Below are 69,578 nucleotides of genomic sequence, written 5' to 3' on the forward strand. Positions count from 1 at the left end.
TCTTAGGGGTGGGTGCTGAGGGTCCTGATGGGGGCTGGGTGGAGGAGCTCCTGAAAGCCCCACTGAAATGGCTTTAAGGGATGGAGGCAGTGGCTTACACCTGTAATCCCAGCACTTTGGGAGGCTGAGGTGGGTGGATCACCTGAGGTTGGGAGTTCAAGACCAGCCTGACCAACATGGAGAAACCCTGTCTCTACTAAAAATACAAAATTAGCTGAGTGTGGTGGCACATGCCTGTAATCTCAGCTACTCAGGAGGCTAAGGCAGGAGAATCTCTTGAACCCGGGAGGTGGAGGTTGAGTGAGCCAAGATTGTGCCATTGCACTCCAGCCTGGGTGACAAGAGCGAAACTCCATCTCATTAAAAAAGAAAAAAAGAAATGGCTTTGTGTGGTCAGAGGTGAATCAGACCCAAAGTCTCCAAGGGTAGGAAACAATCCACTCCATGATGAGGCGGTGACCAGCTGGGGTTGCAATCATAATCCAACCCTCTCCACTCCACCCCCAGCCCTGGGACGCCAAGGGCTCTCTGCAAACACATTATTTCCTGGGTAGGAAAGTGGGTTAGAAAGGGAAGAGGAGAAGCTGAAAGGAAGCTGCAGCCACCTTTACCATTTTATCCAACAATTTATTACAGGCTTCCCACACCCACCCTCACCCAGAAGGCTGCAGGCTGCTGACCACAGAGGGCAGCTCTGTTCACTGGCCAAACAGTCACCCCTTGGCAGGCCCGCCTCAGCATGAGGTCATATAATTAGGAGTATTCAAAAGGCTCTAGTTTGAAAACAATTGTGGTGCCTCTCAGATCTTCACCCAATCACAACATAATTGGCAACCGAAATCCTTAGCTGAGAGCAGCCCCTGGGCCTGGACACCCCCAGGCCAATCCGCGACCCATACACTGCTGTGTCCCGCTTTGGTCCCCATTTTTGTGTGTGTGGCGAAACACACGTAAAATTTACCATCTTAACCATTTTTCAGTGTACAGTTTAGTGGTATTAATTTCATTCACATTGCTTTTTGGTCTTGCTCTGTCACCCAGGCTGGGGTACAGTGGCATAATCATGGCTCACTGCAGCCTCCACCACCAGGGCTCAAGTGGTCCTCCCGCCTCAGCCCCCCAAGTAGCTGAGACCACAGGTGCACACCACCACATCTGGCTGTTTTTTTTTTCTTTTTGTATTTTCTGTAGAGACAGAGTCTTGCCATATTGCTCGGGCTGGTCTCAAACTCCTGAGCTCAAGCGATTTACCCACTTCAGCCTCCCAAAGTGCTGGTATTATAGGCGCGAGCCACCATATCCAGCCTTGCTCTATCTTCCTGAAGGCAGGTTGTCTACATACATCATTTGGAATCCTGCATGAGAGATTCGATACTCACTTTTTTAGACTTACCTTCGCTTGGCTTATAATGTGCAATACAGTAACATTTGGTAGGAACCATCTGCTCTTCCCACTAGTGCTGAAAGCAAGCTGCACGTGGTTTGCAGGAATGAGGCACATGGCACATTCCGCCGGCTCGCTGCTGCGGCACCCGTCACCAAAGCACCTGCCTGCCTGGCCAGCTTCCTTCCAGGACTGCGAGTGCCTGGAAAGTGGAGACCTCACTCGATTCATCTGCAGAGTCACAGGGCTTGTGGCAGGGCCTGGTGTGTGACAGCTTCTCAGGATGGCATTCATCACATCGACGGCAAACCCATCTAGCTCACCTTGCTAGCAGTTAAGTAACGCGAGTTGCACTTTTGCTAAGGCAGACCAGAACTCTCTCTGCCATTCTGCCACCCCCGGCAAGGCTCCCTTGCATTCTTTTTTTTTTTTTTTTGAGACGGAGTTTCGCTCTTTCCCCCAGGCTGGAGTGCAGTGGCATGAACTCGGCTCACTGCAACCTCTGCCTCCTGGGTTCAAGTGATTCTCCTGCCTCCACCTCCCGAGTAGCTGGGATTACAGGCATGCACCACCACACCTGGCTAATTTTTTGTATTTTTAATAGAGATGGGGTTTTGCCCTGTTGGCCATGCTGGTCTTGAACTCCTGACTTTAGGTGATCCATCTGCCTTGGCCTCCCAAAGTGCTGGGATGACAGGCGTGAGCCACCACACCCGGCCTCCCTTGCGTTCTTTCTGGAACTGTAGTCCTAGCGTCAGTCCTGTTGAACCCTCCTCAAGGCCCCTTGCCTTCTCTTTTTCTAAAGCTCTGAGCAATATTTGACTAACCAGAGGCAGCTGTACCTGCCAAGGGATATGCGCCACTCATGAGGATGTGGCTTTTCATGGGAAACAGGGGGCCCAGAATGAAAAAAAGTCATTCCTACTCCATGTCCAAAGAAAGCAAAATAAGAGAGTGGAAAAAAGAACAGGAACTAGCTGAACGTGGTGGCTCACGTCTGTAATCCCAGCATTTTGGGAGGCTGATGTGGGTGGATTGCAAGGTCGGGAGTTCAAGACCAGCCTGGCCAATATGGTGAAACCCAGTCTCTACTAAAAAATACAAAACATAAAAAAATTAGCTGGGCATGGTGGCACGCACCTGTAGCCCCAGCTACTCAGGAGGCTGAGGCACGAGAATCACTTGAGCCTGGGAGGCAGAGGTTGCAGTGAGCCGAGATTAAGATCATGCCAGTGCACTCCAGCCTGGGTAACAAACAGAGCGAGACTCCGTCTCAAAAAAAAAAAAAAAAAAAAAAAAAAGAGTAGGAGCCCTATCTGAGTGCATTTCTGGGGTCAGCTGGAAAAGGAGATTTTGGAAAGGTGGAAACTAACTTTTTTTGAGACAGAGTCTCACTCTGTCCCCCAGGATGGAGTACAGTGGTGCAACGTCAGCTCCCTGCAACTTCCGCCTCCTGGGTTCAAGCGATTCTCATGCCTCAGCCTCCCACATAGCTGGGACTACAAGTGTCCACCACCATGCTCGGCTAACTTTTGTATTTTTAGTAAAGATGAGGTTTCACCATGTTGGCAGACTGGTCTAGAACTCCTGGCCACAAGTGATCTGCCTGCCTTGGCCTCCCAAAGTGCTGGGATTACAGGCTTGAGCCATCACACCTGGCCCCCCTTTTTTTCTTTAATATTTTATTTATTTATGTTTTTAGACAGAGTCTCACTCTGTCCCTCAGGCTGGAGTGCAGTGGTGCAATCATGGCAGCCACGACCTCTTAGCCTCAAGCGATCCTCCCGCCTCAGCCTCCCAAGTAGCCAGGACCACAGGTGCATGCCACCACATTCGGCTAAATTTTGTATCTTTAGTAGAGACGGGGTTTCACCATGTTGGCCAGGCTGGTCTCGAACTCCTGGGCTCAAGTGATCCTCCTTCCTTGGCCCCACAAAATGCTGGGATTACAGGCGTGAGCCACCGCGCCTGGCCAGAAACGCTTTTAAGGCATTTTGGGAAGACCCCACATCCTTGTAAGCCCTGGGTAGCTGGCACGGTCTGCTTCTCTGACAAGGCGCTTCTCCTCTGCCTGAAGTGCTCCCACTGCACAGCACAGCTGCTGGAATGGTGGAGATGGGAAGGCTGGAGAGGGGTGGGGCAGCTGCCAGGAATCACAGGGAGGTGGAATCACATTGCTCTCCTCCCACTCCGGCTGAGACCCGGGAGACTGCAGTCAGGGTGTGGGGCTCTGGGTCACCACAAGGCATCCGGTGATTGAGGGAGTCCTGGAAAAGGCTGTGCCAGGCTGTCAACCACAAGCTTCAAAAATTGCTCCCTGGTCGGCTCTTCTTTCCCTCCTCCACAGGAGGAGGAACCTCTCCCTTGAGAGCCAGGCCAAGGCTAAGACCTTTTGCCCAGTCGGTGTGCTCTGCAGCCCTGGTTCTACCTGTGAGGCATCCCCTCCTTGCTTCCCCTACACCAGCTCTCTGGTTTCCCTCCTGCTTCTTTCAATATATATAGAAGAAGGCAGAAATATACATATATATATATTTGAAACAGTGTCTCACTCTGTCACCCAGGTTGGAGTGCAGTGGTGTGATCTTGGCTCACTGCAACCTCAGTCTTCCAGGTTCAGGTGATTCTCGTGCCTCAGCCTCCCAAGTGACTGGAACTACAGGCATGCACCACCATTCCTGGCTAATTTTTTTTTTTTTTTAAGTAGAGGCAGGGTTTCACCCTGTTGGCTTGGTTAATCTCAGATTCCTGACCTCAGGTGATCCACCCACCTCAGCCTCCCAAAGTGCTGGGATTATAGGTTCAGCCACTATGCCTGGCCGGCTTCTCAAATTCTGGGGTCCCATATTGGACTCTGCCCCTCTTTCCGGGCTCCTCCACCTCTCTCCCTGGCATTAGTGACTGCACCTATGTGTTGTCTCCCAGATCCAGGCCTCATCAGTCCAGTGTAGGACAGGGTGGTGGGAAAAATTGTAAAATGGATGCAAACCTTCTTGGAAGGCCGGAGGGTCTTGCAAAAGCCTCGGAATAGGATTTGCGTGAAGGCAGCCAGATTCTCTTATCCAGTGCCTGAAAGCCCAAGTTAGATAAGTAGGGGATGTAAAGAAACTGATCTAGGTAAGTTAGTTTACTTAGGCCTCAGAACCTGCCCTTTAATCATCTGTAGGACTGCTCTCTTCGGGGAGGGCAACCATGTTAATTATCCACAAGTGTGTTGACTCAAAGCCTCTGTCATTAAATCTATACTGAATAAATGCCTGCAGCACCAGCCTGTGAGAGCTGCAGCCGCTGACTCTTTACAGCACCCTCCTCGGTGTCTGTGAGTGGCCCGGACCCCTAGCCCACTCTTTCACTGGGTATCTGTGTCTGAGTGCATTTGTTCATCCATCGCTGGGTCAGGCTCTGTGGCTCAGACCCGACAGTCCAGACTGTGAGTTGCCTGCCTGACGCTGCCCTCAGATGTTGCAAAAACCCTCTCAAACCTATCAGCAAGGAGGTCCTCTTCTCCCCATGAGCTTCCCCCCAGTGTTTGATGGGTTACTAGCACCGCTGTTTGTCTACCTGATCACCTAGGACTTAACGAACGGCTCAGTGAGTTCCTGTGAAACAGAGTGACAGACTTGTGCACAGCTACCATGACTGTGGACACTGACTTTTGTTCACCTGTTCAAAGACAAATATGAGAGCTGCTTTGTGCGCGTAAGCCTCAGGAAAGCGTTTGAGTAGTGCTTGCAGGAAGGCACCCATCAAATGGACAAATCGTTGGTAGGCGGGAAGAGCAGTTTTTTTTTTTTGAGATGGAGTCTTGCTCTGTCGCCCATGTTGGAGTGCAGTGGGGCGATCTCAGCTCATTGCAACCTCTACCTCCTGAGTCCAAGTGATTCTCCTGCCTCAGCCTCCTGAGTAGCTGGGATTATAGGCACCTGCCACCACGCCCAGCTAATTTTTATACTTTTAGTAGAGATGGGGTTTCACCATGTTGGCCAGGCTGGTCTCAAACCCTTGATCTCAAGTAATCCGCCGACCTTAGCCTTCCAAAGTGCTGGGATTACAGGTGTGAGCCACCGAGCCCGGTCAGAGTGTTTTTTCTCAATGGGATTCTGATGCTGACATAGTCTCCGCTCTTCTCTATACCCCTCCACGGGTGCTGGAAACTGGAACACTTTTTTTTGTTGTTCTGTCAGACCAGCTGCTTTTGGGTGAGGGGTATGTGGGGAAGGCATTGGCTTCAGGGGCATGGGCCCATTGCTTTACTGCTTTCATTATTTATTTATTTATTTATTTTAGAGATAGGGTTTCACCATGTTGGCCAGGCTGATCTCGAACTCCCAACCTCAGGTGATCCACTCGCCTTGGCCTCCCAAAGTGCTGGGATTACAGGCATGAGCCACTGCGCCCGGCCCTCATTTTTATTTTTGGAGACATGGCCCTTGCTCTGTCACCAAGGCCGGAGTGCAGCGGCACGATCACAGCTCACTGTAGACCTCCCAGGGCTCAGGAGATCCTCTCATCCCAGCCTCCAGAGTAGGTGGGACCACAGGTGCATGCCACTACGCCTGGCTAATTTTTGTATTTTTTTGTAGAGACGGGGTCTCACATGTTGGCAGGCTGGTCCTGGCCTCCCAAAGTGCTGGGTTTATAGACAAGAGCCACTGTACCTGGCCCAAAAGTGGAGTGAATTTGTAAAGAATGACGAGAAGATGTCCAAGATAAAGCATTAGGTAGAAAAAGCGATTGCAGAACAATGTGTATAGTGTGACTACATTCCTACACACACATTATCCAAAACCTGGAGAATGTGAACCAACGGGTCCTGGTGTTTTGCTCTGGGTTGATGGATTATGGGGGATTTTCACTTTCTCACACATTTTTGTAAAGTTTGAAATGTTTGCACCACACACATTCTTTTGTAATCAGAAAAACGATGACGGGCCAGGTGTGGTGGCTCATGCCTGTAATCCGAGCACTTTGGGAGGCTGAGGCAGACAGATTGCTTGAGTCCAGGAATTCAAGACCGGCCTGGGCAATAAGGTGAAATCTCATCTTTATTAAAAATACAAAAATTAGCCAGGTGTAGTGGCGTATGCCTGTAATCCCAGCTACTTGGGAAGCTGAGGCAGGAGAATTGCTTGAACCCGGGAGGCAGAGCTTGCAGTGAGCTGAGACCACACCACTACACTCCAGCTTGGGTGACAAAGCAAGACTTTGTCTCAGAAACAAAACAAAACAAAAACAAAAACAAAATGAGTTGCAAATGTCTGATTTTTTAAAAAACTATTTAAAAACATAAAAACTATTTTATACCCACAAGCCTTCCACGGCGGCTGGCCAGGCTGGGATCACTAGCTCCTGTGTTAAGTTTATTGACTCCTGTGTTAAGCAATCAATCCATTATGTATGTATGTATGTATGTATGTATGTATGTATGTATTTATTTTTGAGACAGGGTCTATCTGTCACCCAGACTGGAGTATGGTGGTGTCATCTCAGCTCGCCACAACCTCCTCCTCCCAGGCTCAAGCGATTCTCCTGCCTCAGCCTCCCAAGCAGCTGAGATTACAGGCTCCCGCCACCACACCAAGCTAAGTTTTGTATTTTTAGTAGAGATGGGGGTTTCACCCACGTTGACCAGGCTGGTCTCAACCTCCTGACCTCCACCCATCTCAGCCTCCCACCTAAAATGTTGGGATTACAGGCACGAGCCACTGCATCAGCCGTATTTACTTTAAAAGATGGGGTTATGTTGCCCTGGCTGGTCTTGTACTCCTGAGTTCAGGAGATCTTCCTGCCTTTGACCCCCACCTTGGACCCACAAAGTGCTGAGATTACAGGCACAAGCCAGCACTCCTGGTGACAATCCATTTTTAAATCAATGAAAGGGGGAAGAAAGGAAAGGAAATTTTCCATATGGGTATATCTGTCAACGACACAGCAGGCTTCTTGAGTGGTCTGCAATGTGGGGAGTTAAGAGACTGTGGTAACACCCCTGCTGCTCCTAAATTTAAGACTGTACAGCTTTGGAGGAGGGAGAAAGCTCGTTGGAGATGAATTAGCTTTGGAGAAGAAACCGCTCTGTTGGCCGTTCCCTGTGGGTAAGTGGTGGGCTCCAAATGACAGCCTGGGACACTCGCCTGTTCCTGGCAAAAGCTCTGCCCGCAGAGGGGCCTGGTGGAGTTTGCTGCTCTCTCTCTCTCCGGGAGCAGGTCAAGCCCCAGTCCCTCTTCCTACAGCTGGCTGTTCTGAGTCTGCAGTCAGGCTGCTGTTCAGAGGATGTTTGTGATGGTAAAGGTGGGCCCACCTGCAGGCTGGCAGGGAAAACAGAAGTCCAGGACCCACCCCACTCCTTTCCCTTGGTGGAGAGACTAATGCAGCTGATGGGAAAGGGAGGTGACACGTGTAGCGGTGATCAGACCACACCCGGGCTTGCAGGCTCCCAAGGCTTTCTTCCTAGTTCACGCAGGGCCAGCCTGAACTCAGCTCCTGCTCCAGCTGCAAGACAATGGAATCCCCCAAAGCCAATCTCATTTGGGTATTGAGATGCAGTTACCAGCTGGGCAAGGTGGTTCATACTTATAATCCCAGCACCTTGGGAAGTGGTGGCAGGCGGATCACCTGAGGTTGAGTTCAAGACCAGCCTGGCCAACATGGTGAAACCCCATCTTGTACTAAAAACACAACACTTAGCTGGGCGTGGTGGTGGGTACCTGCAATCCCAGCTCCTTGGGAGGCCAAGGCAGGAGAATCGCTTGAACCCCGAAGGTGGAGGTTGTAGTGAGCTGAGATCGTGCCCTTGCGCTACAGCCTGGGTGAGAGTGAGACACTCTTTCTAAAAAAAAAAAAAAAAAAAAGGCAGTGACCTTTAGGGGGAGTTCTGGAGAAAGAGCAGAGCAGAAGCCAGTCCTGTCCCTGTCCTATAAGAGCAGCTAGAGGCCATGCGAAAGCCCCGTGACATTCATTCAAGCCCCTCTTTCAATCCTGGCACGGAAATCGTGACTGGAATCTGCTTCTAAGCCTCCCACCACATGACCTGCCGGAGGGGCCGCTCCATCTTTCAACACCCTCGTTCTTCCCTGCAGCTGAGGAGTCAGAGACGGAGTGCACATTTTAGTACATGTGGTTTATTTCTCTTCCAGGTGAGGCCGCAGGTATACAAGCAAAGGTTTGCCCACCTGGTTCCCTCAGGAACTCCCCGAGGAATCTGTTTAGTTTCCATGCATTAAAAACAACCCTCTAGTTGCCAATAAACTTTAAGAAGCAACACTTTGACATCACAGAGTTCCTCTCTGCGTGTGACGCGGACATACCAGGGTGAGTCTATGGTACATAGTGCGCATGGGTTAATGCAGGTGAGACAGGGAGTCCCGGCTGCCCTGTGGCCTCATTCTGTCGAGGAGGCTTCGCTGGGAGCTGAGGACCACACTGCTGTCCATGTTTCAACAACAGGAGGTTCTTCCAAAACAGAAACAGAACCTTGTCCCAAGCCAAGTCACGCCACGCCCCTGCTTCAGTGTGCGAGGCTGGGGCGCTGCTGTTGTGCACTCCAGGTTGGCAGGAGGTTGGAAGCACCGAAGACCCCAACTTTGGCCTCCCAACAGGGAGGATTGGGGGACATTATTCCCTCCTGGCCAACAAGCTCCTGTGGCTGAGCAGGCCAGGGCCCAGGACACCGGGAGGGGCAGGTGCTGGGGGAGACAGGGCAGAGGCCTATCCTCCTGTGAAGACACAGTGGTACCACTTTGCTAAAACCTTTTCTGGCAAACTTGCTTGGAGACAACAGGAAGGGACTGCTGATGTGGTCATTCGGCTAGTCCGCTAGAGCAGGGAACTCCGGCTCTCCCTCTTGGCTTTTCTCTCCTCTTAAAGATCCTCCCTCCATGGGGGAGATGAACCCAGATCCCTATCAAACGGCAGCCTGGGACAGGATGTCTCACTGATCCTTATTTTATTTAAGAATCGGCTCCTTTCCCTCTCCTCCAGATCTGGAGAACTGGCCGGTGCTAGCAAAATCTGCAAAATTAGTGACCTAAAAACCACGGTGAGGAATGAACTGCAAATCTGTTGTAAAAACTGGAGGTGCTAAGAGTTTCAATTCTTTGGATAATCAACATGTTTAAAACACTGGAGAAAAGAAAGAATTAAAGTCGTTTCAAAGTGTCTGTTCATACCTGAGACTGAGGCTATCTGCAGCTAACACGTCTGCAGCACTGATTCCGGAATAGAGACGAGGTGATGGAGGGTTAGGGGGACAGGCGGAATGCAGCAGGCTCTCACCTCTGTTCCCGCCAGGGTCCACCAGGCTGTGACCCCCCAGCCCCGGAGCCACCGTCCCCCACTGCAGACCTCTCCTGACACCTCCCCTCTATGGCCCAGGAGGAGCCTGTCTGGTCCTAGGAACTCTGATTTGGGCTGTTCTGATCTCATCAGGGGTGCATCTTTCTTAAAGAGCATCTCCTGATCAGTCCTTCTCAGTGTTACCTGCAGGGAACAGAGGACTTAGGTGACTCTGAGTGGGGTCGTCTGGGCCCTCGGCCGTGCTGACAAGAGGCAGAGTCATGGTTGTGGGACAGGAGAGAACATACAGCTCTCCGATGGTGGCGTCTGACCTGGCCCACTCCTCACAGCCACTCCCCTCCTGGCGAGGGTGAGACGGAGGGGTGAGCAGGGCCAGGCAGCCAACTCAGGGATGGCGTCTCTGAGGCGGCCAAGCACCTGGGGGCATTTCTGGTGTGGAGAGCAGGGCAGAAGAGAGAGGCTGGCCTGCGTGGCGGGTCTTTTGCCCCCACGAGGCTTTGGTCGGGAAGCCCAGCTGCTCCTCTGCCACAGCAGGAGGCCTCTTGGGCTCCAGATGTCTTTGGTTTCTATGAAAGAAACGCAGCTTGTGTTTGTATTAATTAAAAACCAAAACGGAAAAAGGAGGCAGGAACCCCTGAAAGTTTGTTAGGCTGGAAACTGATTCCCGTAGTGCCTCAGGTGCTCATCCGCCACAGACAGGTAGGTGGCCCTCATGCTGGGAGAGTACTGCCAGGAGAGAAGAGAGGGGAGGTCAGAGCCGGGTCCACCAGGCATCGCACCAGCAAAGGTTCCGGGGACTTCTCAGAGTGGACCTGGGCTGGGTGTCTTAGGGAATGGGGGAAACCTGGCCATGCCCCCACCCCGTATCCATCAGGACATCTGACTCCAGACCAGCTGTCCGATGTCCACGCCGCCCCAGCATACACCCCCAACACCCAGCCTGTCCCCTCACACTGGGGGCAGCGTCAGGGTGCGGCAGTGCGTGGAGAAGCAGTCAGCAGCCAGCAGGCTGGGGGTAGAGGCCCAGAAACTCAGAGACACAGGTTCAAATCCCAGCTGCGCATCTTACCCTGTGACCTTGGCGTAGGTTCTCCAACCTTTCCTAGCCTGTTTCCCTACCTGCAGTGTGGACCTAAGTGCACTCGGCTCTTACACTGAAAGGGTGAAATGATATGGAGCAGGCAGGAGCCCTAACACAGCCGCCCTCAAACTGGGCTGTGCATCAGAAACACCTGGGGGGCTTAAAAACATCCTGAGGCCCAGGCCACACCCACCAGTATATAAACATGTATATTTTAATTGATACAAAATGCTCATAACGGTGGTGACACATACCTGTAATCCCAGCACTTTAGGAGACAGAGGTAGGAGGATCCCTTGAGCCCAGGAGTTTGAGACCAGCCTGGGCAACATGGCAAAACTCTGTCTCTATCAAAAATACAAAAAATTAGCTGGGCGTGGTGGCATGCACCTGTAGTCCCAGCCTCTCGGGAGGCTGAGGTGGGAGGAGGAGGTACTTGAGCCCAGGAGGTGGAGGTTACAGCAAGCTAAGGTCACACCGCTGCACTCCAGCCTGGCCAACACAGTGAGACCTGTCTCCAAAAAAAAAAAAAAAAAAAAAGACAATGGACATAACATAAAACTAGGCATTTAAAAGAGCCAGCAGTGTTTTTTTTAGCGCTCTTTAGGCAATTCCAGTGTGCATTCAAGCTGGAGAGGCGGTGACCCCGTACAGAGAAGGTGCTCGATTGACCTTAGTCACTCATCCTTGGCAGTGGAGAGGGCCTCTCACTATTTTTTTTTTTTTTTGAGACAGAGCCTCGCTCTGTCGCCAGGCTGGAGCTCAGTGGCATAATCTCAGCTCACTAAAACCTCCGTCTCCTGGGTTCAAGCGATGCTCCTGTCTCAGTCTTCCGAGTAGCTGGTACAGGTGTGTGCCACCACGTCCGGCTAATATTTTTGTAATTTTAGTAGAGACAGGGTGTCACCATGCTGGGCAGGATGGTCTCGGTCTCCTGACCTCGTGATCTGCCTGTCTCGGCCTCCCAAAGCGCTGGGATTGCAGGCGTGAGACACCGCCCCCGGCCAGCCTCTCACTTCATACCCTGCACACAGGCCACCTGGGGATCATGTCCACAGGACCTGAGATTCTACACTTCTAACAAACTTCCAGAACCTGCCACTCTCCTGAACCAGGGAAGTTTCAGGGGTCCAGGCCATTCACATTAGGGGGAACTGAATGCTTCCACCTGGGGTGGGGTGGGGGAGGAGGGAGCATGAGGCTCTCTGACCTAGTGGGTCTCAAGCAGGGGTGTTTTTGCCTCCCAGGAGCATTAGGCACTGTCTGGAGACATTCTGGTTGTCACAGCTGGGGGCTGGGGTGTTACTGGCATGTACTGAGTAGAGGCCGGGTGCTGCTGGACATGCTGCAATGCACAGGAATCCCCCCACCGAGAATGATGCTGCCTGTCAATAGCACTGAGACTGAAGGTGCTGGCCTCGGAGCAGTGGTTCTCCAAGCATGGTCTCCAGAGCAGCAGCAGCAGCAGCTTTACCTAGGAATGTTAGACACAAATCTCTGGCCAGGCGTGGGGGCTCACGCCTGTAATCCCAGTACTCTGGGAGGCCGAGGAAGGTGGATCACCTGAGGTCAGGAGTTTGAGACCAGCCTGGCCGACACGGTGAAACCCCATTTCTATTAAAAATACAAAAAATTAGTCAGGCATGGTGGTGGGTACCTGTAATCCCAGCTACTCAGGAGGCTGATGCAGGAGAATCGCTTGAACCTGGGAGGTGGAGGTTGCAGTGAGCCGAGATGGTGCTACTGCACTCCTGCATGGGCAATGAGAGCGAAACTGTGTCTTGAAGCAAAAAAAAAAAAAAAGCACATCTCCAGGCTCCAACACAGATTTTCTGAATCAGAAACGGGGTGGGTCCCTCAGGCAATTCTGATGCATACGCAAATATAAGACTCTCCTTTTTTATTTTTTTGAGACAGAGTCTCACTCTGTCACCCAGGCTGGAGTGCAGTGGTGCCATCTCGGCTCACTGCAACCTCTGCCTCCTGGGTCCAAGTGATTCTCCTGCCTCAGCCTCCCGAGTAGCTGGGATTACAGGCACCTGCCACCACGCCTGGCTAAATTTTGTATTTAGTAAAGATGGGGTTTTACCATGTTGGCCAGCCTGGTCTCAAGCTCCTGGCCTCAAGTGATCCGCCTGCCACGACTTCCCAAAGTGTAGGGATTACAGGCGTGGGCTACTGCACTGGCCAAGACCCTCCTTCTCAAAGTGGTTTTCCGGAACTTGAATGATAATAAGTTTGTTAAACTTAGAATCCCCCAGGCTCCTTTCCCGAAGGATTCTGTTTCTGTAAGTCTGAAGAGAAGTCCCAACATCAGTATTTTTAACCATTGCCCTCGGTCATTTTTGTTGCTCAAGTCCAGGAAACAATGCCCAGAAGGATAGAAGAGATGATTCCTTGAAGGCGGAGCTGGGGAAGACACACTTCCAGCAAGGGACAGGCAGCATATCCGGATCACCAGGTGTGACGTCACCCACCCAGTGAGATCCCCTGACTGTCCCAGAGAGGGCGCTTGGCAGAGGGAGGAATTTATCCACCTCTCGAACTCACTGGGTGCTAAGGAGGATTTACAGCAGGCACCCTGGGAAGGGTGGGGCGCAGCCAGCTGTGCTGTCTTTACTGGGGCAGACACCCACACTGTGGGGTTCCTTGGTCAGCAGCATCATTAGATACCTCTCTAGGTCCCTTGCTGGAGGTGGAAGGGTCTCCCTGGGGCAGGCTGAGCTGGGCAGGACTGGGCTAGGTCAACTTGGCCAAAGCACTAAGCATTTCTGGGCAGGTCTTAAATCTAGGGAGGAAGGTTTTTTCTGTCCTTGAGCCTTGCAAATAAGGTCAGTTCTTGATTATCTCTGCTAATGGCAGGACGAGTGGCCTGGATCTTTCAAACAGAAGGTAATCCGAAAATCATTTTTATTTGGCATCACAATGCATAGAGTAATGCTTTTTTCACAGCAGATTTCCCCTAATTATGTTGCGCTTAGATTAATATTAAGGTCATTCTGCATTCCTGGGGCCACAGCAGCTGGTGGTTGGAAAAAGGAACCCAGGAGGCTTCTGATTAGTGAGAGAAACTAGGCTGGGATTTCAAAGGTGCTGACTTTTAGGCCGGGCACAGTGGCTCATGCCTGTAACTCAGCACTTTGGGGGGCCGAGGCAGGCAGATCACTTGAGGCTAGGAGTTCAAGACCAGCCTGGCCTGCATTGTGAAACCCCATCTCTACTAAAAATACAAAAATTAGCAGGGTGTGGTGGCACATGCCTGTAATCCCAGCTACTCGGGAGGCTGAGGCAGGAGAACTGCTTTGACCCAGGAGGTGGAGGATGCAGTGAGCTGAGATTGCGCCACCGTACCCTAGCCTGGGCGACAGAGCGAGACTCTGTCTCAAAAAAAAAAAAAAAAAAATGGTGCTGACTTTGAATACGGGTTCAACCAGCTCACTCCCGAGGACCCCAGGAAGAAGGAACAAAATGAGGCTGGGGCTTGTGTTTGTAAAGCTGTGGGAAGGGACAGCAGGCGGTGCTCCGCGCAAAGGCACCAAGGCGGTGGCACAGGAGTGAATGACGGGCCATTGGTTCCAGCAGGCTTTGCAGAAGGCAGAGGCCAGGGATGCTGCTAAACATCCCACATGCAGAGGCCAGGCCCCATAACCTGTGGACATTCGGGGTGCACCACGCTTTGTGGTGGGAGCTCCACCCCAAGGCCGATAGCATCCAGCCCCCATCCCCAGCCCCCAAGTGAGGTGAGGAAAATGTCTCCAGACGTTGCCAAATGTCCCCTGGGGGGAAAATTGCTCCTGAGTGATCCCCTGCTCTACACTGTGGCTCAAATGCCGCCTATTATATAGAACTTTCTGGAATCCCCTAGAGCAGCAGCAAGGACTTCTTTCTGAACCCAAAGTACCTTGTGGCGCTTTCTACGGGCAGCCCTCTCCAGTGCCCCTTCTACAGACTGGAACTTCCTGAAGACAGGGACTGGGTTCCACTTGCTCTTTTCCTGTGTCTGACACTATGATTTTCACCAAGCGCCATGACCGGGAAGCCGACTCCCTGGGTGCCTATGCGTGCAGCTCCTGGGTCCTCAGGGCCCAGGCGTATCATGCTGGTCCCAGGTACTCGGGCTCCAGTGCTTCTGTTGTCCTGTTGGACGTACCCTTTCAAACTACCTGGAGAGGGGCAGTGAAATGCCTTGCCTGGCCCGATGAAGGCAGACGCCTGGCTCCAGAACCCTTCTGTCCACCCCGTGGCAGACTTCTGCCCTGTCTTTGATTTCCCTTGTCCTTTCTTATAAATGCCACAGCTCTGGTGGGGTGTAGTGGCTCACACCTGTAATCTAGCACTTTGAGAGGCCAAGGCGGGTGGATCGCCTGAGGTCAGGAGTTCGAGATCAGCCTGATGAAGCCCTGTTTCTACTAAAAATACAAAAATTAGCCAGGCATGGTGGCGCATACCTGTAATCCCAGATAGTCAGGAGGCTGAGGCAAGAGAATCGCTTAAACCCGGAGGTGGAGGTTGTAGTGAGCCGAGATTGCGCCACTGCACTCCAGCCTGGGCAAAAGAGCAAGACCCTGTCTCAAAAAAAAAAAAAATTAATACATGCCACAGCTCTGTAGAGAAGGTGGGGTGGAAAAAAAATAGCAACAGCTCACTGTCCTGTGGCACTTACTGTGTGGTTCACATGTGCGCTTTGATAACAATGAATCCGTCCCATGAAGTATGTGCTAGTATTCTCATATCCATTCTATAGCTGGGGAAACTGAGGCAGAGAGAGGCAGAGCGCTTGTCCAAAGCCACAGAGACCATAAGCGATTAGCTGGGATTTGAACCCAGGCATTTGGCATGGGAGTCTGTGTCCCTGACCCTTGACGGTCCATTCACCGTCTGCAGCTCTGTCTCAGTCGGTATTTCCGTGTCCTTTGGATACTTCTCTGTGATGAGACAGCAGGGTCTTTTCTTCTTAACCTGCCCACCCCTCGTACCCTGAGCTCCTCCCTTGAGGCTGCATCTCAGGTACCCAGGCTGGAGGTGGTGGGTGGACAAGAGGCACAGACCCCACTTGGGCACAGTCCTAGGGACATGGGGAACTGAGATGGACTGAGGAAGGCTGTGTCCGGGTTCAGCCCTCCCAGACCCGCCACCCCAGCTGACCCACCCTCCAGCCCAGGGGAGACTAAGGGTTAAGGTAAACAGACATCTCTGATGCAAAAAGGAAAAGAGACCCCCTCTCTTCTTGGAATATTTCCTTTAGAAAACTTATCATTGTAAATAATTTCTGTCTTTTGAGATGTATGCAAACCCTCTTAAAGGCCGACTATGGTCCTTGCCAGTGTTACAATCCAGGGATGGTTCTTAGGTCTGGGAGCCATCTCTTGGAAGTAGAACATCAGGAGGACAGCACTCATCTCCTCCTCAGGGACAGTTCACTTGTGGGCCTGGCTCCAAGCTGTAGCTATCTGATTATCATGGAAATAGGAGTTTTATTTTTCCTCTGGATAAAGGCAATTAGCTGGCCAGGTGCGGTGGCTCAAGCCTGAAATTCCAGCTCTTTGGGAGGCTGAGGTAGGCGGATCACTTGAGGTCAGGAGTTCAAGAGCAGCCTGGCCAACATGGTGAAATCCCGTCTCTACTAAAAATACAAAAATTAGCTGGGCATGGTGGTGCACACCTGTAATCCCACCTACTTGGGAGGCTGAGGCAGGAGAATTGCTTGAAACTCGGGTTGCAGTAAGCCGATATTGCACCACTGCACTCCAGCATGGGCAACAGAGTGAGATTCCATCTCAAAAAAAATAAATAAATAAAGGCAATTACCTGGCCAGAATGGCCACCCCAATTAGTGGGTTTTGCTGTACTACTGTGACAAACAGTGCCATCAACTCCTCTTGCTGGATGACAGGTATGCAGTGGGCTGTGTTTTGTTCCCGCCCAGCCAGGGGAAGGAGGGAGATTTCTTGTGTCTTTGCAATCTCCTTAGCGGACTGCCTGGGATACCCATGATAGTCTGGTTTAGTGCTTATTCAAGAACAGAACTGTTTCATTCTTTTCTGCCTTTGTGGAGAGGATTCACTGGGTTGGCAAGAGGTTTTCTCTTTACGTGTTACCCCGACAAGGAAGGGCCAGAGCCCTAATTACCGTAGGCGGAGGGGAGGCTCTCCCGATGAGCGGCACATTCTCGTAGCGTGGGTTCCTACCAAAGAGCATGGCTTGGTTCCTGCAGGGTGAGAGGAGAGCTCAGGAGGGGACGGCGTGGGAGTGGGGGTGTGTGTAGATTTCTACAGGAGGGCCCCATGGGTGAGCATATGGGAGCTGGGGGATGGAATCGGACCACAGATAGAGTGGAGGGGGTGTGGTGGGCAGACATGGATAAGCGCCTTGGGAAGCCTGGGGATAAGTGGCTGATGGGTATGGCGGCTAGGAGCAGTATGGCCTGGAGACATGCAGCTTCTCAGGCCTGGGGCCCGTCCCACCAGCTCATGGCAGAGGCTGCTGCCCGACACCCGTGGATCTTCCTCCAGCACACGTGGATGTGGAGGGGTGACCAGATGCTCCCCAGGGGCCTTCCCTCCAGACACCCCGTGGCTGTAATGGGGATGGTGGGCGGTCTTGGGGGCCTTCCTCCCCCTCCCCGCCGGTGTTGTAGGCCCCCACACGCTGTCTGGGTAGTGTGTGCAGCCCATACATGTACTCGGAGACGGGGGCGTTGGAGATGGTCTGGGCCGGGGGCTGCAGGCTGGTTTGGCTGCCCAGGCCGCTGCTGTAGCTGCAGAAGCTGTGAAGCTGCCCCCTCGGGGGATTGTGGGCCGCCATGCGCCAGGCTTGGGGGTTAAAGGGGTCATCATCATCAATGTCATTGTAGTCTCTGTTTCTAGAATAACAGGTAGAAGATGGCCAGCTGTGAAGGGTGAAGGAGGCTCCGAGGCAGCTGGGTGCTGTCCTGCTTCCCTGCCTTCCCTCCCAGGACTCTCTCTGGCCACGCGTGCCTCCTTGAGACTCCTCTAAAGCATGGTCGCCAGCCCTGCCGCCTGCAGACCATTCTGGCCCACTGCCAACTTCACGACCAGCTCTTCCGGGCGCTCCACCATGCTGACCATGCGCACGTGGGTCCTCCCTACCCTGTGTCCTCTTGCCTAGTCTGCCCATGGGGTGTCTACACAGTCTTGTCCCTGTTCATCTCGTCAAGGGGACTGCAGGTTCCCTGATAACAGTGACGCCATGTATCCTTGGTATCCCCGGGGCACCCCTCCCAGCACCAGGAACTCTCCTCACTCCAGATCGAAAAGTCCGGGTAAGAAGAGAGGAGAAGGGAGCCCAGGCTGTGGCCTGAGGGTTGTCACCACCCTGGACCCAGCTCCTGCTCTGGGCCCCACCGAACTCCTTTGCAGGGTCTGTCTGGACTCGGGGAAGCTTCTGTAGAAGTCAGACAGCCTGCTGAGCTGAATGCCTGGGCCCTCTGCCACCCTCCTCAGTCCTGGGTTATCAGCTCAAGCGCAGAGCAGAGCCCAGTCCTCTGCCTGCTGCCCTCCCAGGAGCCCCACAGCTGGTGGTGTCCTTACTAGGCAGCCCACCTGGTGGTGAAGTGCTTCCAGGCCCTCGGGCCCGCGCAGATCATGGTGGAGAAGGCGAGGGCGGCCAGGAGGGAGAAGAGGCCAAGGTAGAGCAGGCCCTGAAGGCCATCGTAGCAGACGCCGGTAAGAGCGTCCAGGTAGTCCTGGAGGAAGAGGAGGGACACACAGCTGGTGAGGAGTCGGGGCAGAGCCTGGACCTGGGGTCTCCTGGCCGCTTCCCATCCTGAGTGCCTTATAGTACCATTAAGGGTCCCCACTCTGGAGCCTAATACAACAGGCTTCTTGGGTTCACCTGCAAACATTTGCTGAGCACCTACTGTGTGCTAGGCACTGAGAAGCTGGCTCTGAACAGAGCAGATGAGGTTGCAGGGTGGGGAACTGAGACGGGGGCACTGAAGCTAAGGCCAGCAGGGCAAGAAGCAGCACCCCTTGAGAAGAGGGGGCAGAGGGGGCAGACTTGGCCTGTTCAGGAAAGAGAGAGAACACAAGCCAGCAGGAGATGAGGCTGGAGGGGCTGGGCCACGCTGGGCCTTGCCGTGCAGGAGAGGAGTACGGACTTCTAAAAGGGGTCAGAAAGACAGCGGAGGGTTTGGGAATGGAAGGGATGTGATCCAGTCTATTTTGCAAAAGGACTGCTCTGGCTGCATGTGTGAAAGCTCATGGGTGGTGAGGGGGCAAGAGAAAGTGGGAGGAGGCCACTGTCTGCTGCAGGAGCAGGACCCAACCATGGTGGAAGCCGTGGAAAGAGAGAAATGGATTCAGGGTACAGCTGAGATGACAGCTGCCAAGACTTGCTGGGGATTCGATGCAGAAGGGGAAGGAGAGAAGAGACGGGGTGACTGCCACGTTCTCAGCTCTGAGGTCAGACTACCAGGATCCAAACCCAAGCCCCTGATGTGCCAGCTCAGGACTCTTCAGTAAGCCACTTTATACACACACGCGCACGCGCGTGCACACCACACACACTTCCCCTATGCACACACACGACCACACACATGCACATACCACAGATATGTACACACACGTGTGTACATCAGCACACACACCACACACACGTACCCACTTACATACACACCACACACACACACAAATGCACACCCACACCACACACATGCACGTGCCCACATCCACACACACACAGGCACACACACAGAAATAGCTATATCTGTGCATCTGTCCATCCACACACACATATGTAAATTTCCTAGGAAACAGCATGTGTTTCATGGTGTTAACAGTGAGGACTCAATGACATCCTGGATATAAATGCACAGAACAGGGCCAAGCGTGGAGCTGACAGCCATGATGCCAACGAAATCCATATGGGATGTGAAGGCTGTCGCCATACCCTGGCTCACTGCTTGGGAGTGGGGGGCTGTCACGTGCTCCCAATGTGTCTCCTGCATCATTGTGTCTGTCTGATATTCCAAGTTCCTGGAGGGATGACTCTGGCAATGGGACTGCGACATCCACTTGCAACCCAGGGAGACAGATGTGTTGACCAAATGGCCAGGAGTCTGGACAACGGGGAACAGCCTCCCTTGTATTGGTCAGTGTCCCCCCAGTGACCCAGAGCCAACCAGATCCAACCCTCCCATCCCTGACCCCTGGGCCCTTGTACTGAGTTTCCCTGTCTCAGGCCCTGGAGAGAGGCCAGGCACCCCTCCCTTCCCTCTGTCTGGCTTCAGCTCCATTCCTGGGCCCGAAGGGGGTCCAGGCCATTGCTCTCCTTGGCCTCTACTGGCTTCTTTCTGGAAGAGGCCTGCTAGGTGCCCTCACCCTCTCCACGTGTCCCCAGGGCCCCCAGCACCTTGTGCAGCCCTCGGCAGTCCAACATGGCAGTCAGCTGGTGGAGGCTGGACTCCGAGGAGTTCAGCAGGAGCTGGATTGCAAGCAGGTCTTTCTGAAGTGGGAAGAGAAAGAGAGGCTGAGGGGCTGTGGGGGAGAGCTGACGAAGAAAACCACCACGGCAGCTGTGCTCAGGGGCCTCTAGAGCCCAGGAAGGGAGCTGAGTCAAGGGGAGGGAGTGCAGAGAGCCAGCAGCCAGCTGTGCACAGCCTGGCCCTGGGGCTGGGGCAAGGGAAAGGGCGGTCAGGGCTCATCTGGGGCTCCCCAGTTCCCGCAGGGCTGCCTTACCTCTGCGGTGGAGAAGAGGGGCACAGCGAACTGCAGCAGCCCTGCGATTTGGATCTGCATGGTGGTGAGCGCACGCTGGAAGGTGGTCAGTGTCTGCGCCAGGAGAGACACAGCCCCGCCGTGAGCCTCCATCTCCCAGGAGCCCCACGGGCGGCCTAGCGGCCTGTGCTCCCGTCCCTCCCACTTGGCTTCAGCTGCACAGGCCCTTCCACTCGCAGGAAGGCTCCCCCCCATCCCTCTGGCTTCTTGAGAGTTGCACACACTTGCAGGAAGTCTCCCGCCATCCTTCTGGCTTCTTGAAAGCTGCAGTCTTCTCCCTGCTTGCAGCTCAGATGTGGTCCTCGGACCAGCAGCCCCAGCCTTGCCTGGGAGCTTGTGACAAGTGCAGAATCTCGGCCCCACCCCAGAGCTCCTGTACGGCATTTGCATGGGAACCAGTTCCCCACTGAGCTGCGCACACGGTAACCACCGATCCAGAACCCATGACCAAGAGCACGGCCCCCTTCACAGAAGCAGCTAATGAGAGGACCACGGTGAAGCAGGGAAGGTCCCACCACCTCTGCTGTCCTGCTGAGTGGTAGGGCTTAGGGTCAAGAGGGAATGAGCTGATGGAGCGGCTGAGGGCAGGGTGAGGGGCTGTACCTGCTGGAAGGGGCTGCTTCCACTCTGGCTACAATACAGGTAGTAGCGAGTCACCTCTGCAGGGCAACAGCATGGCGTTAGGCAGCTCACAAATGATCAGATGAGATCTCTATCATCCTTGGCAGCCAAGCCAGGCCTCCCTCCCCGTCCCCAAGCTCCCAAGGGAGGCAGTTTCTAGGAAATGGCCTAGAGCATGAGCTGGACTTGAAGTTCAGGGCTGACGAGGGGTTGGATGGCTACAGGGCTGAAAGAGGTAGGCAGGGGCACACTGCCCGGCCACCCATGCATCCACAGCAGTGGCCCAAGAACGTGTTACCCGTGCTGATCTGGCCCTCCGTGATGTTCAGGATGAAGGTGTCAGGAGCCACACAGAAGTCACTGGTGCCCTGAGTCAGGGAGAGAGGGACAGGGTGGAAGAAAGTCAGACACCAGGACATCGGGTCCCTGAGAGGAGCCAGGAGCCCAGCACCCCAGCCCCTCGAGTTACCTCCCAGGTGGCAAAGAGCAGAGTCTGGAGCCAGCCTCCCGGGTTCCAACCTGGCTCTGCCCCTTCCTAGCTGTTACTTTGGACAAGTTATTTATTCTTCCTGTGCCCCAGGTGCCTCATCTGTGACATGGGGGTGATGCTGTTCACCCAATGCCTGTAGTGTTCAGAAAAGTGACTGGGGCAGAGAGCATGCTAACGGTTACTCTTACTTCCGAACGCCTCTTCTGGGACAGACCCTGTGGGCCAGCATCCTGGGCCCCAGGGCAGCTGCAGGCTGTGTGCAAAGGAGTTCATTATACCATGGCCCCATTTGCTCATGTCTGCTTTAATGTTTTGTCTTGCTATGATCAAATCCTACAGGCACTGGTGGGCAATCTAGGAAGGCTCCCCTGAACTCTTTTTAAAGACTGAGGTTGGTGCTGAAGCATCTGTGAGCCTTGGGTGCAGGTCCTCACCTGCCGAGACACAGGGTAGGAAGGGCACGGGGCTGAGACGCCATTTACGAGCTGGAGGAGTTGGCCCATAGCACGGCCTGGCTACGTGATTGCTAAGGCCCATGCAGCAGGGTGGGAACAGACACAGGCCCCAGGAGAGGCGACAGCAAGGACACAGCCTCCAAGCCAGGCCCACCCCAGATCTGGCCTGGGGTGCTCTGGGGACTGGATAAAGGGGGCCTCTGCCTTCCGGAGCAGCCAGGGAGAGCTCCGGTACCCTGGCCTGTTCCTAGAGGCCTCTCCTTTCTCTGGAGCATGCTCCCTGGGCAGGGGACCCCTCTGAGTGCCCTGTTCTGCCGGTGGCCCCATCCTCCTTCAGAAGTCACTGCCTCTGGGGTCCACGATTGAGCATCACTCACCCACTTGCTAAGATGATAGACATTTATGGAGCACTTACTCGGTGCTGTGCAGGGTTCTAGCACCTAGAGGTAAGTGCATCACAGCACTTACGGTCTAGAAAATGTGTGTATAGCGAGGGTGGGGAATAACATGCCCCTCTAGAGACAGAGCTTCCCCAGAGTCCCATGTGCATGCATGCAGGGACATGGACACACACACACACACACACACACACACACACACACACACACACAGAAGCATGCACTTGAATGCACTTAAGACCCTGAGAGAAATGCTTTATATACAAACCACTAGCATTCATAATACATCACCCTGGCCTATTATTACCTATCAGAGCTGCAGTGCCAGCAGGCCTGGTGGTGTGCCTCCACCCCCCGGCTAGAGTGGCAGAGGGCAGCCAGGCCCAAGTGGAGGATGGGGAAGCCTTGGGAAAATAAAGAGTGAGGGCACCATCTCAGTTTGGGTCACCCCAAGAAGTTTGAGAACCAAGAAAGGAGAGGGACAGGAGGCCCTGGTCCAAGGCTGCACAGTGACGTGGTCTTCCTGCCTCCTTCCTTCCCCTCCTAGGCCAGGCTTGTTCTTCACGCCCCTCAGCCCCGCTGGAGCCTCCATCCCTGGGACAGGTGCATAGGATGGCTTGGAGTGTGGGACTCAGCAAGGAGTCAACTCTCCTGTGAAGACAAGCACCTGTGTGTGTGTGCATCACATGTGTGATGTGCACTTGTGTGTGTGTGTGCATGTTGGTATGGGTGGCTGTGTCCCCACCCAAATCTCATCTTGAATTCCCACATGTTGTGGGAGGGATCCGGTGGGAGGTAGCTGAATCATGGGGGAAAGTCTTTCCCACGCTGTTCTTGTGACAGATAAGTCTCACAAGCTCTGATGTTTTTTTTTTTTTTTTTTGAGACAGAGTCCCACTCTGTTGCCCAGGCTGGAGTGCAGTGGTGTGATCTCAGCTCACAGCAACCTCCGCCTCCTGAGTAGCTGAGACTGCAGGCATGCACCACTATGCCTGGCTAATTTTGTATTTTTAGTAGAGATGAGGTTCCCTCATATTGGTCAGGCTGGTGTTGACCTCCTGACCTCAGATGATCCACCCCAATCGGCCTCCCAAAGTGCTCAGATGACAGGCGTGAGCCACTGTGCCTGGCCGATCTGGTGGTTTTTGAAATTTGAGTTTCTCTGCACAAGTTCTCTCTTTGCCTACTGCCATCCATGTAAGACGTGACTTGCTCCTCCTTGTCTTCTGCCACGATGGTGAGGCTGCCCCGGCCATGTGGAACTGGAAGTCCTATTAAAGCTCTTTTGTAAATTGCGCAGTCTTGGGTATGTCTTTATCAGCAGCGTGAAAACAACTAACACACGTGTGCATCACTCAAGCCACGGTGATGAAGATGACAGGAGGGGACAGGAAGGAAGCACTGAGCACAGCTGGGGCAGGTGGGAGAGGCTGCCTGGTAACCAGCCCAGGCGATGGCTGAGCCGGCAGGCAGTTCCTGAGAACAGAGGTGAGGGCCTGAAGCAGCCCCCGTGACCCTACCATGATGATGCTGAATACACAGGAAGCCAGTGGTGGCCACTGTTTACTGGACATTTTCTGTGTGCCTCCCAGGATTAACCCACTCACCTTTTCCTACCAACAGCCCTTTGAGGTAAGTCTTATTATCTTCCCTACTCGCCTAGGAGGAAACTGAGGCACAGAGAGCCCCAGTAACCTTCCCGGGGTTCCATGCCGGGAAGGGGTGAAGGGAGGATGTGGGCCTGGGCAGGGTGGCTCCAGAGGCCACACTCCCACCCTCTGACTCAGGGAAAGGCCTGGCTGCTCCTCGGCTGGAGCAGTCCCCCGGAACGCTCTGTCCCGTGCTCGGTGGCCAAAGCACTTGTGACAGCCCTTGCCTCCCCCTCACGGCTGAACCCATTTTCTCCCCCTTCCTTCTTCCAGGGCTTCCCACCGTCTCTGGCTGCTCTAGCCCCTCATCCCAGGCACCTCCTGGCTGGCAATGCTGATCACAGGGGTAGCCCCTGGGCCTGGAGGCTCGGAGCTCCGCTGTCAAGTCCTGTCCACCCTCCTCTCCCTGCCTTACCCGGAGCAGATCTCTGGGCAGTGCTCTGTCCTCATGGAGTCCTTTCTAGGGACAGGGAGGGGTAGGAGGTGGGTGAGGGGAGGCCTTGTCAGTCCTCTGGCCCCACGGCTGCCAAAACAGGCCTCAGAGAGCAGGGTGGCATTGCGAGGCCACACAAAAGTTCCCCACAATAACCCCGGGACAGCCGGCTGCCCTCCCCGCCCCCCTGGCTCCTCCTCACCCGGCTTCCTATTAAAATGCAGCAGCATCTCCAGCCCCATCAAAGGCCCATTCAGCTCCACCGCCCGCTCCCCCTCTTGCACACAAGGCCCTGACTAGAGGAATTAGGGAAATGGCCTTTCTCCCCAGCTCCAAGCATTCCAGGGCGCCTGGCTGGGAAATTAAATGGCCTCTGGTTTTCGTGAACACCGAAGCCTGGTGAGAGGGAGGAGCCCCCACTGGGAGGGGAGGCTACCAAAGGGCAGCTCACGGTGGAAGCTGGAAGCCACCGCTGCCTCCAGAAGGCAGAGGCTGCCCAGAAAGCGGGACTGTGCCCTGGAGGAGCTCATCCTGTGCTCCCTGCGGCTTCCTTGTGTGCGTCCCTGGCCCCAGAGGAGAGGCTGCAGGCCGGGCAGCCGCGCACGTCGCCCTGGCCAGCAGTGGCACTGTTTACAGCCGTCCCAGCTCCTCATGCTTTCAAACATGACCTGGGCCTTTTCTCTACCAGTCCTTGGCCTGTGGTCACTGCACTGGGTGGCGGGGAGCAAAGACAGGAGACACCCCCTCTTCTCCCTTCTGCACACGCCTCTGCCTAAGGTAGTGCCAGAGTCCCTGAGGGGACTATGTCCATGACCAGAGCTGGTGCCAGCCCCCAAGTTGCTGGGCAAGGCATGAGTTTGGTTAGGGAGCTTCTGGTACAAGCCACCCCCATCTTATCCTATCAAACCCCAGGTCGCTAAGGGCAGGACAGATTGCATGTCCTGGGGGTTAGTCTGTGGCCCTTGAATCAGAGAGGGGTTCCTTGAATTCCTCTGGTAAATTGTGTTTTTTTCTATCACATGCGTGCATGAACACAGACGCTCGTGTGCGCGCGCGCGCACACACACACACACACACACACACACACAGTGTGCCTCCCCTGTATTGAAGCCTGGGGTTGCAGTGATCTGCCCACAAGTCTCGCTTCCAAAGGCTGGAACTCTGTCAACAGCAAACATCACGTCCTCTTGGCTTCCGCACCGCCAGCATCTTGTACCATCGAGTGCCACCCAGCAAACAATGTCAGCTGAGCGAATGAACAGCCTCATGCACACGGCTTACTGCCAGCCATAGGTCCATTAAAGACCATGTGTACCCACATAGGAAGCCCCGACCTTTTCCTTTTTTAAACCGTTTTGAGGCACCACTTCCAGAAACATACAGCATGTGTGCTTCAACCCTGGGAGTCCCGGGGCATTATGATGGAAGGCAAGTCAAACGCCACCTTCTACAGTCCCAGGGCCTGGGGAGCTGGCAAAGCAGCAGCTTCTGATGTGGGAGGGCTTCCTCGGTCTGAGACTCGGACCTCTACCCATCCTCATGAGACCCGGTCAGTTCTTCATACTCAGAGAGAAGCCCCTGGTCACCCAGGCACGCCTAAGCGTAAGCATGCCTGGGTGGCCGGAGCGTCTCTTTGGATGTGAAGCATAGACGTCTCATCCTGTCTCTGCCCCTGGGCAGGTCTCTTCCTTTCTCTGGGCCTGTTTCCCCATCTGTAACAGGAGGGGCCGGTTCAGATGACACAAGTCCCTTTGGTTCTGAGATTCTGGGATTCTAGGTTAGGAGCTGGGACTGGAAGCTGGCCCTGCTTGGAGGCTCTAGGCAGGACACATCCCCAGAGTATCCTGGCAGACCACCCACTACCCACCCCCACCACTCCCCCAACTCACCACTGCCACAGCGGCATCAGCAGCCAGGGACGCCCAGCTGAAGAGCAGGCTCAGTGCCCCGCAGCACAGCATCCTAGGAGACAGGCAGGTGACAAGATTGGCAGGTGGGAGTCCCCTTCCTCCCAGTCTTCTTCTCGCCCACCTTGGCCCCCAAGCCCTTGCAATGGATCCAAAGGCAGCCTCAGTCCCTGCCCTGACATGGGCTCTGCTAACTCCTAGGGGAGGACCATGGAGCCCAGGTCCTTGGGGTTAAAGAGACCCAGGTGTAAGAGCACAGGCCAAGGGGGCCGTGTTGGCTAAGACGGCCAGAGGCTCTCAAGCGTGGGCCCACGTTTCTCAGCTGCTCAGCAGAGTCAGGCCCAGAGAAGGAAAGCCTACTGCTTCCTTGTTTGGTGACCAGATGGTGAGCTGGTGGCTGCTGTCTCACTCCTCTGCTGAGTGCTGAGGATAGGGCAGAAGGTGGCCTCAGGCAGCCTGGCTGTTGTCCCCACACTAGAGCTGGCCAGGCCCTCGTCTCTCTCTGATGATGGCATCTCGCCCAGCTCTTTGTCCCAGGTCCATGGGTAGGAATACTCACGAGGCCAGGAGACACTTGGAGCGCTTGGCCAGTCCCAGGCAAGCCATGAGGCAGATGACCAGGTCCAGGATAAACAGCAGGAGGTAGGAGAGCCACCTGGGTAGAGGGCCAGGGCCAGTCAGCGGCAGCAGGGCAGAATTCCTCACCTGCTGCCCACCTGGGAGGCCTGCACGGCAGCCCTGGGGCCACTGGACGCTTCAGTACGACACGCTGCCCAGAGCCAGCACACACCCGGCATGCGTAGGCTGAAGGCTCCGGGGCTGCACCCTCACTGCTGCCTGGACAAAGCCGTCACTTCCCACTCCTGCCTCCACCTCCAGGCTGAGTGTCAAAACCAGCACGGTGCACTAGAACTTTCCCCAGTGAAGGACTAAATCCCTGCTGTCCACCCTCTTTGCCACTCTCCACAGGTGGTTACTGAGAACTTGAAATATGGCTTGTGCAACTGAAGAAACATATTCTAAACTTCACTTAATAATTTTAATTAGATAGCCACATGTAGCGGGGCTGCCACCCTGGACAGAGCAGCTTTGAAGTGTCTTTCTGCAGCCTCCCGGCAGGCATCTCCTAGGACCCTACCTCCCTTTACCTCTAGAACTCTCAGACAGCATCAGACCAGCCAAGTTCTCATGTTTGTAGCCACAGATCTAAGACAGCCCCTAAGGTGCCTGCTTCTCTGACAAACACAGCCTGGCTCCTCAAGGCCTCCCATCTTGCCCCCTCGCTGGATGGGATCCATAACTTAAGACTCTCAGGTTCAGGTGGGACACAGTGACTCTCACCGATAATCCCAGCACTTTGGGAGGCTGAGGCGGGCGGATCACCTGAGGTCAGGAGTTTGAGACCAGCCTGGCCAATATGGTGAAACCCTAACTCTACAAAAAATACAAAAATTAGCCAGGTGTGGTGGCGCGCGCCTGTAATCCCAGCTACTCAGGAGGCTGAGGCAGGGGAATTGCTTGAACCTGGGATGCAGAAGTTGCAGTGAGCTGAGATCACACCACTGCACTCCAGCCTGGGTGACAAGAGTGAGACTCCATCCCAAAAACAACAACAAAAGACTTGTAGGTTCATTTTAAACATTTGTGCCAGGCACTGAGCTTGGCAGCAGGGATACCCAGGTGAATGGGCTCGTTTCTGACCATCAGAGAGCTCAGTGTGGAACCTGGGAGGCTGAGTCAGGGTACCTACAGCCCCGCAGTCCTCCAAACCCCTCCAAGCCCCTCCTTCCTCTGGCCTTTTTGCCCCCGAGGCTGGGCTGATGGGGAAAGGCAGTCACGCCCCAGCTGGGAGGCTTGGTAAGCCACTTCACCCCTTGAGACCTTGGTTTCCATGTCTGTAAAGGGAGATGGAACCCCTCATCTCACAGGGCCAGAGTAAGGATTAAGCACATGCTAAATACAGAGGTTGATGGGGCAAGGCAGTCAGGGACTTCAAAGGCCCTGCCATCCTGTGTAAGGCTGACCGAAAGGATGGAGAGGCAGACCCAGGGTCAGGTTCAGCAAGTTTATTTTAACCTGCCAGGCTGGCTCACCACAGGCAGTGAAGGCAGCGGCCTGGCTTACAGATTATGGGGGTTATATAGGGGGTTTGCAGGTAGCTGGGAGCTGTTTTAAGAAAAACCACATTTTGGTTTTTAGGGGCTGACATTCTGCTTCACTGGGTTAACATCTTGGGTTTGAGAACCGGGTGTGATCACATCCTGGAACCTAGGTGCCCTGCTTACAAGGCTTAAGGCTGTTTTGTTATAAGCTTGGCTTAGCAGCGGCGGGGTGGGGGGGGGGTGGTCTATGGGCTTGCTTTGCTATAACCCTAACATGCTGCTTCTCCAGAGGACAGGCTGGAGAATCCAAGTACCCTAAGCCCAAGGGCACCGAGAAGACCCCAAACAAATGCCGCCATTCCTTTCCCTTCCACGCAGGTCCCCAAGGTGGTCCTCACAAGGCAGCGGTGGTCTCCCCTGGCAGCCATGCCCTCTGCCCCACGCTGGGCACCAGCGGGAGAGTGGACAGAGGAAGAAGGGCACAGAGACAGGCGCTTCTCAGCCCCCAAAGAGGGAAGTATTTGGATCTAATTTCTCTTGATGTAAGAGCCAAGTAGAATTTGCTGACCCCTCCTCTCCAGCAATGGTTCTCTGCTTCACTAACACCATAAAGGGGAAGAAGGAGTTTGGAGCGTGGGCAGGGAGTGCCCTGGAGTTGGCAGAAAGTGGCAAAGAGGCTCCGAGGGAGCGAGGGGAGGGAGCAAGCTGGAGCCCCCAGCAGCCAAGGGAGGTTCTTTCTGACTCCCCTAATCGAGGCTCACTGCCAACAGAAGGGGATAATCAAAGCCCTTGTCCCTGCACAGAGAAGGGGGCAGCTCACACTAGGCCTCTGGGTTCCCAGAAATGGAGCCGGGGGCTTTGGGGAGTGGGCAGAGCCTGCTGCCACCAAGAAGTCAGTTTCCTTAGACTCAGCTCAGAGCTGGAAGGAACCTCGCAAACCATCTAGTGTTTGGGTCACATTCTTATTTTTATACACACACACTCACTCACTCACTCACTCACTCTCTCTCTCTCTCTTTCTCTCTAAAGACTGGGTATCTCTATGTTACCCAGGCTGGTCTCAAAGTCCTGGACTCAAGAGATCCTCCTGCCTCAGCCTCCCAGGCTGGGATCGTAGGCGTGAGCCACGAGGCCCAGCCAGGATCCCATTCTACAGATTGGAAAACCAAGGCCATGGTGGGGAGAGCGTGGCCCAGGAATTCCACACCGCCTACATCAAGCTTGCTGCAAGGGACACAGCCAGCCACAGGGCACCTCTCAAAATACTCACTTCATGTTTCACACTTAAAGATTTCTTCTCACCACTTGCCTCTGCTCTGCAGAGCAGCAGGAAATCCAGTTATGGGTGCCTCTAACCCACTCTCTGCGGCTGTGATTCATTGAATGCATCTTCCCTGCCTCCACGCCTCATGTTGTCAGGGGTTCCTGGAAACAGCTCCTCTAGGCGGATGTGTTTTCCCAGAGGAGCTGGGCGAGGACTAGGGGATGTATTCCTAACCCAGAACTCGGCTCTGCCTGCCAGGGACACTCCCGCCCGGCTTCCTCCTCCCCCAACTGTAGCCTCCCAAAGAGAGGAGACCCTTGGCGGTTTACCTCCTCCAATACTTCGCCCGGCCTTGCATAAAAGTGCTGGGAAATATTTGTTTTGCTGCACGGCTATGCTTAAGGACTATCTCAAAAGCAAAGACGGGGGCTCTTCTGGGGAGGGCTTTTGTTCCAGAGCAGCTGAGGTGAGGGGAGTAGCCGCAGATGGAAGCAAAGACGAGGGAAGGGGCAGAACGTCATTGACATTCAGGAGCCATAGGTGCCAACCTTGGACTAGACCTCTGCTGGGATTTTTTCTGAGACAGAGTCTCACTCTGTTGCCCTGGCTGGAGTGCAGTGGCGCAATCTCAGCTCACTGCAGCCTCTGCCTCTGGGGTTCAAGCAATTCTCCTGCCTCAGCCTCCAGAGTGGCTGGGACTATAGGCATGAACCCTCACACCAGCCAATTATTGCATTTTTTGTAGAGACGAGGTTTCTCCATTTTGTCCAGGCTGGTCTCGAATTCCTGGCCTCAGGTGATCTGCCTGCCTCAGCCTCCCACAGTGCTGGGATTACACGCGTGAGCCACCGCGCCCGGCCAAACCTCTTCTGCCTCAACCTCAGTAAGGAGTGGGGAGCGGGGGATGGGCTCACAGGGGATCCTGTCAATCACCCGTGCTGAAATAGCCGACGTGCAGTTGGCACCATCCTTCCACTATTTTAATAAAATTGCCTTAACAATAAGCCGCCTTTGACATGTAAATTCCAACTTATTCCCTGAGTGCCATTATCAAAGTGCCCACACGAGGCCCTTAAACGTACACAGTCCTCTGCTAGGTGTGCTCAGAAAGAAAAGCAAGGTCAGAATGGACACCTTTGCCTGACATAAGATTCCAAAGGCTCAGGCAATGAATGGCCCACGTGTCAGGAGACTCATCGGATACCCGTTTTGGGGCCACAGGAGGTCACAGTCTGTCCTGAGAACTGGCAGTTTCCTTCTGTCCCTTGGGAGGAAGGCACTTTTGCCCATGAGCATCCACCTTCTGGGGAGCGGGACCAAGCTCCCCTCAATCCAGAGCATCCAGGTCATGGTGGAGACGCAGGGGATGGACGGGCTGGGGAGGCAAGGTGTGGGGAGGACCCTCAGAGCTGGGGACTTCATGAGCTCCCTCTGCTCAGGGACCTGCCATCTCCTATTTTTGGGAAGGGGAGAGCCCCCTGGACTCAGTCCAGCAGTGACCTCCTGGGGTGGGGCTTTATGACACAAGGGGACACAAATCCAGAAAACAGGAGTAACCTGTGCAACTTCAAGCTAAGGGCTCTGACTTTCGTCAATGGCTTGGAGAGAAGCCAACAAATGGAGGGAGCGGGGAGGATCCAAAGAGCTGATCCCCGCTCCTCATGACTCATTCATCCACTGCCAGTGTGCCTCCTCCATGCTAGGCCCAGGCCCTGGGAGCATGAGCCCATGACACTATTCAGCCGGGAGCCTCCCCAAAGCTCGGGGCTGCTGCCTCCTTCCTGGGCTCTCCCCAGAGCGACCTTCACTGGACCCAGCACCTGGAGAGGGGCAGCAGGTCCCTGCTCCGCCAACCGTGTCTGGTGCCTTTGCCTGGGCTGGGGTTTGGTGAATTTGGAGGCCGGGGAGAGGTAAACAAAGCCCAGAGGTCAGATGACACAGGTATGAGTTTATACACCCAAGTGAGGCTGGTGTCCCTCAGCCCCCGTCACTCCGATTCTACATAAGTGAGGCTGGTCTGGGTACGGTGGCTCACGCCTGTAATCCCAGCACTTTGGGAGGCCGAGGTGGGAGGACTGCTTGAGGCCAGGAGTCTGAGACCAGCCTAGCCAACAAAGCAAGACCCCTGTTTCTTTTTTTTTTTAATTGCATTTTAGGTTTGGGGGTACATGTAGAGAACATGCAAGATTGTTGCATAGGTGCATATGTGGCAGTGTGATTTGCTGCCTTCCTCCCCTTCACCTTATGTGCCATTTCTCCCCATGCCATCTCTCCCCGACTCCCCACCCCCTGCTGTCCCTCCCCTATTTTCCCCCAACAGGCAAGACCCCTGTTTCTAAAAAAATTTTTTTAAAAGTAGCCAGGTGTAGTTGTGTGTCTGCAGTCCCAGCTACTCAGGGGGCTGAGGTGGGAAAGCAGTGAGCCATGATCACACCACTGCACTCCAGCCCGGGTGACAGAGTGAGACACTGTCTTAAAAAAAAAAGTGAGTCTGGAGGCACGACCTCATTCCTCCCTGTGCCTCCTCCACACTAGGCCCAGACCCCAGGAGCACAATGACTTGTAGGTCAGATCCTCCCCTGATGGAAACTTCTTAGCACCCTTGGCTGGGTGCTCTATGTAGGCAAAGAGGCCACCATTTCCCCAACCCCCTGTACCCATGGCTGAGTCTGTGGTACAAGAAATCCTGCCCTAAAAATCTGGTAGGCGAGGAACCTATAAAGCTTGTGGCATTTCACCCAGCACCAGCCACGAAGAATGCTGGTCCCAGAGAAGCACCCCACCGTGTGCTGGAGGCTGAGGCCAGGTCCAGCCTTTGGCGCGGGGAGCTTCAGCACATCCCTGCCCTCTGTAGCCTCTGCTGCCTGTCTGTTAAGGAGGCTATCCTGCATACTTACCACGTGGCCCCTGCAAGCTCCCATGTTCTCCTGATTTCAGCCAATGGCTTATCAAGACATTCTGGTGGGTCGGGCGTGGTGGCTCACACCTGTAATCCCAGCACTTTGGGAGGATGAGGTGGGTGGATCACTTGAGGCCAGGAGCTCAAGACCAGCCTGGCCAACGTGGTGAAACTCCGTCTTTACTAAAAATACAAAAATTAGCCGGGCGTGGTGGCACACGCCTGTAGTCCCAGCTACTTGGGAGGCTGAGGTGGGAGAATCACTTGAACCTGGGAGGCAGAGGTTGCAGTGAGCTGAGATTGCACCACTTCACTCCAGTCCGGGTGACAGAGCGAGACTCCGTCTCCACCTGGAGCTCAACATGCAGGTTTGGATGAATGAAGCTGATGTCACACTGCTGCCCCTCCCCCTGCCTCCCACTGGCCCCTCACCTGTAGTACTCCACATAGCCAGTCCGGTCGGACAGCTTGGCCAGCTCCATGGTGACCTCCCTCCACATGGGCAGTCCTGAGAGCTGAGCAACCACGCTGCCTGCCATCTGCTGTATGAACTTCAAGGTGTGCATGTAATCGCCCCGGGCAGCAAGGATCTCACTGAGCCGGGCCAGATGCTGCTCTAGGTCCACCTTCATCTTCTCGGTAGTTCCAGAAACCTAGGGAGGAGCGGGGGGCAAAAGCCTGGGAGGTAAAGCTTCTAATTTTCATCCTGGAAGAGGTCTCTGCAGGCAGCAGAAGATGGCCTGGCCAGGCGTGGTGGTTCACGCCTGTAATCTCAGCACTTTGGGAGGCCGAGGCAGGCAGATTGCTTGAGCCCAGGAGTTTGAGACCAGCCTGGGCAACATAGTAAGACCTTGTCTCTAAAATAAATAAATAAATAGATAAATAAAAATATTATATATATATTTATATATAATATATATAATATATTTTGATATATTTATAAATACTATATATTATATATATTATATATTATATATTATATAAAATATATTATATATATTATATATTATATAAAATATATTATATATATTATATATTATATAAAATATATTATATATATTATATATTTATAAATATTATGTTACATATATTTTATATAATTACATATTATATATTACATATTATATATAATTACATATTATATATAACATATAACATATATATATTTATAAATATTATATATAATATATAACATATATATATTTATAAATATTATATATATAATATATAACATATATATATTTATAAATATTATATCTATAATATATAACATATATATATTTATAAATATTATATATATAATATATATATTACATATATATATATAAACATTAGGTGGCTGTTGTGGCATAACCTATAGTCCTGGTTACTTGTGAGGCTGAGGCAGGACAATCGCTTGCAGCTGGGATGTGGAGTATGCAGTGAGCCAAGATCGCACCATTACACTCCAGCCTGGATGACAAGAGTGACACTCTGTCTCAGAAAAGATAAAAAAAGGTGGCTTGGTCTGCTTGGGCTTGAATGAACACCGCATGCTGTCCCAGCTCTGAAGATCTCATGAGCTATGGCCCTGGAGGAAGAAGTCAGAGGCCCCACTACCCACCCAGCCCTCATGTCCCTCAAACCAGGGGGCGGGCCCTGACCTGGCCTTAACCAGGATCTGGACTCCAAGAGAGGGAATGCTGGTGCCAGAGGAGCACACCACTGTGTGCTGGAGGCTGAGGCCAGGTCCAGCCTCTGGCGCTGGGATTGTGGGCACATCCCTGCCCTCTGGAGCCTCTGCTGCTGTCTATTAAGGAGGCTATCCTGTGTGCCCACCACGCGGCCCCTGCTGTAAAGGGCGGGAATGAACACATGCATTCATCACCATATCTTACTATCGACAGAGAACGACACCCAGATGAAGAAACCAATCAAATAATCCACCATTCTTTGAAGATTCTCTTAAAACTTTCAACACTTGGGCTTACACACTCTCTTTTAGAGAGGACGCTGTGTTGCTACCTTGACCTTGTACCCCCACAGAGGACTGCTGTTCTGTAAGAGAAAGGCTTTGTTGTGGCGCTAGCGGCAGCGCACCACGTCCTGAACGCTGAGTGAAGGCAGGACAATGGGACTTTGCAAAAACAAAAACAGTCACGATCCTGTCTCTGACGAGCTTGGACATGAGGCAGGAGGAGGAAATCGGCGCCTTCTCTGTGTATTCACGTCCTCCCCTGGACATGTGTCCTGCTGGGTGGCAGACAGGCTCCTGTCCCTTGGCTGAGCCCTAAGAACCTGGGGTTGAGTGGACCCTGAAGGAAACATCTGCCAATGCAAAGACAGAAATAGAAAGTCGGGGCTGTCCATCCAGTTAAAAAAATTCTTTCTTTCTTTTTTAGGTACTGTCCCTTACAGAGCAGTGCTACCCTACAGGCAGTGTGCCAGAGTAGCCTGGCCATCCATTTCTTTCTTTTTTTGGTGGGGGTGGGGTAGGGACAGAGTCTCTGTCGCTCGGGCTGGAGTGCAGTGGTGCCACCTCAGCTCACTGCAACCTCAGCCTCCTGGGTTCAAGCAATTCTCCAACCTCAGCTCCCTGAGTAGCTGGGACTACAGATGCCCGCTACCACACCTGGCTAATTTTTGTATTTTTAGTAGAGACAGGTTTCACCACATTGGCCAGGCTGGCCTTGAACTTCTGACCTCAAGTGATCTGCCCACCTCGGCCTCCCAAAGTGCTGGGATTACATGCATGAGCCACCACACCTGGCCATGTCCATCCGTTTCTAATGGTCCAAATAGTTGACCCTTGCTGGCTTTTGAAGAGCACAGGCAGGGCGTGTACTGGTCAGTGGGACTTTACAATGGCCCAGATCCAGCGTGCCTGCGGGGCCCCGGGGTGCAGCTTGGCAGCCCCAAGCACGCTGTTGCTGGCAGTGAGGGAAGAAAGGGCTCTGTTGTTCTGAAACTGTCACGTTAAACCAAGAAGCGCAACGGGCCAGGAGTGGGGCAGTGCGCCCTAATCCACATTCAGCAGCCTTCAGCTCCCACGGGTCTGGGAGATAAAAACGACACAGAAGCGGCAGAAACTTCCCACAGTGAGAACTCAGTGAGGCTGACTGGATTCCACTCCCGGAGGCCAACGGCGTTCTCTCTGTTATGGGGACTTCACGTCAGCTGTGTGGCCTTTTACATCTGCGCTACGCTGGGAGTTCCTGGTTCCAGCAAAGAGAATGGCTCTCTTTGTTTCATTTTGTTTTATTTTTTCAGTGTCAGCGGCTTGTTCTGTTTTCTGGCTTATGCTTGGTTCTTATGAGCTGGTTGAGGACTAAGAGATATCAGAGTACAGAGACAGTCGTCCCTGTACAGATTTGACAGCTTGTAGCACAGGGGAAAGGACCCCAAACCACGTACACGTAATGTCAGTAATTAAATGCCATCCTAGTACGCTCTGCTGTTCAAGTTAATAAGATAAATGTACAACCACTTTGGAACCATTGATACAAGTGGCACTATTATCAAATAATGGTGCCATTATGAACAAACCCCAGTAATAGGTGACATTTCCATATTTCTATATTATAGCAAACAAACTTCAGAGCAAAGGCTGTTAAAAATTATCTGTAAACTTTTTTCTGTAAGGTCACTTGTTTTCTCCTTCAGAGTTCTACATTTTTAACTTCTCTATTTCTTAAACTCCTCCTTAGGAAAAAAAAAAGAAGGCGGCAGTCATTTGTCATGCCTTCTCTTTTTTCCTGATATCTTCCCACAGGAACAAAACTGAACTGAAAAGTTATGTTTTGAGATGCGGTCTCGCTGTGCTGCCCAGGCTGTTCTTGAACTCCTAGGCTCAAAATATCCTAAAATTGAAAAAAAAAAAAAAAAGAGGCCGGGCATGGTGGCTCATGCCTGTAATCCCAGCACTTTGGGAGGCCAAGGCGGGCAGATCACGAGGTCAGGAGTTCAAGACCAGCCTGGCCAACACAGTGAAACCTCATCTCTACTAAAAATACAAAAATTAGCCGGGTGTGGTAGCACGTGCCTGTAGTCCCAGCTACTCGGGAGGCTGAGGTGGGAGAATTGCTTGAACCCAGGAGGCAGAGGTTGCAGTGAGCCGAGACCACCATTGCACTCTAGCCTGGGCGACAGACTCTGTCTCAAAAAACAAAAAAAAATTTTACTTTTTAAAATAAGGATGACAGCAGCGACCTACTTACAGTTCCCCAGTTCTCCACATCATCCCCAATTCCTTAAAGGTTCAGTACCTAGCACGCCCTCCAAGGACAGGTGGGATGACCCAGAGATGGAACCAGGCTCTCTCATGGGAGGGACAGGTCAGCTTCCCAGGCTGGGCAGAGTTAGGGACAAGCTCCAGGTGGTGGAGACCGAGGTCTAGAGCACACAGCAGTTCTCTAGTGCGGTCTCGGGACCAGCGGCATAAGATGCACCCCCTGGGAACTCACTCACAAAAGCAAGTTCTCAGCCCCGCCCCAGACCCGCTGAATTAGAATTTCCGGGGGCGGGGCCCTGCAGTCTGTGTTTACTAAGCCTTGGGCGGGGGTTGGGGGTGGGGGGGGTGGGGGGGGTGGCGCTGCGGCGCTCAGTGAGGTTATCTGGAAGGGTGGCTGGGCCAGGTGTCAGCGGAGGTAAGGGGCTAAGACCAGGAGGCCTGGATTCTGGTTTCTGCTCTGAAACACACACATGTTCAACTTTGGGGCAGCAATGCAACCTCCCTGTGCCTCAGTTTCTTCACCTGAGGGCTGCCCACCAGCCTACTGCAGGCTCATGTGAGAAAGCCTGGAGGGACCATGCTGGCCACCAAGTGCAGGAAGTCTTGGTGTCCTGAAACAACTCCTCTCTACTCCTCTAGACTGGGGCATGCAGCCCTCCCGGGACCGCCTGATCCCTGAGCCCTGAGCCACCGCCCCTAAGGCACAGGCGTCCCTCTAGGTGGAAACGGACAGGTGTGGGGCTTCCAGTCCAGGACAGGAGGACTTGGAGCAGCGCCCACCCGACTCTGCTGGTGCGACCCCAGAGGGCCTCTTACTACCCATTCAGCTGCATGATCTGGGCTCTAGTAAGGCCCAGGTCCAGGTCCTGCCTGACCTGCTCACGAGTCCTCCACCTGCCTCTGCCGCACACAGTGTCGCAGACCCCAGCCTCCCATTGACCCCACGGTGATTACAGTACTGACTATAACAGCACTCATAATCACAGTCACACCAGTTGAGGGTACTTTATAGTTTACCAGCACTTTCACTGACATTATCTCACTAATGTCATTTATCTGATATCTGGACTTCCCCCTTTGGGTCTGGGAAGGCTTTTAAGATCTGCTGCCTCCCGTGGACCCCTGAGGACTGGTGTGCTGAGTGTCCACCCCGAGGCCCAAACCAGCCCCACAGGTCCTAGCAAGGGCCCAGGTGCTGCCTTTCCACCTGCAGGCAGCAGCCACACCTGGGCCCTCCAGGCTCATGCCAGAGGAGAAGCAGCTGCCCGCAGCTGGAGGTGGCTATGGGCTGGCTGGGGGCTGCTATGGGCTGGCTGGACCAGTGTGAAGCCCCGGGGCTCCTGGCCTCACTTCTCGGTAATAATGGAGAGGTCGAGGGGCTGATCTCCAGGAATACAGAACCCTTCCCTTTGGGAACACGGGGGATTTTAGAGAGTGGGACTTGCAATGTCCAAATCTGGCCCTGGAGCACTGTCAGGCTGCGGGGTGGAGGGACCCAGCCTGAGGGCCTGTTCCCAGCTCACCTCCCCATACAGCTCTCATCCTGGGGGATAGGGACTTCAAGTTTTCCCATAAGGGAGTTCTGGGAGTTTCTCTACACCAGGGAAGGTCATGGCCCTGGGGCCTTCCCGGGCAGGGCAGGGCAGGGCAGGGGGTTTTCCTTTCAGGGCTGGGTTCCTCCTCCAGCGATCCTGGTGCTGGTGGTGAAGAGGAGGCAGGCAGCAGGACAGCAGGGAGGGGCAGAGAGAGCCTAGAGAGCAGTGACTATGGGGCCCTTCCCCACCAGGGCCTGGGGCAAGGGTGGGGTGCCCAGAAGAAGAGTTTCCCCCAGCCAGGCCAGGCCACACCTCTGATTCCCAGCCCCGAGTAGGCTGTCACTCAACTCCTGCATCCCAGCCACCCCAGCTCACCCCACAGGGCTGTTCCAGCCCAGCATCCACACACCAGGCATCAGCGCTGAGGCAATGGGGATGGGTCCCGGTGGACACTGGTGGCAGAATGTACTCTGCAGAGGCCAGGGCCCCTGGTCTGGTACCCATCCTCAGCCCCCTTCTGGAGGCCAGGGCCTCCTCCCACAATGGACTTGGGCACGGAGCAGCTGTCTCTTTAAGGTGACCCCCCTTGTTGACTGAGGGATTAAAGCCTTAGAGGAGCTTAAGGGAGCAGGAGGGTGGCAAATGGGGTCCAATCCTCTTCTGGAGGATGCCAGGGCAGTGCCCAAATTCTCCTGCTGGGGCTTGATTTTGTGGCAGAGGCTGCTTGGATAAGCATCTGAAAAAGCCTGGTGCTTAGAGTGAGAATGACACGTGTGGGCTGGGAAAACTCCAGTTCCAGGCAGCTGGGGTGGAAAAGGCAGAGGCAGTTTTCAGGGAACCAAGTCCTCAGCTGTCCACCCTCGTCATGCTCCTCCCTGGGCCAGGTCCCCAGCAGAGGGGTGGCAGCCCCAGCAAAAGGCCCGTGTGTGTCAAGCAGTCTCTGCCACAAAATCCAGCCCTGGCTTGGCAGAGTAGCCTTTCCCTTCCCCTAAGAGTCCAACACCTCCTCTGGGCAGGCCAGCACACCCTTCACTGTGAGCCCCCACCTGGAGTCGCAGTCCAGAAGCCAGAGCCCCGAGGACCTGCGGCAGGTTTCCATCACCCCACCCCATAGAACTCTTCAATTGTTTTTTTTTTTGTTTTTTTAATTTTTGAGATGGAGTCACACTCTGTCTCCCAGGCTGGGAGTGTGGTGGCATGATCTTGGCTCACTGCAACCTCCACCTCCCAGGCTCAAGTGATCCTCCTGCCTCAGCCTCCTGAGTAGCTGGGACCATGCCACGACCAGCTCATTTTTGTATTTTTGGTACAGACAGGGTTTTGCCATGTTGCCCAGGCTGGTCTCGAACTCCTGAGCTCCACATGCGTCAGCCTCCCTCCCAAAGTGCTGGGATTTCAAGAGTGAGCCACCACGCCCAGCCCTCAGTTGTTTCTGAAGAGTTTTTTCTTTTCGACATCTCCTGGACCCCGAACCACTCTGTATGCAGCACTTAAAATGAACACAAAAAATGCAGTGGGGCTGATTTTCCACTTCAAGGTCTCCTTTGACCAGTCGGAAGGAGTTCGTTCAGCTTTCCGGAAAATGAATGGGGTTTGATCCCACAGCTGCCTCCTTTGGTCCTCCCCCCATCCCTGCCACCCCTCCAGGCTTGGAAAGCACAATTGCCCATTTGCCCCAGCAGAGGCAACTGCAGTACAGACCGGGGTCCAGCCCTCGGGCAGCACACAGGCCCTCCACGTTCAGCTGAGCCACTGGCATCTGATGGGGCCCTTGCTCTGACCACACTGGCCTTGTGGGCTGTGCCTGTGCCTGGCCAGCTGCCCGGAAGCCTTACCAGAGCATCGATCCCAGAGAAGGTGTGGTTGGCGTCCTCCAAGGAGTACATCAGCTGGTACACCCCATCGTTGGTCTCGCTGTTTCCATAGAAACCAACGCCCACCGCGGCACTGCAAGCAAGACCCCAAACAGAGGTTAGAGGTGACATGCAGGGAATGTTTGTGTTTATTTTAAAATACAAGCTTGGGCCTGGGCACGGTGGCTCATGCCTGTAATCTCAGCTACTCAGGAGGCTGAGGCATAGAATTGCTTGAACCCAGGAGGTAGAGGTTGCAGTGAGCCAAGATCGTGCCACTGCACCCCCTCGTGGGTGACAGAGCTACACTCTGTCTCTAAAAAAAAAACTTGTTTTCTTTTTTTTTTTTAGAGCAGTTTAAGTTCACAGCAAAATTAAGAGGAAAGTAGAGAGTTTTCATATATCCGCTGCCCCACGCACGCACAGCCTCCTACTCCACTCTAAAATCCTGCACCAGAGTGGCATGTCCATTACAACTGATGAACCTACACAGACACATCATCACCACCCAAAGTCCACAGCTTCCACTAGAGTTCACGCTCCGCGCTGCACATTCTATAGGTTTGACATATGGATAATGACATGCGTTGGCTGGGTGCAGTGGCTCACGCCTGTGATCCCAACGCTTTGGGAGGCTGTGGCGGGTAGATCGCTTGAGTCCAGGAGCTGAAGACCAGCCTGCACAACATAGTCAGACCCTATCTCTGCAAAAAGTTAAAAAAAAAAAAAAAAAAGAAAAATGACATGTGTCCACCATTACCGTATCATACAGGGTAGTTTCACTGCCCTAAAAATCCTCTGTGCTCTGCCTATTAAGTACCCCATCCCCTCTAACCCCTTTATTTTTATTTTTTTGAGATGGAATTTCGCTCTGTTGCCCAGGCTGGAGTGTAATGGCGAGATCTTGGCTCACTGCAACCTCTGCCTCCTGGGTCTGATTCTCATGCCTCAGCCTCCCGAGTAGCTGGGATTACAGGCACGTGCCACCACGCCTAACTAATTTTTGTATTATTAGTAGAGATGGGGTTTCACATCATTGGCCAGGCTGGTCTTGAACTCCTGACCTCAGGTGATCTGCCCGCCTTGGCCTCCCAAAGTGCTTGGATTACAGGCATGAACCACTGTGCCTGGCCTTAACCTTTGACCTTTGACCTTTTCACTTTCTCCAGTTTTGCCTTTTCCAGGATGTCAGAGTTGAAATGATACAGTGTGGAGCATTTTCAGATTGGCTTCTTTCGCTTAGTAATATGGATTTAAGATTCCTCCATGACTTCTCCCGGCTTGATAACGCATTTTTTTTCAGTGCTGAATTATATTTTGTCTGGATGGACCACAGTTTATCCATTCACCTATTATAAGACATCTTCGTTGCTTCCATGTTCTGGTAATTCTGAATGTAGTTGCTATAAACATCTATGCAGAGCAGGTTTTTTACTTTAGCTGAGGAACTCTTTCCTGGGGGCTGGCGTGGGTAGGGGGATGACATCTCACATTCTGACAGGTGGGGCTGGGGGTGGGGAGGTGAAGGTTAAGGGCCCTGGCAGGCTGGCTCTACGGGACATTTTGTTCAGGCAATAGGAAAATACTGTCCTCCAGTCCTATGACTCCAAAAGGCAGGAGACTGTAGCCAGCCCTAGGGATGCTGATGCAGTAGGTCTGGGGAGGGCCCAGGTACCTACACTTTCACCAGCCCCCAGGGGATTCTGACACGGGTAGGCCTGGGAATTGCTGAGGTCTGCTGAGATCACGCCCAGTGCCGACCCTGGGTCTCTCTTGACACCTCCAGGAATTGTGGACTCCTTCGACATCCTCCGCCCTTTCTCCCAACATCCCCAGGCCACCCATGGGACAATCTGTTCTTCCACTGTGAAGTCCCAGCTTATAGAAAGTTCCTTCTTCTACTGAGTTGACGCCTGCCTCCTTAAGCCAGTCACCCACTGGATCTTCCTTTATCTTCTAGGGCAGCCTGGAATAAGCTTCCAATTCTGCACGGTGCCCCAATCGGATATCTGAATGTGGCTTCCCCCTAACCCTCTCACCTTGTGCTCTCCAAGTGGAACCGGTGTCCTTCTTTGGCCTAAGGTCTCCAGACCTTGCCCAGGCCATCACTGTCCTCTAGATGAAAGTCTAATTGGTTAATGTCACTCTTAAATGTGGCCTGAGTCACTCAAGTCCCCAGTTTGTTCATCAGCTCTGAGTGCAGCGGGGCTCATGCCTTAGGACCTCCACTCCCCGAGACACTGACCTGACTTTGCGCCCACCCTGGTTCCCCTCTCCCCCAACACCAATCTTGTGGTCTACGAACAGCCCCTGAATTTCTTCCCAAGAACTGCCGTTAAGCCCAGTCTCTCCTCCTTCCTATAGTGCTGTATTGATTTTTGTTTCATTTTAACCAAAAGCAGAACTTTAAATCTAGCCCTGTGACGTCTCATCTAGTTGGTTTTAGTCCAACATTCCAGCATGAACAAATCATTTCAAATCTTGACTCTTGTCATCCATCATATTCCATCTGACCCGCACCACTTGGGACCATCTGAAGACTAAGCAGCCTCCTGAGTTTTCATCCAAAATGCTCATTTGGGTGGGGGTCGGGGAAGATGAACGTACATGTCCACGTCCACACTTACATTTGTTCTTTAAACAAGACAGGATCTAGGACGAAACCCCCGGAGGACTGTGATAGAAACCTCCTTCCAGGGCGCCCTTGACCCCTAGAATTCAGTGTTTTTCAGGATGTGGTCCTCGGACTCCAGGAGCAGAATCACCTGGGGAGCCTGTTAAGTGCAGATGAGCAGCCTGGCCCATTCCGTCAGTGTGGTCTGGGAATGTGCCTTTTACAATGAGGTTCCTGTGTCATCATCCAAGACGGGGAGCGGCAGACATTTAGAAAAATGAGGTTCCTGCCTACTTCACGTGTCTCTGTCTGTCTCTCTTTCTCTCTCTCTCACACACACTCTCTACAGTTTAAAAATCCACTGCACAAGTCAATAGTCTTTGGATTCAGAGTTGTATAACCAGCTTTGAACCCAGTTAAATGCACCAACGTGGAAAATGTCACCCATTTTTTCCCACAGTATCCACACAGAGATGAGGAGCTTCACCAAGTGCTCAGCTGAGATATTCATACGTTAAATGAATTGTCTTTCCATGATCCTCTAACTCATATCTTTATTGAAAAGAAAACGAACCCATCGTCCTGTGCTCTGAGAAACCGTTTGTCGGCTACGTGTGATCATCCTTTCCTAGCGCCCTGAGTCACGATTTAGTGTTTTCTGCGGATTCAGTATGAAGCCTGCACCTTCCTATCATTCTCATTCTCTCGGGTCTTTTTTCTGAAATGGACACATTCCAGTTTTATGCCCTTCTTCTAGTCTGTGGGTTTATCAGCGATGGCCCAGGAGGGGCTGTGATGTTACACCTCATCTTTGGGGATCAGAAATCGCCTTGGGGCTCATGCCTGTAATCCTAGCACTTTGGGAGGCCAAGACAGGTGGATCACCTGAGGTCAGGAGTTCGAGACCAGCCTGGTGAACATGACGAAACCCCATTTCTACTAAAAATACAAAAATTAGCTGGGCATGGTGCCATGTGCCTGTAATCCCAGCTACTTGGGAGGCTGAGGCAAGAGAATCACTTGAACCTGGGAGGTGGAGGTTGCAGTAAGCTGAGATTGCACCATTATACTCCAGCGTGGCGGCAGAGCAAGACTGTCTCAAAAAAAAAAAAAAATTGCCTTGGCTGTTTAATGAGGGTCTCCTGGTCCCTCATGGGGTCACTGGTCCCGCCCAGGCCATGAGAAAGCCTGTTCTGCCTGGGGAGTTGGGGATAAGTGAGCCGGTGGTGCCTTCTTCCTGGCATGCTCACACCCCTATCTTTCCCAAATATAAAATCACTAACCTCCCCTAAAATGAGGGGCTCCTCGTATCCCTTTTGCTTTTTCAGGACCCCCTTGTTGGTCTTTTCTTCTGTGTATTCAATCCCCTGTTTTCCAGCAGAGCCACGTCAGCAGAGCTCATGTGTCCTCCCACCTCAGTCCCCTAGCCTTGACCTCCATCCCTTCTGCTGCTGTCATGACTCTCCTTCCTGCCCCTCCCACAGCTCACACCAAGCAGGCCATTCCTGTGTCCCAGTGGACGCAGCTCCAGAGAAGGTGATGAATGACCTCCCTGACACTAAACCCAAGGGCCTTTCCCAACCCCCCTCCCACATGAAGTGGTCAGCTTGGCTCTTCTTCCTGGAACACGCTGCCCCGTGACTCCTGTGCCCTTGCGGGATTCCCAGCCCTTCCTGGTGGGACACTCTTTCCTGGTCTCCTTCACAGGCACCTTTTGTGTCCCAGTCGTTAAACACTGGCCCCAGCCCCCTTCTCTTCTCACTGTGCGCGTCCCACGGTAGGTCCCCCACGTGTGTGGCTGCCGCACTGGCCACCCTCATGACCCCGGCTTTCTAACTCCAACTCCACGTGGAAGTTTCAAAGGCACTTTAAACTCAATCTGTGTACAGCCATACTGTGACCGTCTGCCTCTCTTCAGGTTCCCTGCCAACGTCTCATGCCTCGGAGGATGGCACCGCCACCCCATCCGGGTGCTTAAGCCAGAAACCTGCAGATCAACTTCACCAGCTCCTCCCTGAACCTCCCCAGCCAATTCTTCCTCTGTGCACTCCTCTTCTGGCCCTGCCCACGCCCGGGTGTCAGCCCGCCGCCTCCAGCTGGGCCTCCCTAATAGCCCGAGTTTCACTCTTGTCCTTGTCTATGTGACCCTCTGCCTGGACCTGTCCCTCCTCTGTCCCCTGCCCTGTTCTCCACCACAGGGGGCTGATCCCTCACACTGAATGTCTCCGGCTCCCCTGCCAGCTGACTTCTGCCGATGGAGGCACTGGCAGGGGACTGGAGGTGGTGGGAAGGCAGTGGAGCCCTGTGCCCCTTGCTCTGCAGCCCCTGTTGGCAGGCTGTGTGCCTCCAGCTTCCCTAGTGACATGCCCTCTCCCTCTGTCCCTCTGGCCTGCAGGTGGTGGTGGTGGCTCCTGCTGCTGCTAACCCTGGGGTCACTGTCTGCCCTCATCAGGCCTCTGAGCTCTTCTGCCGCCTGGTGACCACTTCCTCGCATTCAGGTCCTGCTGTTCCGAATACTCACTTCCGTCAAACTTGAGTTACCTGGTCACCCTACCTCTTTGCAGAGTCCCTGCTGTGGCTCCCCTGGCTCTTAGAATAAAGACCCTGACCCGAGTCACAGCCTATGAGTTGCTCCGTGGTTTGGATCCCAACTGCCCTCTGTGTCTTCTGACCCCGTGACACTCTCTCCATCCCATTACCACTCACTGCTCACCCCAACCCTCGGCAGGGCCCCCAACCCCCTCATCTGTTCTGGCCACTTTGGCTTCCTTTAGCCTCATGCTCCCTCCCACCTCGGGGCCTGTTAACGCTCCTCTTCCCTCTGCCTGGAGGTGTCTCTGCCTCCCTTGCCCCCACCTTTGCCAAGTTAACGCCTTCTCATCCTATGGGTTTGGGTGCCCTTGTCACCCAGGGACGCCTGGACTCAGGTGGGCCATCCACTTCTATGCCTGCTCCTTTACTTCAGAGCTCTCTCCTTAGTTTTTTTTTTTGTTTGTTTTTTTGAGATGAAGTCTCCCTCTGTTGCCCAGGCTGGAGTGCAGTGGCGCGATCTCAGCTTACTGCAACCTCTGCCTCTCAGGTTCAAGCAATTCTCCTGCCTCAGCCTCCCAAGTAGCTGGGATTATAGGCACCCGCCACCATGCCCAGCTAATTTTTGTATTTTTAGTAGAGACAGGGTTTCGCCATGTTGGTCAGACTGGTCTCGAACTCTTGACCTCAAGTGATCCACCTGTCTTGGCCTCCCAAAGTGCTGGGATTACAGGCGTGAGCCACCATGCCCGGTCTTCTCTCCTCAGTTGTAATGATTCAAAGCAAATTGGGGTTCGGCTCGCAGCCCCTGCTGACAGACCCAGAAAGCAGACTTGGTGCCTGTATTGTTCCTGCTGGCGCCCTCTTGCCTGGTATGAGTAAAGCCCAGAATGTCCTGGAGTGGATTCTGCCAGGCACATTCCTTCTGCCTTGAGTTTTCCCTACACTGCAGGGAGTTCTTTCTTATTGGAAGAACTGACTCCTCACGCCATTCTTACCATGCCAAAGTATTCTTCAAAAAACAGGTTTGTCATGTGTGTGTGTGTGTGTGTGTGTGTCTCTCTCTCTCTCTCTGTATGTGTGTGTGTGTGTGTGTGTGTGTAAGAGACAGGGTTCACGTCGCCCAGGCTGGAGTGCAGTGGTGTGATCACAGCTCACTGTAGCCTCTACCTCCTGGGCTCATCCTCCTTCTGCCTCAGTCAGGACTACAAGCATACAGCACCACGCCTGGCTCGTTTTTATAGAGGTGAGGTCTCACTACGTTGCTCAGGGTGATCTCCAACTCCTGGCCTCAAGTGATCATCCTGCCTTGGCCTCCCAAAGTGCTAGGATTATAGGTGTGAACCACCACACCCAGCCTCTATTTGTTTTTTTGTTTTTAAACAAAAACCTTGCAAGCTTGACTAAAAATAAATAATAAATAACAAACTAAAAATTTAAAAAACCTGAGTTCATGCCACAGGAGTCCCTGTGCAGCAGGTGCTGCTGGCTCCTCCGGGTGTCCCCTGGGTCCCCCTCCTCCCCATTCGCCCTGCACTGCCACACAGCCTCAGCAGGAGGGTTTTGTTTTTGAGATGGAGTCTTACTCTTGTCGCCCAGACTGGAATGCAGCGGCACTGTCTCAGCTCACTTCAACCTCTGCCTCCCAGGTTCAAGCAATTCTCCTGGCTCAGCCTCCCAAGTAGCTGGGATTCCAGGCACGCCCCACCTGCAAGTCCAGGTGGGTCCTTGCGGCCATTAGGTAAATTAGCCCCCCTATTTTTTGTATTTTTAGTAGAGATGGAGTTTCACTATGTTGGCCAGGCAGCTTTTGAGCTCCTGAGGTCAAGTGATCCTCCTGCCTCAGCCTTCCAAAGTGCTGGGATTACAGGCGTGAGTCACCGTGCCCGGCTGCGCAGGAGGATTTTTAACACCACAGTCGCTTCTCAAAGCTCTTCCATTCCACTGGGAACCAGACTCGTCTGTCACCTCCGACCTGTCCAGAACTCTGTCCTCTAAGTCTCTTATTTCAGCCCCGGCCGCGTGTCGCAGCAGCCCTGGTCCCCTTCCCTGTGCTCAGAGCTTTCTCAGCCCCACAGAGCTGCTTTAGCATCTCGCCTGTGTTTTGGGTGTGTGAGTGAGCCTCACACTACACGCAGGACGAGATCAAGAGCATCTTCCAACAGAGAAGAAAACTGCAGGGGCAAGGTGAGCTGCCTGGGGATAAGAACAGAGGAATCCTCAGCGCCAGGCTCACCAGGACCTGCCTGGCTGCCAGCCTGCTACCAGGTAGTGAGAGACTCTACTCTCTGGGGTGACCACACCCCAGAAGTGTCTCTGCATGGACACCAGAGGCTTTTGGAAAAGCCTCTATAGATTTAAAAACAAGAAAAATACAACAACTCCTGAAAACAGCCAGCATGCATGTGGACACTGGCTGGGGTGGGGTGGCCAGGCAGTGTGGGGGGCTGGGTACAGACTCCTGCGCGGGAGTTAGGAATCCTCACTTTAAGGCCCAGCACGGTGGCTTATGCCTGTAATCCCAGTACTCTGAGAGGCTGGGGTGGGAGAATCACCTGAGGCCAGAAGTTCAAGACCAGCCTGAGCAACATAGTCTCAGCCTGTGTGGTGGCTCATGCCTGTAATCCCAGCACTTTGGGAAAAGGCTGAGGTGGGTGAATCACTTGAGTTCAGGAGTTCGAGTTCAGCCTGGGCAACATGAGGAAACCCTGTCTCTACAAAAAGAAAAAAAAAAAGCCAGGCATGGTGGTGTGCACCTATAGTCCCAGCTACTTGGGAGGTTGAAGTAGGAGGATTGCTTGAGCCTGGGCGTTTGAGGCTGCAGTGAGCTGTGATCGAACCATTGCACTCTAGCCCTGGGTCACAGGGTGAGACCTCATCTTGAAAGAAAAAAAGAAAGAGAGAAAGAGAGAGAAAGACAGAAAGAGAAAGAGAGAGAGAAAGAAGGAAGGAAGGAAGGAAGGAAGGATGAAAGGAAGGAAGGAAGGAATTTCTCAGTTCCTTATCCAAAGCAAAGACCTGGCTAATGGCACTAAAAACTACTGATCTCACAAGAAGGTAGAATTGATTTGTGCTGGAGTCAAACTTTCTTCTGACCTCACAGACCCAGGGTAGCAGCTGGGAGGGGACGGGGACACAGACTGGAGATGAGATGCCCAGTGTCAGTGTAGGAATGCTGCCTGGTATACTCAGGGAGCAGCCTGCACGGCTGCTGGGCACAAGACAAACCCATACTGGGTGAGGGGTTGGGGGGCCACTTGGGAGACCTTTCTGGAGACCCCATCACCACTCCAGGCACCTGATTGCTCATGCTTGGTAAGAAAAGGGACAACACTCATTTGGGGACAAGCTTCTCCATCAAGGTAGCCACAGCTCGGTCAGGAGAACACAGCCAGACAGTCCCTGGCCCCTTGCAGAGTGAGCCGCACCCCCCAGGCCCAGCGCCCAGAGCCACTCACCAGCAGACGAGCCCGGCCACCACAGCCGTCCAGGTGATGCAGCAGGACTGGCGCTGCTTAGTCTGCACTGCATCTTCCTGCCTGCAGCAGCACATGCAGACCAAGTAAGCCACGAAGAAGATGAGGTTCAGGCCCAGGCAGACGGCGGCCACTAGCGCCAGGAACAGCAGCGACTAGAAGAGAGCGGAGGCCTGTGGTCACTCTTCATCCCGCAGTGCGGGGCTTGGGAAGTACCCTGCCCTCGGGCCCTGAGTGCCCCCCTGCCTGGGCTGTGGATAGGACCAGGGCTGACCATCCATCCTTCCAGGATCCTTCTATGGTTCAAGCTCCTACTCTGCAAACAGAGGGCCCAGCACTGAGGCACTTGGGTGGGAATGATGGAGCTTAGCGGGCACGAGGCCAAGTGGTGAGCTTGGTGCTCAGTGAGGGAGGGGTGCCAGTGCTAGTCTCGGTTTCTGGTTCAGACCCTGGATGAAGATATGGACCAGGCCCTGCTGATGAAGAGTCTGAGCCACACAGGAGACAAGGCAGGAATCCCTGGCCGGCAGGGAGGGCTGTGGGTGGTGACCTCCATGGCTGAGGGTGATAGGCAAGAAGAGGGACCCCATCCAGGACCAGAGCACCTGGAGGTCTCAGGCGCTTAGTGCCACTGAGACAGCGTCCAGGAAGACAGCCCTGTGTACCTGCTGCCTCCTCCACGCAAGGACCCCACTGTCCCGGTCACGTTCTCTACCTAGAATGTGAAGAGCTTGTTCTAGGTGTTGGGATCCATCCTGAGACTCAAGAAGCCAGCTCCATACTGGGGGAATACATGACGGGGCCGGAGAGTCAGGATATGCAACTGTGGAGTCCCTTCCACTGCACCCCAGCAGGGACAGCGCAACCTCTAGTGTCTGCAGCAGCAGCAAAGCCAGAATTCTGAGAGGGCTGGAGGGGCCTGAGGCCTGCCTAGCACCTCGGGGTCCTGCAAAGGGAGCCACAGCCTGTCAGGAGGCACGGTGCCACTCTCTGCCCATTCATCTCTCAATTTTACCAGATGGGCACCAGATGGCATCGGGGTTGGTGGCTGCCAGCCAGGGCTGAACCTGGCTCTAAGTCAGGTTCCTGAGCTGACAGCCACCCCTGTTTCCATGCACCCCCGATATTGGTTCCTGGTCCCGAATCCCTAGTGCCCCAGGGGGCTGCCGGGGAAAGCCTGTTTCAGGGAGCCCTACACAGTGGGTGGCAATTGGGAGGAAGGGGTGACTCTGGGACCCTGCGGCCTAAGGGGGAGATGAGACTTGTGCAGGGACAGAGGCACACACCGAGACAGCCCTGACAAACCAAGGTGGGCTCTGCAGCCCGGGGCCTTGTGGCCGTTTTCTAGGGGGACAGACCCCTGGTGGAGGCCACGCTGCTAGCCCGGTGAGACGAGGGCGGGCCTTCGTGCCCCAGATGTGTGCTGCTCTGCTGGTCACTCTTGGCCGACAGACTTCTCAGCTGAAGTGGGGGCAGCCCAGAAAAAGGCAGAAGAGATGGCTCACTTGGGAGGGGAACAGATGGATTTGACTTAAAATGTGGCTTTCTGCCAGGTGTGGTGGCTCACGCCTATAATCCCAGCACTTTGGGAGGCCAAGGCGGGAGGATCGCTTGAGCCCAAGAGTTCAGGACCAGTCTAGGCAATATAGGGAGATGATGTCTCTACAAAAAAGTAAAAACTAAAAAATGAGCTGGGTATGGTGGCATGTACCTATAGTCTCAGCTACTCGGGAGGCTGAGGTGGGAAGATCGCTTGAGCCTGGGAGGTTGAGGCTGCAGTGAACCATGATCATGTCCCTGTACTCCAGCCTGGGTGACAGAAGGAGACTCTGTCTCAAAAAAAAAAAAAAAAAAAAGGGGCAGCTGGGAAGCCAGGGCCCAGAAGATCTGGGCATCTCTCTCTCCCAAAGACCTCACAGTGTGGCAAGGAGAGGGGGCTGGGGTGCTGGGGCTCTCCCTGCCTGGACCACTCATTAGCATGACCTGTCCCCGGGACTGATCCCGGCAAGCCTGGGGGTAGAAAAGCCGGTGGAAAGTCACTGTCCCCTTCTGGTCCTCAGTACATGACCCTTCACCAGAGGGCCCTGCAGCCCAGGCCGGGGAGGCTGGACAGATGGGAGTTGAGAGCCTCTTTCCTCAAAGTGAAGTTCACCACCCTGTGACCTGTGGCCCTGACATCTGGGAGCTTGTTAGAGGTGCAGAATCTGTAATCCCAGATACTCGGGAGGGTGAGGCACAAGAATCACTTGAACCTGGGAGGCAGAGGTTGCAGTGAGCCAGGATCATGCCATTGCACTCCAGCCTGGGCAACAGAGCAAGACTCTGTCTCAAAAAGGAATAACTTACGGAAAAGAGTGTCATCTTAAGTGTGCAGCTCAATGAATTTATACCAGAATCTCAAGCCCCACCCTGGAGCCAGTGAATCAGACTGGCCTCTAGAGATGACCCCAGGCAGCATATATTCCATTAAAGTCTGGGATGTGCTGGATTAGTGTCAACAGAAGTTCTCAAACTTTTTCCAGTAGTTTAACTGTTTCTTCAAACTGACTTTTTAGCAGAGCCCCGAAACACAGAGCCCCATCTGAGTGAGGAGTGGCTGGAAATGCCATGCTTTGTCCTGGCCACCCCTTGGCAGCCTTTGAGGCCCCTCTGCTAAAGCCCAGGGATCTTCCTAACCATTTGCAAACCAGCAAGGCATGGTGGCATGCACTTGTAATCCCAGCTACTCAGGAGGCTGAGATGGGAGGATCACTTGAGCCCAGGAGTTTGAGTCTAGCCTGGGCTGGGCAACATAGTGAGATCCTATCTCTTAAAAAAAAAAAACACCATGCCCAGCTAATGTTTTGTACTTTTAGTAAACACTGGGTTTCACCAATCTTGACCAGGCTGGTCTCAAACTCCTGAACTCAAATGATCCATCAGCCTCGGCCTCCCAAAGTGCTGGGATTACAGGTGTGAGCCACCGCACCTGGCCAAGTTATTCCTAATGACAAAAAGAAAGTAAGGGAGCCCCATTCCTAAATACAAACCTCCTGTGTAGCCTGGAGCCCAGCTATGCTTCAAGTTTGCCTCCTGAACAGTCCCATTGCCATTTTATCTCCAGTAGAAAAAGCCCCTGAATCTACCAGTGTCCCCACTCAGCAAGGAAGGATTGTCCAAGAAGGATCAGGCTGTGGGTGATGCAGCTGCTCCCTCCTTAGCCTCCTCCAGCCTCCCGATCTCCCCCTTCGGCAGGCGCTGGGCCTCTGTGGCCTGGGGCCTCGCCAAGCTGGGCAGCTGGCCTCAATTAGGATACTGATAACGCTCTCCAGCCCCAGCGAAAGTGAGGCCTGCGAAACCAAAACTTGGAAGCCTTTTTTCTTTTTTAATACAGACAGGCTCTCACTATCTTGGCCAGGCTGGTCTCCAACTCCTGGGCTCAAGTGAGCCTCCTTCCTTGGCCTCCCAAAGTGCTGGGATTACAGGAGTGAGCCACCCTGCCCAGCCTTTGGAAGCCTTTTGTTAGGGAGTTACTTCCCGAACCCTCCCGAACCCTCCTAGGTGCTGGGAGCAAACTGGACGTGGTGGGTGGGACAGAGACAGAGGGTGTAAGGGGAAAAGGAGGTGGGAAGAGGAAAGAAGAGGGAAGGAGGGCCAGGGAGGAGGAAGGAGGAGGGAAAAGAGCAGGAAGGAGCCCCCGCCAGCAGCACCATCTCCCAGGGCCAGCTTGGTGTCACCTGCTGCTCTCTAATGGGCAATTATTTTCTTGTTCCTAATTAACACTGCATGCTCCTGAGTGCATGGAGGGGGAGGGGAAAGGAAGAGGGAGCCATGAGTTTTGCCCCCAGGCCCGCCTGCTCAGATGGACAGAGGTTGGCCAGACAATTTTCCATGCCACCCACGCCTCCCACTGTGCACCGCAGCCACTCCCACATCCCACAGCAACACCAGGCCCCCAGCTCCCACATTGGTGCCCAGACTCTGCCTCTTTCCTCATCAAAGGGACTTGAATTATTTCTGGTTTCTCACTGTGACAAGAAAAACTCAGAGCAGGGAGCAAGAAGCTGGGACCCAAGCTGGGGGCAGCAGTGACCACGGCAGCTGGACCCAAGGGGCTTCTGCACTGGGTGGGGGAGGGGGCAACAGCCTTGCCCCCCAGGAGAGATGGAGAGAGGTTAGCCAGTCTCAGGGGGAGGCTGGGAGAGGAAAACCAGGGGCACCTACAGGGAAGGACTTCCCCCAGGCCCACTGAGAAAGGCTAAGCCCTTGCCCAGGCTCGGCGTGACTGTCTGATGACCGTGACTCAATTTCACACTGGATGAATGGGGCTTCCCCATCCCAACCTCGGCTCTTCTCAGATCTTGGCTGGGATGAGCTTGCTGCCTGGTCCTTCCTCCTCAGACCTGCCCCCAGGTCAGAGGCAGGCAGTCCTGCAGTTCTCCATCCAGTCCCACTCTCTACCCTCCACTTTGTACTCTGGGGAGTGTGTGAACCGAACCACCCAAAGAGAACACATGGAAATACATGCCTAAATACAAAAAATAAAAAAAAAATCTTCTCTGCCTCCTAACAGATGTCCTGAAAGAGCGCTGGCCAGCGGATCCCACGAAGGGAAGCCGGAACCGGAAGCACACAGGTGGCCCTGCCTGTTGACAGCAGCAACAACTAACATTTGCACAGCCTTTGGGAGCTGACCAAGATGTTCCAAGCACTTAGCTCATCAGTGTCTGGCCTCTCTGAGGGGCTGGCTGGATGGTGATGGTGGCGCTCACACCCAGGCAAGGACACTGAAGTGCCTCATTTATTTGCTCAGAGACACTGCTGGGTTCAGTGCCAGGTGCCCGTTCCCTTGTCCCCAACACTGCCCAGTGGACACCTGGCCGGCTGCGGTCTTCTTCCCAAGAAGTGACTGACAGTTTCCAGTGTGCCAGGCGCTGGCCACAGCCTTCATAATCCACAAACTCATCAGTCTTTTTACCATATCTTTGGAGTAAGAATAGTCTTCAAATCCAATCCTCCTCACCAAAGGTGAGAAGACTCGGACTGCAGGTCTAGGCTGATTTCCTTCCAGACACACAGATACACCTGGCAGCCTGGAGCTGGGTGGCCGCCCGGGCCAGGGTGCCCTCCTCCACAGCCCTGGCTTGGTACTAACCTCACATGCCTTTGCTGACTGGAGGGCAACCTCCCAAGGCTGGTGACGCAGGCCAAGTGGCCTTTGTGAGGACTTGGGCTCAAGTTCACTGGGGCGAGGGGGCCAAGGATCAAGTATCAGGAGGACTGGGGGCTTCCACTGCTCTCAAAGACCCCAGAGAATGAGACCCCCTACTTCCTCAGGAAAGTTCTGGAACACTGAATTTGCTCAGGAAATCCCAACTCACCAGATGATCTGCTCTTCACCATCTCTGCACTTCCAAGAACCCCTTTGCCTTTGAGATTCCATGTACCACCCACATCCCCGGAGGCCAGCACCCACCTGTTTCCATCCTTGCTTAGCCTTTGATGCACACCCCCCACCAGACACACACACACACACACACACACACTGTGCCACCAGCCAGCACTGTGCATTTGAACATGTGGAGCATGAGCTGATGCCATCTCTCCAGGTGTTTTGGTGTTTTGTTCAGTCTACCCTGATCAGAGTCTGCAGAAGAGAGCTCCTTCCTCTAGGTCCCACTACAAGGTACTGTCCTGAGACACACTGCTGAACCTCATGGCCACTCCATTGAAAGATCTGTGTCACTGGATCCTGTTATGTGCTATGGGACTCTCTGTACTAGGCATATGTGGAATATCTCATCAATTTCTTGCAGATGAAGGGAGCAAGCAAGGCTCAGTGAGGTTAAGACACCTACCCACGGTCACACATGGGAAGAACTGGAAATCCACCCTAGCCAACTGGAAGGCTGAGCCCTCACCTCAAACTGGGTGGTGGCTGCCATAGCACTGAGTCCAGAGTCCAGCCCCAGAGAATCCTCAGCAACTTCTGAAGACCCACTGCCTTGGTTATCACAGTCACCTCATGGCTGGCATGGCACTCTCCCCAATCAAGCTTGCTGAGGACTGGGATGACCGACGGTCCGCCTGACTGTGAGTGACTGTTGCTCAGGAGGAAAGAAGATGTCCAGGAGAGACCTGTGGTCACAACAGGGGAACTTACCAAAATAGGAGCCGCCTTAAATAACACCCAGAGCCAGACTCCCCATCCTGGCCCGCCATGCTCATCTCCTACTCAGTGATCTGGGTGGTGGGGAGGGGCAAGCAGGACCATGAGCCAGTGGGCAGGGCCAGTGTCAGCTGCCCAGGAGCAGTGGCCGATGGGAAGGGGATCTCCTCTGGAACCATTTGACGCCCAGCACAAAGTGAGCCGGGGCCAGAATCCTGGGAGGAGGGGGCAGGGGCTGCAAGTGGGTTCCTCTGGCTCAGCGGACACCTGTCTGTGGAACTGAGGGGGCTGTGGGCAGACCCAGGCTCCACCAGCCACAGCTGCTGGGCAGATAGGAACTGTCTCTGGGGCCAGCAGGGTGAGGGAGTCCCCTTACCATCCCTACCCCTACTTGGGGGTCTTCTTGACACAATGAGAAGTTTAAATTTCCTCCAGTGGGGACGAGAAAGCTATGGCTGGAGACCCCAGGTGTGGGATCAGGGACACAGGGTTTGGGATGGAGACACACACACACACACACACACACACACACATACACGCTCACATGCACACACACAGCTGTCTCTGAAATCATATCCGCCTCTTTTCATGCATTCTCTGGGAGAGGAAGATTCCCTGGAGTTATCCGCCGGCAGCCACATTCTCAGGGAACACAGACTCCCACAGGCTGGGCTCTGGGGGAGGGAGGGGGAGAGACAGATTTGGAGAGAGGGGCAGGTGTGCCCACTGACTGCCACCTTGCTCCCAAGTGCCCACTGAACCCTAGGAAGGGGTCCTGATGCTCCCCTGCCTCTGGTAGGGCAGGTACCCTCTGCCTGGGCCTGATGGCAGCTGGGTCACCAGGGGTTATTATTAGACTCCCTGTCACTGGCGCTTGGGCACCTCACACTCAGCTGGATCAGGAGTCCCTCCAAGAGGCCCAGCTTTGCCCTGACTTGCCCCGTATCTGGGGAACTTGACACAGGGAGAGGCTGCCGGGGGTCAAAGTCCTGAGATGGGTGCCTGGCTCAGGAAATGAACCCCATCCTGGGCCCCAGCCCCAGAATCTTTGACCCAACACTCGGAACTGATACAGGTGGACTCCCAGGGCCAGAGCAGGCGTCACCAGACCTGTGTCGGGCTGGGAGATTCTGCAGCTTTGTCTGGGGGGCGGGGTCTGGGGAGCCCTGGCCCTGTCCGTGGGGTGCAGAATCCCGCGAAGGGGAGGGTCAGCATGCTAGGGAAAGGGTGGGGAAGCCAGGAGTGACTCCCCTAGGCCAGAAATTCAGGGCTTAGAAGGTGTAATGTGGGGAGAGGGGTGCGGGGGAACAGGAATGGGCCAGCCCAGGACCAGGGGACAGAGGATAGGCAGGCAGTCAACACAAGGGGGACCTCTGGGCAACAGTCGGATGAGCTGACTGAGGCCGCCTTCCTTCCCTGAACAAGCACAAGCAGCTGTGGGTTCTCTGCGCTTGTGGGGAAGTCATCCACGCCGCCTCCCCCAACCCTGCAGCCTTCCAGCAGGGGCTCAGGCAGAGGTCTTGGCAGGGACTCCCACCCTGCAGGCCGGGGCTGGGGAGGAGGGGTGCTAAGAGACCGACTCAGTTTCTGCCAAACTTTCCCAGGCCACTCAGCCTCGGAAAGAGAGCGCCCCATCTTGGAATCTCAGAAAGTCGAAAACGTCAGGGCAGCCCTCAGCATCCCCGCATCTCGCGCGCCAGAATTACCCCGACACGAAGGCCCCTACCCCTACCCGGCTCTTACCCCACTCCCAGCTCGACGCTCAGCCCCTTCCCCCGCAGGCGGTCCCGCGCCCTTCCTCCCCTTCCCCACTCCCGCTTCACTCCATTCCCTTCAGTTTTCCCGGCCCCCAGGTTCCCAGACCGGAGGGGCCGCGGGCAGCGGGCCACGGGCCTGGGAGGGCGGAGGAGAAGGGGAGAGGGGAGACGGGAAAGGGCTGCGCGGGGAGACAAGGGGTCTGAGAGGCACGTGGGAAAGTGCAGGCTCTCGAGGGGAGGGGGGTAGTGCGGGGACTTGGGGCGCGCGTGGCTGGGGTCTGGGACGGCGCGAACTCACCTCCTGGTAACTCTCGTCGCCAGGGCTGAAGGTGCTGTCCACGGGCTGCAGGCGCAGGCCCAGGTGCGGGACGCTGTGCAGCCACACGACCCACCAGGGAGCGATGTACTCCACGCGCGCCGCCTGCATGGCTCGGCCGGAGTGCGACCCACACGCTGAGCTCCAGCTGCGCTCGCTTCCCGGCCCGGGCGCCGAGCCCGCCCCGCCCCCGGCCCCGCCTCTCCCTGGGCGCGCGCCCGCCCCGCCGCGATCCCGGCCCAGTCCCAGTTCTGGGCGCGCAGCTCCTACAGCCAACAGCCCCTTTCTGGGCGGGGATCTGTCCTGGCTGGAGGGGAGGAAGAGGTGGGAGGGAAGTGAAAAAAGCTCCCAGAAGTCTCTAAATCAGTTTCAGTCTCGAGGTCCCCGGACTGCTTGTTATTTATGATCAGATCGAGGGTACAGGAAGCAGTGGGGGCAGCCAGCAGTCACAGCCAGAGAGGGGAGGCTGCCCGTCCCAAGGGCTTGTCACAGGGTAAGTAACCGACAGACCGGGAACGGAAGGAGGCAGTCTTCAGCCTCTCGGTCACTCATTCCAAATTCACTCTCAATCATTTTTTGGCCATCTATTGTGCAAGTCCTGTGGACCCAAAGAGAAATAAGGCGCAGTCCCTGCTCTCAGGAGCTCCCGGCGCATCTGCCCCAACAACTCACTGAAGCCGCCTGCAGGGCGCCTGAGTGAGGACGAGGTGTCCTAGGGACTGAGAAAAATTGCTTGATTCTTCCTGGCAAGGGGGACACAGTGGGCTTCCTGGAGGAGGGGGCCTTCGAGCTGTGCAGAGGGGAAGGTAGGAGAGCGATGGGAGCGCTCGGAGGGGACGAGCTTTCGGGGAGACTGACGCGCATACATTTATTGAGCACCTACTAAGTGCCAGGCACGGTTACATCGGTGATGTGGCAAAAGCCGACAAAAACCCTCACCCCGACCGCAGGCACTGCAGAGGCCGGTGACGCAGTACCCGAGAAGACGCCGAACACAGGCCAGGAGGGGCTCTGGAAGAAGCAAAGGTGGGGGGGAGGGGCGGGGTGGCCCATCGGGGAAGCCTCGTGCCCCTGGGACCTCAGTACTTGCACACAGGCAGAGGCCCCCACCGGTCCTGCAACCGCAAACTGCTTGGCATGACCGTCAGCGGAGGGAGGAGCCCAGGCCGAAGGGCAAGTCGGGACCAGGAATCTGCGGGGTGGAGTGATGGGGCTGAGGAAGGCTGGGCGTGGACACCGCGCTGGGCAGGCAGCCTGAGGGGTGCAGAGTGACCACAGCAGAGACTGCGGGGAGAAAGGAGGCCCGGGAGGACAGGGGCGGGGCTCCTAGGGTTCTGGCTGAAGGGACCCGGCGGATGCCGGGTCGGGGGGGGGGGGGCTCGATAACGCTCACAAACACACAGGGCTGCTGGGGGTGGGGCCCATCACCCCGTGCTCAGATCAGGGAGTCCTGCCCTTGGGGCCTCTCCTCGTGATCCCACAGTCCCGAGGCCCTGCTGCCATGTCATCTGCAGGAGCCCAAAGCTGAGGGGCTCGGGAGGCCAGGAACACCCTTTCTTCTCTCATCAGGCCGTCTTCCCCCAGCTCAACAAATTTTCTTGAACACATTCTCTGCTCTAGGGGATAGAGAACACCACGTTCCCACCTGCGTGGTGTCTACAGCCTGTAGGCGAGGTGAGGCGGACTTGTATCTTGCAGCAATTGCAGGCCCTGTGAAATGCCAGTGAATTAGGGAGTACTGGGGGAGGCTCTGTGCAGAGCGAACAGGACCCTGTGAGATCAGGGACTAGGGCAGGTGGAAGGAGAAGCAAGTTCCAGAACAGGAGAGGGGAGAGGGGAGCCGGAGAACTGCAGGAGCCAGGTGATCGGCGTGAAGGCTGTGGCAGGAAAGGAACTTCTTTGGGTGAAAACCTCATTTTAAAATATCTTGGTCTCTAATCCCTGCAGTTGCTGGGGAAAATGGACTCTTCGGGCAGGGGTCTGGTAGTGGCCTTTATTGCCCCAGCCCTCAGAGACCCCCAAGTGGAAGAGCCTGCTTCCTGGGCAGTGGGTGGTCACTGAGGACTTTGAACCTGGTGCAGGGGAGCCCGAGAAGGCTGGAGGCCTGCAGGTGGCACTGGAAGCAGCAAACTGCAGAGGCTGTCCCTCAGGGCCATCCTGACAGCCAGAGGAACGCAGCCTGGATCATCCAAACCTGCTGAGCCCACCTGCACCCAGACAGTGACCATTCATTCCAGCTGCTTCCCCGGCCTGCTGACCTAGAGCTGTCAAAAAGTGGAAGCAGTACAGGAACAGACCTCCCAGAGACTCAGCAGAGTTAGAGAACACTCCCCCACCTTCACCTGGTGTGCAACCCTTAGCGGCTCACTGAAGCCCTGCAAAGCTCTGGCCCACCTGAGAGCTTGGAAACACACCTATGCCTCAGACCACCGAACTGTCATCTCCACCCAGCCCGGGCCACCATAGTGAACTGCCTCAGTGCCCCTGGTGACTGAGTCACAAACCAGGGCTGGGAGGCACCGCATGAAAGGCGGCCTTCTCTAGACAAGGCCGGACACACCCCTGCAGGGCCCGTCTCCTAGGAGCTGGGATCAATCTCTGGACGATGTGCTGGGAACAAGCAAAACCCATGTGGTAAACACTTGCTCTTCCTTGGGAATCTGAGATGTTTACAGAACGGGGAAGGCTGAGGCCACCCACAGCCCTGCACCTGGGCCTGAGGGCTGGCATACCCACCGTCTCCCGGAGAAAACAAAACCACCTCACAATCCTTGCAGAATATGCAAAGACTGGCGCTCACACCTCACAACCTGAGCATGTGTAAATGCCTTACACAGCACCAGGCACACTGTGCAGCACACTTTTTAAAACAGAGATTTAAAAAAACCTCGGCCCTGAGACACAGGTATGATGTCATTTCTGGCAGGACCATTCACTGCAGCACAGCACCACCTGGTGGCCGCCCCAACCCATGCCCGTCTCCCCCTCCATCCCAGAACCCTTACAGCAAGTCCAAGAAAGAGGTGTTAATATGGCTATTTTCCAACTGAGGAAACGGGCAGAAGTGAAGTCATTTCTCCAAGTCAGGCAAGTTAGCTAGTGGCAGAGCCTAGCCCTTACTACACCCATTTTGGGACCTGTTTGAATGGCATGCCCCATCGCCCCCACAGCTGCCAGTATGTTTAATCCCAGGGGCTATTTCCATCACGGCCTCCCTACGTCTCCTTATTTTCAAACTCGGGTTAAAAACAGATGGCCTCATTTACCCACTGAGATCATGTTCAAGATTAGGGATGCTCCAGGCATGGTGGCTCACACCTGTAACCCCAGCACTTTGGGAGGCCGAGGCAGGCAGTGAAACCCCAGGAGTTCAAGACCAGCCTGGCCAACATGGCAAAACCCCATCTCTACTAAAAATACAAGAATTAGCCTCGTGTAGTGACCTGTGCCTGTAATCCCGGCTACTCGGGAGGCTGAGGCAGAATTGCTTGGATCCAGGAGGGAGAGGCTGTAGTGGACAGAGACTGTACCACTTCACTCCAGCCTGTGTGACAGAGTAAGACCGTCTCAAAAAAAAAAAAACAACAAAACAGAGATGAGGGACGCAGGGAGGTGTTAACAGCACCCGTGTCCTGTTCCCACCAGAAGCCATTACCAGGTAGCATTTTTTCCTTCCCCATCCTCAAAGACAAAAGACACTTAGGATTTTTAGTATTTTAATACAGGTCAAATCAGTGTGTTTTGGTTCATTTCAGTTCCTTCACTGCCAAACCTGGAGGGAAAGAGACAAAGATAAGCCATCCGGAAGACACTGATCTGGAAGACACCCATCCGGAAGACACCCATCCTGAAGACACCCATCCGGAAGACACCCATCCAGAAGACACCCATCCGGAAGACACCTGAGTTGTTGCTGCCTCTCTACAGACTCTGTACTTAAGCTAAATAGAGCACACAAGGTTCAGAAATCAGATCCACCAGGGAGGTTTCAGTTACAATATTAAAGACTTGGTCTCTCATATTCAATCAGTTCCCCCAAAACAGGGATTATCAGTACCAGCATCAACCTTAATGGGTTGTGAACAGGACTAAATGACCTCTAACCTCTCCTCTGGCTAAGGCAATCGTTTCTGGTACTGTATATAATCTGAGAATCACAACTATTCCTCACACTCCCAACAGCAAGAGCAGAATCTTAGACCATAAAATGGGCTCTGAAATCTGGGAGGGATTCAAAACAAGATACAAGATGGCCACATACAGCAGCCTTCCAACCCCCCTCACACCCCAAAAGAGACTTGAGGCTCACTCACCAGGGGGCAGGGACTGCTTCAGTTTCTCTGCCTTCTCCTTGTCAGTGATGACCAGGGTGTAAAGGTATCTGCTGCATCGAACTTTAAACTTCACATTGTCCTTATTTTTCTTGATCTTGACAGCTACCAGAGACAGAATCAGGAATTAAACTGTATCACAGAAAACAGACGTTACACAGTCCACGTGCTTTTACACTCAAGCAGTCAGTAGCGCTCAAGTGACAATCAGCACCCACCTCCAGTACCATCCCCTCTGCTGAAACAGAAAACACTATTACCTGTTCATCCAGCTTCGAACTTTTATTTGGTACACTGAATACAACACTGCAGAACGTCCTCTATCAGCCTTGTTATCTTTTCTCAAAGGGATGGAAGCAGTCAGAGTAAGGAGACACTGTGCTGGGCTGAGCGCTTTTCAGCACTCCACTCCTGGAAATCCATCATGTGAGATGACATTCTGGGCCAGTCAGATAGAGCTCGCTCTTCAGGATGCCTCAGCCACTGCACACAGCACGCACCAAGGCTTTTCCCCAAATTTATGTGAAATCTGTTTTCTGGGTTATTTCATGCTGCCAAATTCTATCTCAGGATCACAGCTCAGACAAGAAAGGGCTCTAAAGTGCACCTCAAATTCAACTGTGCGGGGTTTGAAGCTGTGCAGCAGTCTGGTTACGTACACGTGTGAATGCATTTCCATCTGGCTGCTGTTGAAACACTTCAGGACTAGTCTACCCACTTCATGTACTCGTCGAATGCCTTCTTCCAACCACTTTAAAAACTGCTCAGACACTCCCAGGAATTCATTGTTATAAAAGCAATGATGTGCCAATCAAGAAGCAGGTGGCTGAGGGCTGAACACGGGCCCTAACGCTTCAGCGCAAGCATCGGCCAGGCGAGACGATCGCATACTCACAGACCCCCAATTACACTTTGCCAGTAACAGCTACAGGAATGGGACACATCACAGGAAGCAGGAGCACTGTGACCTGGAGCCTGCCCAAGGTACTGGCTGCCTGGGCTCCTTCTTAGATAGTCATCCAAACCAATTTCAGGACTGTAACATTGCCCCCAACGGCTGAACTAAGCTGACTATTTGCAAAGACATACGGAGCTTTTAAAAAAAATGTTTATTACGCCAGGCGAGGTGGCTCACGTCTGTAATCCCAACACTTTGGGAGGCTGAGGCGGGCAGATCACCTGAGGTCAGGGGTTTGAGACCAGCCTGGACAAATGTTGAAACCCCATCTCTGCTAAATATACAAAAATTAGTTGGCTGTGGTGGCAGGCATCTGTAATCCCAGCTACTCGGGAGGCAGAGGCAGGAGAATCGCTTAAGCCCAGGAGGCGGAGGTTGCAGTGAGCCGAGATCCTGCCACTGCACTCCAGCCTGGGTGACAAGAGCAAAACTCCATCTCAACAACAACAAAAAAGTTTATTCAACAATGCGTCATGTACAGCAACTCCGTTTCCAGGTATACACCCCACAGAACCAAAAGAAACCACAGAAGAAACATTTGCACACCCACATTCAAAGCATTATTCACAATAGCTAAAATGCAGAAATAACCCAACGTCCAACAGATGAATAAAACAGTATGTGGCCTCCCCACCAATGGAAAACTGGGCCTTCAAAAGAAAATTCTGGTCTGTGTGTGGTGGCTCATGAATGTAATCTCAGCACTCTGGGAGACCAAGATGGGAGGATTGCTTGAGGCCAGGAGCTAGAGATCAGCCTGGTCAATACAGTGAGATTCCCGTCTCTAAAAAAACAACACACCAAATTAGCCAGGCATGATGGTGCACGCCTGTAGGCTCAGAGACTCTGGAGGCTAAGGCGGGAGGATCACTTGCGCCTAGGAGATCGAGGATGTAGTGAGCCATGAGCACACCACTGCACTCCAGCCTGGGCAGGAGTGAGACGCTGTTTAAAAGGAGGAAGTTCGGACACATCTTGAGGACATCTGATGAGAAAGAAGCCAGTCACAAAACATCAAATACTCAACAGCAGATGCTACTTGTATGGGGTATCCAAAACAGTCACGTTCAGAGACAGATTGGAAGGTGGTTGCCAGGGAGGAAGGACGGGGAGCTGGTGTTTCATGGAGGAGTTTCTGTTTAGGAAGATGAAGTTCTGGAGCTGGGTGGTGGCGATGGCAGCTGCCCAACCAAGTGAATTGACTGAATGCCACTCAACTGTACACTTACAATGGTTAAGACAGTACTTTTTTTTTTTTTTGAGACAGGGTATTGCTTTGTTGCCCAGCCTGGAGTGCAGCAGTAGGATAATCACAGCTCACTACAGCCTCAATCTCCTGGGCTCAAGCCATCCTACCTTAGCCTCCTGAATAGCTAGGACCACGTGCACACACCCAGCTAACTTTTTTCTTTTGTAAAGACAGGGTCTCACTATGGTGCCCAGGCTAGGCTCATCCATCTGCCTCAGCCTTCCAAAGTGCTGGGATTACAGATGTAAGCCACTGTACCTAGCGTAAATGGTAAATTTTGTGGTATGCCTATTACATAAACAGCTCACTTTATCCCCAAGAGTTTGTGACCCCTACCCTCAAAGCCACATCATCTAAAACCCAGGTCTCCAAACAATTTTTTTTGACAGTCTTGCTCTGTCGCCCAGGCTGGAGTGCAGCAGTGCGATACTGGCTCACTGCAACCTCTGCCTTCCAGGTTCAACTGATTCTCCCACCTCAGCCTCCTGAGTAGCTGGGACTACAGGAGCGTGCCACCACGCCTGGCTTTTTTATATTTAGTAGAAACGGGGTTTTCCATGTCACCCAGGTTGGTCTCGAACTCCTGGGTTCAAATGATCTTCCCAGCTTTGGCCTCCCAAAGTGCTGGGATTATAGGCATGATTCCACCACCCTTATAGACCTGGACCACCATCTTTTTAAACATAAGCAAAGTATGGCGTCACATTTAACTTGCTGAGAAGGGTAAGTTACCCACTGGTAAGAGCTGGGCTTGGAACTAGGCAGTGACCCCATATGGTCTGAAGTGAAACTGACCTGATAACCTCCTCTCTATACAAAACACCAGCAAACTGACATCATTCCTACCAGATGCTATTTATTGCCACAGGCAGTCACCACCTCAAAGGTGAGAGCCTGTTCTGGGTAATGCGGACACACATATGACCCCATCTCTGTCTCCCCCCACTCACTGAAAGGCTCTCTCCGTACACCACCATTTGGCACCACCACTGTCACAGAGCATCAGAGATGGCTGGGGTCTCAGCGCACCGTAACGTGCTTGTCTCATGCAATCCCACTTCCATGCATGACCTGATTCTCTCATGCAGCTGAAAAACGACGACTCTGGGTGAAACAACATAAATCGAGACCCATCTTCTATCAAACACAAGCCCTCAAATCTCCTTCAAGTACCACAAAGGAGTAACACAAGTATCTCTCACGCTTGGTGTAAAAAATTAGGTAAGTGGGCAGCAGAGGTTGGTACCTACTCATCAAAAAACCTGTTTAAGGTTTTTCATTGACCTTCTTTCCTCCATATGCACAAGCTGGGAGACAGACCTATGATGGTCCAACTTAAACTTTGCGACTTTACAATGGTGGGAACGCAATATGCATTCAGTAGAAACCCTGCTTCAAATTTTGATCTTGGCCAGGCGCAGCGGCTCACGCCTGTAATCCCAGCACTTTGGGAGGCTAAGGCAGGTGGATCATCTGAGTCAGGAGTTTGAGACCAGCCTGGCCAACATGGTGAAACCCCACCTCTACTAAAAACACAAAAATGAGCCAGGTGTGGGGACGCACGTCTGTAATCCCAACTACTCTGAGGCAGGAGAATCGCTTGAAACTGGGAGGCGTCAGCTGCAGTGAGCCAAGATCCTGCCACTACAATCCAGTCTGGGCAACAGAGCTAGACTGTCTCAAAAAGAAAAAAAAAAAAAAAAGACTTTGCTCTATTTTTGAGCGAGGGCTATACGGTATGATACCTTCTGATACCAAGCAGCAACCACAGGATCACGAGGTAAACTACACTGCACCGCGTGCCGTGTTCAATGCATTACATGCAAATATCCAGCTCTTTATTACCAAATGGGTTTTCTGTTAAGATTTTGCACAACTGCAGAGAACCTACACTCAGTGTTTATAAGACGTGTGCTCTGAGACTTTCGCGCAGTGGAGATTCCGTTCCGAGAATTTACTATATTATACAAAAGAAAACCGAACTCAGGGCAGCCTCTGCGATGCTCGCGATTAGCTAAACATGGCCCTAGAAGCTCCAGGGCCTCGCGTACCCCAAACGAGTCTTTCTCATAGTAAATACGGTGAAACCACTGCTCCTAGAGGGCCAGGCACACGCCCGGACGGCCTCACTCGCCTCCTGCCTGACATTCCGGGGAAGTCGCTCCCGGAGCGGAACCAGGGCAGGCAGAGCTCATCTTGAACCTTCAGAGCATTCACTTACATTTGGCATCTTTTCGTCGGGCTGTGAGCAGAAAGTCCTTGATTTCCTCAATTTTCCGAGGCTGCAACACAAAGGAAGCGGGTAAACAGACTGCAAAGACTCACGTTTTCCGATGACGGTCCAGTCCGCCAGCTCCTCCCGGCCTCCGGAGATGCCTGAGAGGCTCTCTCGCCCTCGCCCCGGGGCCCCACAAGCCCACCCCGGGAAGGAGCCAGGCAGGGGCCGCACTCACCATGGTGACGAGACGCGCTGGGAGCCGGCGCGCACCAGGACCTGCGGGAAACAGTCCTCGGAGTTAACAAGGCACGGGGGCGGGCAGCGAACCCCGCTTTCTCGCCCTCCCCCAAAATATCGGCCCCATCGCACTCCCCTTCTCCTCCCCGACACCCTCCACGCGGACCTGGGGTCCCCAAATTTCACCTGGCCGTGGATTGCCCCAGATTACCTTCTCACCCGCGTACCACCCTACAGACGGTCACAGACAGAAACGACCGGGGAAGAGGACGAAAAAGAACAAGACTTCCGTTTCCGGGCAATTAAATCCTCCTTCACAACGGAGGAAACTGAATACGGTGCCTGCCGAGGGTCAAGTAACATTTAGGCGTTCGTCCTTCCAATGTCAGCAGCCCTGCCCCCTCGTGGTTGAGGTCAACCGTGCAGCTCCAAGAATGGAAGGGACCATCCTGGCTGCCGCCCTCCCTCGGTCTCTCCTCTCCCCCTCCTCCCCCACCTCCCCTCCCCCCATCCCTTCCTCCCAGGGCCCCCCCGCTCTTCCCCATTCACCCATTCCTGTCTTCCCCCGCAGCCTCCCAAACCCCAGCCTGGCTTCGCTAGATTTTAGCTCAGATTCAGTTTGAAGAGCTAACGCTTATTCTCCACGGCTTTCACTGGACCTGTGCGTGTGGCATCTACTCAGATAATTCTTCGTTGAATGGCAGGGACCCTCGTGTGCACCTGTGTAGAACCTCTTGCTCTGGCGCCTCACGTTATCTTCCTGTCTCCTTTTTGGGAACCGAACCTGTCATGACCAGGGCCCTGGGCTCTTCTTTCCATAAAAGGGAGCGTTTCTGCCTGCTGCTTCCAATTCCTTTAGGAATTGATGTACAATAAAAGTAAGTTAAGCCTGGACTCAGTGGCTCATGCCTGTAATCTCAGCACTGGGGGAGGCCGAGGTTGGCGGATTGCTTGAGGCCATGAGTTCGAGACCAGCCTGGGCAACATAGTAACAGCCCCTCCCCCGCCCACCCCTGCCACCACCAACACCACCACCACCCAATCTGTAGCCAAAAAAAAAAAGCTTCCAACAGCTGTTGCAGAGCGGCCCCTGGCTAAATGTCTCACTCCCAGGGCTGATGGTGCAGCAGCGGGAGTGGCTTCTGCCCTTGCCGGGTCTCACCACCGCCCCAGAGGGGAGAGGTGGACTCAGGACTCGAACTGCTGCTGGGCAGATTCCCCAGCCCAGGCTCCTGCCACTTCCTGGGGAGGCTTGGGCAGCTTGGGGAGGGCAGCGCTCCTTTCTCCCCCATAACATCCTTTAGGTTAGGCTCTGAGCAACCTGTGGTTATGGATTTTATTTTTATCATCCACTTTTATTTTATTTCCAACCTCTCTACAAATGTCTACATTTTATTATATTTGTTTCCCCCAAATTTAATAACCACACGGCAGAATGTAATTGCTTCGTGCTTATTATTAGAGAGCAGCCCTCCTGAAGAGAAAGAGCACTTTGCCACGAGTTTTACTTAGAACTTATTTAACTTCCTTTCTTCCTCCCTCCTGGCCTTCCATTAACAAGCTCAGGCTGAGCGCCTTCCTGGGGGTGCTGGAGATACAGGAACCAATAGACCTTGCTGCAGAGAGATCACAAAATACCATAATAGCACTGAAGAGTCTTTTAAAGAAACTGAACTACGTCTCTGCAACTGTAAATGTGTCAGCATTCTAGCAGTGGGCAAGTAATTGGCAGAAGCCTAATTTTAGGTGCCTGAAGGTCAGATCTGATCTGAGAATCACAGGTGCTTCAGCTCTGACCTGAGAAGGACTTTCCCATACCAAGGAGCCTGGCTTTGCCAACCCTTCCCATCTCAGGCGATGCCTTTCTGGTCTTTTCTACCCCACTGCTCCTCCACAAGCAACCACCCTTTCAGCCAAGCTGAGGGGCCTCTTCACGTACTAGGCACTTTCTGCCCTCCAGGCATTTGCTCTGCTGTCCACTCTGGTGCCAAGTGCCCCTGGTCCTTCAGAGCTCAGCTCCCGCCTCCCCTTTTTCAGGCAGGACCCTTCACCCTTGACTTATGTCGCTTGTCAGTCATTCAGTGGTTCCTCGCAATCACCTCTCTGTAGGCTTTGTGGAGGTGTTTTCATACATGGTGGCGCATGCCTGTGATCCCAGCTACTCGAGAGGCTGAGGCAGGAGAATCACTTGAACCTGGGAGGTGGAGGTTGCAGTGAGCTGAGATGGTGCCATTGTACTCCAGCCTGGGCAAAAAGAGTGAGACTCTGTCTCAAAAAAAAAAATTTTTTTTTAGAAACATGGTTTCCCTATGTTGCCCAGGCTGGTCTTGAACTTGTGGGCTCAAGGGATCCTCCTGCCTTGGCCTCCTCAAGTGCTAGGATTACAGGTGTGAGCCACGTGCCCCACCTTACTGCTTTTCTTTGAAGGCAAGGGCGGGGCTCAGCATTCTGTGGATAACTCTTGAAGTGCCGTCCCCATCTGTACAGTAAGTGCTCAGCGCTAACATTGCAGTATGATTTGGCTGGATGTGGCGTCGAGATCACTCACTAGATGAAGGGGTGGAGGGAGCGAGGAATTCAGGGAGGGATAGAAGAAGGCATTAATGTGCCTGAAGCAGTGTCTGGCATGCAGTAGGTTCAAAAACTATTTGTTGAGTGAATGACTGGTGTTTCTCCGCCCCACTGCAGGCCAGACAGGACGAGGACAGGGACAGAAGGAGGAGCTGCACCTCCCTTTTGGCAGCGATCCCAAGGAGACAGATGTTCGCCCTCTTGAGTTGTATAATTTAAGGAACGGTAGATGTGTAGTGGCGAAACACAATGGCAAATCTGTTCAAGTACCAAAGACCTCCAGCTCCCCAAGGGGGACAAACAGCAAAATAAGCTGCAGCCACTGAAAGGCGAGGCGAGGTGCGCAGAGGGCATGCTTCCCTGCTCCATGGGAAGATGGGCCCCAGATGTCCTGGAGTGGCCGGGGACCGTCAGAGACCCAGGGGGCCAGAGCCCTGGCCCTGGGTGCCATAGCCTGCAACCCTGAGCGGACGCTGCTCCAGACGTGAGCCTCCCTGGTGACTCCCATACACACACAAGATGAAACTCTCCAGGGCCCAGTGGGTGCTGCAGGAGGGGAAAGCCCTGGACTTGAGGGCAGGATGCCCAGGCTGCCTGTTACGGTCACTCTGGCTATTGGTGGGCTGGAATGCCCAACGCTGGTGCCCGAGGGATGGTGAGGGCTATTGCCATTGTCAAGAGGCAGCGGGGAGGGTCTCAAGCAGGGTGTTACTACGTGGCTGGAGGGGCACAGAGGGCATGCCTGGAGCTGCAGGGCACAGTCCAAGCCTTTCTCCTTCCCTTCCCACACTCTGCTGGCTCTGGGCAGAGAGAGTCTCAGAAGGCACAGGGCCTCCCCTCCTCCCTCCAGCAGCCCCACTCCGGCCA

At 53.9% G+C, this 69,578-nt stretch overlaps 2 protein-coding genes across 6 annotated transcripts; both read right to left on the reverse strand.

The window, feature by feature from the left end:
- Positions 1–8,483: 8,483 nt before the first annotated feature.
- On the reverse strand, positions 8,484–57,258 carry TTYH2 (tweety family member 2). Of its 5 annotated transcripts, none has more exons than XM_064369583.1 (15): positions 57,130–57,258; positions 48,909–49,081; positions 40,290–40,401; positions 33,142–33,362; positions 27,004–27,099; positions 26,427–26,499; positions 21,411–21,480; positions 21,095–21,150; positions 20,453–20,545; positions 20,127–20,219; positions 18,317–18,459; positions 17,431–17,616; positions 16,884–16,962; positions 15,203–15,319; positions 10,318–10,399 (listed from the first exon to the last, which is right to left on the reverse strand). In XM_064369583.1, exons 1-14 carry the CDS (start codon positions 57,256–57,258, stop codon positions 15,245–15,247), a joined length of 1,599 nt encoding a protein of 532 aa, XP_064225653.1. In that variant the 3' UTR covers positions 10,318–10,399; positions 15,203–15,244. The 5 variants fall into 5 exon arrangements, 3 of the variants coding, with proteins under 3 accessions (XP_064225655.1, XP_064225653.1, XP_064225654.1); XR_010339835.1 differs by lacking the exon at positions 10,318–10,399 and adding an exon at positions 15,418–16,733 and having other exon boundaries at positions 12,840–15,319; XR_010339836.1 differs by lacking the exon at positions 10,318–10,399 and adding an exon at positions 15,418–16,733 and having other exon boundaries at positions 12,840–15,323.
- Positions 57,259–60,846: 3,588 nt separating this feature from the next.
- On the reverse strand, positions 60,847–66,455 carry RPL38 (ribosomal protein L38). The gene is made up of 5 exons (XM_021670888.2): positions 66,352–66,455; positions 66,139–66,179; positions 65,907–65,967; positions 61,461–61,583; positions 60,847–60,919 (listed from the first exon to the last, which is right to left on the reverse strand). Exons 2-5 carry the CDS (start codon positions 66,139–66,141, stop codon positions 60,894–60,896), a joined length of 213 nt encoding a protein of 70 aa, XP_021526563.1. The 5' UTR covers positions 66,142–66,179; positions 66,352–66,455; the 3' UTR covers positions 60,847–60,893.
- Positions 66,456–69,578: the final 3,123 nt, after the last annotated feature.

Source organism: Aotus nancymaae, unplaced genomic scaffold, assembly GCF_030222135.1.
Source record: "Aotus nancymaae isolate 86718 unplaced genomic scaffold, 86718_ANA_hifiasm-v0.15.2.pri h1tg000089l, whole genome shotgun sequence".
NCBI lineage: Eukaryota > Metazoa > Chordata > Mammalia > Primates > Aotidae > Aotus > Aotus nancymaae.

Excerpts from the sequence above, each read along its gene's own strand:
- TTYH2 (XM_064369585.1), bottom strand. The coding sequence starts at position 57,258 with ATGCAGGCGGCGCGCGTGGAGTACATCGCTCCCTGGTGGGTCGTGTGG. Across the intron at positions 18,460-20,126 it reads ACTGCCGAGGGCTGCACAAG|GACTACCTGGACGCTCTTAC; the intron begins GTGCTGGGGGCC and ends CTCTTCCTCCAG. Across the intron at positions 16,963-17,430 it reads GCCCCCGTCTCCGAGTACAT|GAACCAAGCCATGCTCTTTG; the intron begins GTATGGGCTGCA and ends CTCACCCTGCAG.
- RPL38 (XM_021670888.2), bottom strand. Across the intron at positions 61,584-65,906 it reads CCGACGAAAAGATGCCAAAT|CTGTCAAGATCAAGAAAAAT; the intron begins GTAAGTGAATGC and ends TGTCTCTGGTAG. Across the intron at positions 60,920-61,460 it reads GAAGCAGTCCCTGCCCCCTG|GTTTGGCAGTGAAGGAACTG; the intron begins GTGAGTGAGCCT and ends CTTTCCCTCCAG.